Raw genomic sequence first — 72089 nt, forward strand, 5'->3', positions numbered from 1 at the left:
AAATTAGAACAAATTTATTAACAACATTTTCTACACTTGTTTAGTACTCAAATATCACATATTAGTATCATATCTGAAAACATTTGATAAAAAAAATAATATATTACTATCATATTTTAAATGTTTTGTGTCAATTGTCATATGAGAAAAAATGTGTCATTCATATCAATAATTGTTATACATGTTTGAGTACTCAAAATTATATATTATTACCATATCTGAAATAATTGTATTCAAATATCATATATCAACATCATATTTTAAATGTTTTATATCGGTTTTCATCCGAAAAAAGTCATGCGGGCTCACAGAGTGTATAAATATTTTTTATGAATAAAGGAGTACAAATACATATTTTTCATGATAAAGGCTGGCCAAAAACCCAAGTTTGGATTTAGACTTGGCCATGGGTCGAACCCGAAAAGTTAGGTTAGGGAAAATCACAACTCTTAACCATAAATGTCTAGGACAGTTACGCTCTGGGTTGTGAATTCGACGATCCAGTCCGGGTTCTGAACTCGACTGTTCGGTCTGGTTAACCGCTAGATCCTGACTCGGCTAAGCCTGTATTTTTATAAAAAAAAAAAAGTTATTATTTGTTAATAAACGTTTTAAAAATAAAATATATGAATTAAAAAATAAGCTTGCACTTATCAAAAATCTATTAAATATTTTTTTCTCAATAAAATTTTTACTCTCTGAAAATATTCAATGAATAAATATCATATTTAAGATTTCAAAAATATGATATTATCATTATAAATCACGAGTTTCAATCATGATAATTTTCGTTACTCTCTAGTGTTGGTCCCACGTGCGGAATTTGAGATAATAAAACCCGAAAATAAAGAATAACTGGACACCGAGATTTACGTGGAAAACCCCTAAAAATAATTAGGGTAAAAACCACGGGCAAGATGAAAAGAATTTCCACTATAATATTTTGTGGTGTACAACTCACTCACTGTGTTTCCAAAAAGAACACACACTCTCTTAATATAGGAGAACAAAACACCTCACAAATATTATAGAACTAAGCACTCAAATGCTTATAAGATGAGAGAAAACTCGAAGAAGGGATGATTTCAGAATGAAGGGGGGAGCTCTATTTATAGAGCTTCTTGACCGTGTGAACACGCGTTTTATACGCGTAAAACCCATCTTCAGTCTTCTGAAATGTAGCCAACCACACGTTTTCAAAATCAAATTTGCCAACCCCAACATGCATTTAATACATGTTCCTGCCGACATTTCTCCCACTTGGAGATTTGATTGAGAATCAAACACATCTCCACACATCCTTTCAATCTTGCCATTCCCTGCTGCTTACGTTTCCGCTAAGCCACTTGAGAATCTACACCACTCAAACTTATCAGTGTTCACTGGCTTGGTCAGAAAATCAGCTATGTTTTCTTTCGTATGGATCTTCTGCATATCCACGCTTCCTTCTTCTACTACTTCTCGTACAAAATGAAATTGTACTCTAATGTGTTTCGTCCTGGAATGAAAGGCTGGATTCCTTGCAATGTGCAAGGCACTTTGACTGTCACAAAACAAAGGAACATTCTCTTGTTTGTGCCCAATCTCCTCCAATAACATTTTAATCCATATTATCTCCTTGCAACCTTGAGTAGCTGCCATATATTCTGCCTCTGTTGTAGATAATGCCACAACTGTCTGCAGTTTTGAAACCCAGCTTACTGCTCTCCCTGCAAGTGTAAACACATAACCAGTAGTAGATTTCATCTTATCAGGATCACCTGCATAATCTGAATCGACATAGCCCCTGAGTGTAAAATACGATCCTCCATAACATAATGCAGCATTCGAGGTACCCTTAATGTATCTAAGGATCCTCTTAACAGTGCTCCAATTCTCTCGTCCAGGATTCGTCATATACCGACTAACTGCTCCCACTGCTTGAGCAATGTCCGGCCTTGTACAGATCATAGCGAACATCAAACTTCCCACTGCTGATGCATACGGTACTCGAGACATCTCCATCCTCTCCGCTTCACTGCTAGGACACATCTCGGAGGATAACTTGAAGTTAACAGGAAGAGGGGTCGATATTGGCTTACTGTCTTGCATGTTGAAGCGTTGCAAGACTTTCTTCAAATAATTTTTCTGGGAAAACCAAATCTTTCTGTTACTTCTATCTCGGTGAACTTGCATCCCTAGAATCTTGTTTGCTGGTCCCAAGTCCTTCATATCAAATTCCCTAGCCAACTGTGCCTTCAATCCTTGGACCTGATCTTTGTTGGGGCCTGCTACCAACATGTCGTCCACATACAACAGCAAAATGATGTAATCATCACCAGACCTCTTGAAATACGTACAAGGGTCTGCACTCAGTCTGTTGTATCCAAGGCTCATGATATAGGAATCAAATCTCTTGTACCAACACCTCGGCGCCTGTTTGAGACCGTACAGAGATTTCTTCAACCTGCAAACCAAGTTCTCTTTGCCTTTTTCCGCGAAACCTTCTGGCTGGAGCATATAGATTTCTTCTTCAAGATCTCCATGAAGAAACGCCGTTTTCACATCTAGCTGTTCTAGATGTAGATCAAACACCGCACACAATGCCAACACTACTCTGACTGTTGTAAGTCGAACCACAGGAGAAAATATCTCATTGAAGTCGATGCCTTCTTTTTGAGCATACCCTTTTACCACCAACCTAGCACGATACCGCTCCACTTGGTTATTGCCATCACGCTTGATCTTATAGACCCATCTGTTTCCAATGGCTTTCCTTCCTCGTGGTAGTGTAACAAGATCCCAAGTTTTATTCCTGTCTAAAGCCTCCGACTCTTCTTGCATTGCTATCATCCATAAGGATACATCCGAGCTTTGAGTAGCCTCGTGGAAACTCGATGGCTCACCATCCTCTGATAATAGACAATATGCAATGTTGCTTTCAGTGACATAATCTGAAAGCCAACCTGGTGGTCTTCTGTCTCGAGTTGACTGCCTCACATTGGAAACCTCAGACTCAACATGTTCTTGTTCTTCGTGCTCTGGTACTGCTTCACAAGAAACTTGACTTTCGTCCGTCTTATTTTCCACCTGAAATATAGTAGTTTCTGAATTCAATGTGCCTTTGTCTCCCTTTACTTTATCTTCCTCGAAGATAACATCCCTGCTGATGACAAGCTTGTGAACAGTAGGATCCCACAAGCGAAACCCCTTTACTCCATCAGCATATCCCAAGAAGATACATTTTCTGGATTTCGAATCCAACTTTGATCTTTCTTGCTCATTGTACAGAACGTACACCGGACTTCCAAATGTATGCAAATGAGAATAATCTGTCGGCTTCTCGGTCCACATCTCCATCGGAGTCTTCAGATCAATCGCCATTGAAGGAGAACGATTGATAATATAACAAGCGGTTTTGACTGCTTCCACCCAAAATGACTTTTCTAGACCCGCAGTCCTCAACATAGCTCTTGTTCTGTCCAACAAGGTCCTGTTCATCCGCTCCGCCACTCCATTCTGTTGAGGTGTGTAAGCCGTCGTGAACTGTCTCTTGATGCCTTCATGTTGACAAAATTCATCAAACTCGTCACTGGTATATTCTCCTCTATTGTCAGTCCTCAGACACTTGATTTTCTTTTCAGAATCAAGTTCAACCCGCGCTTTGAAATCTTTGAAGATCTGGAAAACATCTGATTTTTTCTTGATTGGATACACCCAACATCTCCTAGAGAAATCATCAATGAACGAGACAAAGTATCTCGCTCCTCCTAGGGATACAACCGGTGCTTGCCAAACATCCGAATGAATCAGCTCTAATATGCTTTTGCTCCTGGCAGTAGAAGTGCCAAACTTTAATCTGTGTTGTTTACTGGTAACAAAGTGCTCACAAAAGGATAGTGACACTTTTGTAAGTCCCGGCAGCAGCTTCCGTTCTGAGAGAATTTTCAACCCTCGTTCTGACATATGCCCGAGCTTTCTATGCCATAACACCGTTAATTCTTCTCTTGAACCAATTGATGCAACAGCTAGTTCTGCCTCTTTGTGTGTTTCTCCCAAAAGAACATACAGATTTGCAGCAACTTTTTCCGCCTTCATAACCACAAGCGCGCCTTTCACTATTTTCATGATCCCGTTCTCGATCCGAGTTTTGCACCCGATGTCATCCAATTGCCCCAAGGACAAAAGATTTTTCGTCAGTCCTTTCACATGTCGTACCTCCTGTATGGTGCGAATGGTGCCATCAAACATTTTAATTTTGATAGTACCGACCCCAGCGATTTCCAAGGCATGATCATTTCCCATGAATACAGATCCTCCTGAGACTAGTTCATAATGATCAAACCATTCTCTCCGAGACGTCATATGCCACGTCGCTCCTGAATCCATTATCCATGTGTCACAAAATTTGTGCCTGCCTTCCGCAACTGTTGCTGCTTCGCTGAATAATATTTCACCACTGCCTGAAGTGCTGGCCACATTTCCTTGAAAACTTTTATCGATACTCGTACACTCTCTCTTGAAGTGCCCTTTACCGCCACATTTGAAGCAGTAAATATTTTTCTTCTTACTTCTGGACTTTGATCTACCTCGTCTTTGGCTCCCACTGGAGTCACGGTCCATAAATCTTCCTCTTATCATCGGTAACGCCTCTGCCTGCTTTGATGTTACCAACCTGTCTTCCTTATTCTTGCGCCGGCTTTCTTCTCCGAGAACCGCAGTTAAGACATCGTCGAATCTTAGAAAGCCCATAAGAATATTGTTGGTAATGTTGATGATAAGTTGATCGTATGAATCTGGTAGACTTTGAAGTAGAAGCTCCGCACGTTCATTTTCCCCTATTTTATGCCCCATGGAAGTGAGTTGGGCAAATAGAGTATTTAGTGTGTTGATATGGTCGGTCATCGATGAAGAGTCCGCCATCCGAAGAGTATAAAGCCTTCTCTTTAGGAAAATCATATTGTGTAGCGACTTGACCTCGTACATCTTTGTCAGAGTATCCCAGATAACTTTGGCTGTTTTTATCTCAGAGATACTTGACAAAACTTCGTCAGCTATAGCCAAGTGTAAATTGGCAACAGCATTATCATTCATCTCGTTCCACTTTCCATCATCTGTAATCTCCACCGGTCTATCTCCAATAGCCGCCAAGCAATTCTCCTTTCTTAAAACTGCTTGTATCTTTATTTTCCACAGCATAAAATTGCTTCCATTGAACTTTGCTATCTCGTACCTTCCCGCCATTATGTCTACAACAATTTTATAGACTGGACAAAAGAATCCCGCCTTAAATAAAAAATCTTGAAAAATCTTTTCTGATGTGGAAGTTCAGTCTAGGCTGCAACCACAGAGCATACTCAGAATTTTAAGAAATTTTAAACCAAGGCTCTGATACCACTTGTTGGTCCCACGTGCGGAATTTGAGATAATAAAACCCGAAAATAAAGAATAACTGGACACCGAGATTTACGTGGAAAACCCCTAAAAATAATTAGGGTAAAAACCACGGGCAAGATGAAAAGAATTTCCACTATAATATTTTGTGGTGTACAACTCACTCAGTGTGTTTCCAAAGAGAACACACACTCTCTTAATATAGGAGAACAAAACACCTCACAAATATTATAGAACTAAGCACTCAAATGCTTATAAGATGAGAGAAAACTCGAAGAAGGGATGATTTCAGAATGAAGGGGGAGCTCTATTTATAGAGCCTCTTGACCGTGTGAACACGCGTTTTATACGCGTAAAACCCATCTTCCGTCTTCTGAAATGTAGCCAACCACACGTTTTCAAAATCAAATTTGCCAACCCCAACATGCATTTAATACATGTTCCTGCCGACATCTAGGGTCACAAGACGTTACCACTTCTTACTTCAGGACTTCTTCGATTTTGTTCCTTCTTTCAAGAATCCATTATAAAATAATAATAATAATAATAATACATAACAACGTGCGATCCGATGGATCCTAAATTTTTAATGAAAACGTTGGTCTAGTTAATCGGACCATTGACCTTTGACCAATTTTGAACCGGATCCGATCTGGATCCAACTCGGCCCATGGTCGAGTCTAAACAATCACGAAATTTTAAATTTCATATTAGCTAACTAGGGTTGTGTGCATCTCAATCTATATAGCTAGCGCACGCTATCTGAGTTATATTTTGCCCTTTAAAAATAAACAGGTTCGTCACTTGAGCAAAGATGTAACTATAAATATATTATAATTCGATTTTCTAATCAAACAAAGATTTGTTGCATTTAGCGCATTGTCTATAAATTATCCTATATTTAAATATATGTATATAATATATGAAGCATTAATCCAAATCTTGTTTTTCTAGAACGTTCCAATACTGATATTTTTTTCATTTCAGTATATTGTAAATTTATTTTAATAAATGTTTGATTTTATAATAAGCTCCTAAATATTTTTATAACAATAATATAAGGCAAAAATTCGTGTGAGACAGTCTTACGGGTCGTATTTGTTAGACGAATCTCTTATTTGGGTTATCCATGAAAAAGTATTATTTTTTGAGTTGATATCATGAGAGACCGTCTCACATATCTTAATCTGTGAGACGGGTCAACTCTACTCATATTCACAATAAAAAATAATACTTTTAGCATAAAAAGTAATACTTTTTCATGGATGACCCAAATAAGATATCTTTCTCACTGATACGACCCGTGAGACTGTCTCACACAAGTATTTGCCTTTTTTTTTTATGCTAAGAGTATTACTTTTTATTGTGAATATGATTAGGGTTGACCCGTCTCACTGATTAGGATCCGTGAGACGGTCTCACTACTCATAATATAAATTTTGAAAGATATGATTCGTTCACAGTATTAATAATACTTACAAATAGGATTCTGTTTGAAATTTTTATTTATTTATACGCAAAAAAAGCTCACACGAAAAATTGAAATTTTAGTCATTAGATCATCAACACATGATGTCAAATTTTATTATAAGGCGTATGATTTATATGACCTAATGATATTGAGATATAGATAACTCAGTATCACAAAAGAAATCAAATTAAACAATAGAGAGACTTAAATAATAATGAGATTACAAATTTAATGTTAGGGTTCATCCATGTGAGTGTTATAGATATATAGAGCTGACGAATTCTATCAGATTTATGTTTTAAAATTTGCAAGTTGTTTCCTTTCATACTCGTGACTATTAATAAATAATAAGTTTTTTATTAGCAAAGACTTGTTGCACTTAGCTAATTGTCAATTTTTAATTTAAAAAAATACTTTATTTTATGTGTATAATATACGATGCATTAATCTATTTTTTTTTTTTTTTGGTATTTTGGAGATTTCGAATTCCACTAAAAATATGAACAATACAACGACTCAGTGATTGAAAAAATGAACATCTTTTCAAGTTGAAATTGCAATTTGGCCTGGTGAAATGAAGGCTAAATCGCCTTACCCCATGGTGTATTATATATAATATACATAAGAGCATCCACATTAGTTTTGGCTTGAACATTAACCATCTCATAAAAATCGTGGGATCAACGTTCCACATACACGTTATTTAACACTTACATTCTTTCGTATATATTCTAACATTAACACTCATTATCACTGTAAAATCATTTATCTTTATTTTTATTTTACTTTAAATAAATATATTTTCAATTTTATTTACAGAACTTAAATTATTATTACTTAATAAATAATCATATTATTTTTAAATATATTTATTTTATCTTATTTTACTAGTGTAATGAATTAAAAATAAAAGGAAAAAAATATCATTTACATAAAATTAAAAAGTGATGAAGGAATACAACACAGCAAAATTTAAAACACAATTGCTACGTTCCAGTAATTATTTTATAAGGACAATATTAATTGATCGGAGAATTACAATAGTTAATTAAAATTATATTAATTGAAAAGTCAATAATTGAAAATTAATTTCAAATTACCGTTACAAAATTTTTAATTAAACCGTTTGAATTAATTAAAATAAAAAAATTAAAAAAAAAAGAAAGTGGGCATGTGGGCTCACACGCAAAAAAAAATAAATTGTTTGGTTGTTCAAACAATAATATATTTGAATATCAATGTGAATGCTTTGAGCTAGCGTGAACTGTGAAGGAGATTTATGGATTTAGATCTTCTATTGTGTCGAAAACACAATACTTTGTGTTGTACATTTTTTACACGAGATGATCATGTGATCATCTCGTTTAAACTGATAATTTTTTAAATTTATCTTATATAGTGTAATATCCATAAGATGATCACGTGATCATCTCATATAAAAAGTGCACGACATCAAATTATTGTGTTTTTAACATTGCAGATCGTATTCGGTGGAAATTTGCGCATTCCCCGTCACGTTTGTCATCACATTATTAACTCTCTCCACCATGTTGAATCATTTAATTGTGATCATCTCATATAAAAAGTGCACGACATCAAATTATTGTGTTTTTAACATTGCAGATCGTATTCGGTGGAAATTTGCGCATTCCCCGTCACGTTTGTCATCACATTATTAACTCTCTCCACCACGTTGAATCATTTAATTGTTATTTGAAAATGAATTTTGGTTACTTTTCCCGAAATATTCTTACAAATCAAATTTCTTTTAAAATGAATAATTAAAAAGTATATCTAGAGCATCGAATGTGCATATTTCTTACTATATATTTGGCAAGCATCGAATACAAAAGCTTCAACTGCAAACAAAAATGGCGGAAGAAGCTGCAATCTCATTTCTGCTGGAAAACGTTAAGCAGCTTGTCGGCCACCAGCTCGACCTAATCAGAGGCGCCAACTGTTGGATCCGAGTTTTCTACACGCCCAAACGCAGCGGAAGTTTTAAAATTTTATTTTTATTTTGACAATCAAAATATGTTTGGACGCTCGTATGATTTTAACTAAAACATTCATAGGGTGTTAAAAGTTATACCTTTGGTGAATAAATCACGTGGCTCCAACTACTCCGGTATTAGCGGACGTAGCTCTTGTTATAAATCCCTACGAACATTCTTCGATCTCCGAATTAGGTCCACGACCAGATTATTTGTTCCTCTTCTAACTTGCACTAGAAAATTAGAAGAATTTTGCGTAGAGATAGAACACGAAAAATCGACTCAACACCCAAGCCGAATTTTTCTTTTCCTTTTTTTGAAAGAATTTTCGAGAGGAGCCCATTGTTTGATATTAGAAGAGCCGAAAGTTTACATGAATCTTGCCAAAAGAATTTTTGGATGCATTCACGTAAAATAAGGATCAAATCCTTATAATTATGTCTAATCTTCAATTTAATTAATTAATGAGATAATTAAATCAATTTAAAGATTCTACAAATATTTTCATGACAAATCATGAAACTCTCGGATGCAATCTTCGTGAACCACAAAATAGGAATAGTGGAGGCTAGGTCAATATATATATTTATTTCCTTAAACACAATAATCTTGACCTAAATTTCATAATTAACCTTAATAGGCTTGATTAATTAATTAGGCTAGTCACACTAGTTTAATCCATTAATCAAGGCCTATTAATAACTTTAATTATTTAATATGTTGGACTTGTACTCCTACAAGCTCATTAAACATATTATCTACCATATTTAATTTATTAATTAATCAACTCAACTCTTGAGCTTAATGAATTCAATACATTATAAATTCAACATTTGAATTTATTATTTAAATTATAAATTCAACTCCTTGAATTTCTATCACCTCCAAAATTTAATATTTAATAAACCCAACATTTGAGTTTAATAAATTAAGTTCTCAAATTTCATAAATTCAACTCCTTGAATTTATTCTCTCCAAATTTCATAAACTCAACTTCTTGAATTTACTATCTTATAAATTCAACTCCTTGAATTTATTTTCTCAACATTTAATTATCATAAATTCAACTCCTTGAATTTACTATATCATAATATAAATTCAACTCTTTGAATTTATTCTCTCAACGGGAACAAACAATCCAGTGCTTGTGTGACCCTCAATGGTTCAGGGATACAGCTAGCCGTGGGTTCACAACTCTTTGTGATTCAGGACATAATCCTTTATTCGGGCTTACCCTAGTTAACCCCATTCTTTTCACCAACACCTTGATCAAGAATGCCAGAACTCATTTCTGATTACACCCATCGGATCATGGTAAGAGCGTCTAGTAGCATCGCCCCATGATCCCCTAGGTATCACTGATAGTGCCTGCAAGAACCAGTAGATTATGATTAACGTACAGTACGGTCCCTTCATCTCATATATCCCGATCGAATCTGCAACCATTGGTTCATCGAGGGTTGCATATTAATTCGATAACTATGTGATAACTATAATAGTGGCATCGCGTGTACTATTTGGAGAACTCCTTCTCCAACGTACATCTAGTACTCTGGCCAGAGATTCCATGCACTATTATTTCATTAGATCACATAGGATATCCACACCCGTAGGTGAGCGGTGAATCCCCGACTACAATGCACTGGCTCCTATATGTGTCGCAATTGTACCCAACCTCGCCACCTGATGACTCTCCTGGAGCCGGTAAACGAGTCAAAGCACAGCCCTAGCATATAGAGCCTCAGTGTTGTCCCGGGTCGTAAGGACTAATGGTGTACAATCATAACCACGGACTTATCCTCTCGATGAATGATAACCACTTGAAAAGTCCGAGGGAGGGTTGTTCGGTATAATCATCATATGACTACCCATCTGTATGTTTGGACATCTCTATGTCCTTACCAAGAAACGCAGTACACAACATCACAGATGCTAGTCTCGAGCTCAAGCGACCTTTATCCATGTTTTAGGCGGCTGAATCGACTAGGAACGAATTTAGAATATGCAGTGTTTACAAATGAGTTTCAACATCGAATTACGATTCATTTGTATTAAAGCATAATCAAGGACTTTATCTATGCTGCTTGCATGGGTATACAGATAAAGTATTACGAAACCATTAAAAGTTAAATTATATTAAAATAAAGATTGTTTATTTCACTTGAGTCAATAAAATCCCTAGCCAACCGTTGGCATGCAGGGCATCTACTCTAACAATCTCCCACTTGCCCTAGAGCCAACTACCCTTAACTCCATTGCTTCGCGATGCTTTTCAAACAATGGTCCTGGCAAGGGCTTTGTAAGTGGATCAGCAACATTATCTGCAGAGGAGACTCTTTCGACTGATGTCTCCTCTTCCCACAATCTCCCGTATGATGTGGAATTTCCTCAGTATATGTTTGGATCGCTCATGAGACCTTGGTTCCTTTGCTTGCGCAATGGCATCAGTGTTGTCACAATACAACGGGACTGGATCAACTCTATTAGGAATAATGCCCAACTCTTGGACAAAATTCCTCATCCAAACTACCACTTTGGGCTGCATCAGATGCAGCAATGTATTCAGCTTCAGTGGTGGAATCCGCAACGGTGTCTTGCTTGGAACCTTTCCAAGAGACAGCCGCACCATAGAGCATGAATACAAAACTAGATGTCGATTTCGAATCATCTACGTCACATTGGAAGCTAGAATCAGTGTAGCCTTCCAATTTCAATTCTCCACCCCATAGACCATGAACAAGTTCTTAGTCCTTCTCAAGTACTTAAGAATATCTTTCACGGCCTTCCAATGCATTGGATCAGGGTTTGCCTGATATCTGCTTGTAACACTCAGAGCGCAAACAACATCAGGACGTGTCTATATCACACCATACATGATACTACCAATGGCTGACGCATATGGAATACGTGTCATCATCTCTATCTCTTCATCAGTTTTGGGACACATAGCTTTAGATAGAGTAATACCATGACAAATTGGTAAGTATCTTCTCTTGGACTCTTCCATAGAGAATCGTTTAATAATGGTATCGATATAGGTGGCTCGGGTGAGTCCGAGCATCCTCTTTGATCTATCTCTATAGATTTGTATTCTCAATACGTAGGATGCTTCACCCATGTCTTTCATGGAGAATATACTTGCTAATTATACTTTAGTTGATTGCAATAATCCTACATCATTCCCAATGAGCAGGATATCATCAACATAAAGTACCAGGAATGTCACTGCACTCCCACTAACTTTCTTGTACACGCATGGTTCCTCAGGATTCTTAGCAAAACCAAACTCTTTGATAGTGCTATCAAATCTGAGGTTCCAACTCCTTGACATCTGCTTGAGACCATATATTGATCTCTGAAGTTTGCATACCTTATGCTCACTTCCTACTGATAATACCTTCACATCCGCCCCAAGCTTTCTTTTGCAGATCCATTTGCATCCTATGGGAACAATTCCCTGAGATTGATCCATCAATGTCTAGACTTGGTTTGAATACATAGAGTACATTTCTGACTGCATGGCTTCAAGCCATTTGGTTGAATCAGTATCAGATATTTCTTCTTTGAAATTCATTGGATCACATCCAACACAAGGCTCATCATGGCCTTGTTAATGAAGAAGTGTATATCTGGCAGGTGGTCTAATAACCCTATCAGACCTTCTAGGAGCTTGTACTTCAACTACTGGTTCTAGGGGATTATGTTCAACTTCTAAAGTTGAGGGAGTATCTTGAATTTCTTCAAGTTCTATCATATTGCCTTTTCTATCTAATAGAAACTCCCTTTCTAAAAAGGTGGCATTTCTTGAAACAAACATTTTTGCTTCATTTGGATGATAGAAATAGTATCCAACAGAATTCTTTGGATATCCTACAAAGTAACACAAAGTGGATCTACTATCCAATTTGTCTCCCATTGTCTGCTTCACATAAGCAGGACACACTACAAGAAAATTGATTTATAATGACAAAAATTTAATGAGGGTATCAAAAATGGTCATTAAAAACATAATTTTTGAAGTTTTTATGAGGGTAAAAAAAAACATTTTTAAAGAATTAAATTATTAGTGACGAATTCTTAATTTCGTAGTTAAAGATAACTAATCCCGTCATTATATGAATAAAAAAAAATTCCCCCTCATAATTGCCTACAATTTTAGGCGGCATATTTTACCACCAATTACCCCAACAAATGCATTTTTATTTTTCATTATTAAAAAAATAAAAATATCTTTTACCCCTTCAATTATATTTCTCACAGCCGTGTAAACCCTCCTACTTCAATATTTATCTCGTCTCTGTTGCATTCTCGTCTCTGTTTTCCAATCAAACCTCGATTTGAACTCCACCATCGGGTTTCTCCAAGAGAGGTTTGCGCTAATTCTAAATCTTAGATTAACCTTATTTCTTCGTGTATCTTGTTTTAATGGTCAAAGAAAATAACTATTATATCATGTTTAGCTAATTTTAGATAAATAAGCCAAATTAGATTTACCTTATTTCTTCGTGAATCCAGAATTTTTTCTTTGGGAGTAGCAATATTAGCTGTTAGGTTTCCTTATTCCTCTTTATTCGAAGCCCCACCGATTAGAATTGCTTAAACAATTTAGAGTAATAATTTTTAAGATACTCAATATCGATTGCTATTTATTCAGAAAGAATGGATTCAATGACACATTTCAAAATACTAAAGTATCCTTGATTTTGAGAGAGAGTCACAATGGGATTCTTTAATAACGTAGAAAAGAGTCAAAATGGGTTTCTTAACCAAAGTCGCTAATTTTTATTTTTATTTTTAATGTATGGACATTGAACAATCAGGAGTTTAATTAATTTAGTATCTGATTTGTATTTTTTACATTTTCAATTAATATTGGATTTTGTACTTGAAAAAAAAAAAGTTGCATTTGTTTAGTATTAAGGCTTTGCCCCCACAAACACGTTTTATTTGTTTTTATTATCACCCATACAAAAGTGATTCAACTAATATTTATTCTTATGAGGCTTATTGGTCCATCCTTCCAGTGGCAGTCGGTGCAATTAATTAGATTAGATAATATTTATTTTAGTTCAAATGATATATGATAGCATAATTGGAAGATGCATTATGATAATAGTGAGCTGAAACTATCATTTTTTAGCATCACAAAACATATATTTTTGTTGTGTTGCCTATAAATCTGTTGCAGATTCTTTTGAGCAAGAATTCATACTCGTAAAAGGAAAATGGCACCTAGTAAGGAATGGATGAGTTTTTTCAATGATCGATTCAATGAAAAATACAAAGTTGGAGTTGAACAATTTTTGAATTATGCTTTTAAGAAGACAAGTGAAGATAGTACTCGATGTCCATGTGTCAAGTGTAATAACACTGATTATGGATCCCGTGAAGTGGTTGAAATGCATCTAAATGTGAATGGAATAATGCCAAATTATACAACTTGGTATCACCATGGTGAAAGGCTTGGTGAGTCTTCATCTGATGATGAAGAATCGGAAGGAAGTGATTGTGATGGAATTTTAAGGGATTTGTATCCTAACATGGATGGTTTTTATAGAAGTGGTTCGGAAATTGGTTCATCAAGTGAGAATACGAATGGAGAGGAACCGAATGATGAAGCAAAGAAATTTTACAGATTGTTAAAGGACTCTGAGCAACCAACTTATCCAGGTTGTGACACCTCAAAATTATCTGTGCTTGTCAAGCTACTACACATTAAGAGTATTGGTCGATGGAGTAATGAATCATTTGATATGTTGCTACAACTGTTGAAACAAATATTCCCAATCGGTTCAAATTTGCCAGAATCCTATTATGATTCCAAAAAAACTATTAAAGATCTTGGTCTCTCTTATCAAAAAATAGATGCATGTGTAAATGATTGTATGCTGTATTGGAAGGAAGAAGAAAAGTCTAACATGTGCAAAATATGTGGTGCTTCTAGATGGAAAGAAAATAGTCATACCGAGGAAACCAAAGTTCGAAAAAATGGTAAGAAATTAGCAGTGAAGACCTTGCGGTACTTTCCTTTAAAACCAAGGCTTCAAAGGTTATTCATGTCTAAAAAGACCGCTTCTTTTATGAGATGGCATCATGAAAAAAGAGTAGATGATGGACTGATGAGACATCCGGCTGATTCTATGGCATGGAAGTCGTTCGATGATCTGCATAAAAATTTTTCTATTGAACCTCGAAATGTATGACTTGGTCTTGCTAGTGATGGTTTCCAACCGTTTACTCATTCAAAAAAATCATACAGCATTTGGCCAGTAATACTCATTCCTTACAATTTGCCTCCATGGATGTGCATGAAAGAATCTAATTTTATTCTTTCAAGTCTCATACCAGGTCCTGAAGGTCCAGGAGATGCTATTGATGTCTATCTTAAACCTTTGATAGAAGAGTTGAAGGAGTTGTGGGAATTTGGCATTGAAACGTTTGATGCTTCAACTCGCCAAAATTTTAAATTGCATGCATCTTTATTGTGGACAATCAATGATTTTCCAGCATATGGGAACCTGTCTGGTTGGAGTACCAAAGGTAAGATGGCATGTCCTTGTTGTAACAAAGACACTTGTTCTATGAGGTTAGCTAATGGTAAAAAGCAATGTTATATGGGTCATCGACGTTATCTTCATAGCAACCACAAATGGAGAAAAAATAAAAGTTTGTTTGATGGAACTAAAGAGGTAAGACCACCGCCACTTTCACTTTCAGGTGCTGATGTGCTTGCCCAAGTTAATAACCTTGAAGGAATCATCTTAACTAAAGATGTCAAAAGAAAGGTGAAAATATCACATGAAAACAGAGGTGATAATTGGAATAAGAAAAGTATTTTCTTTGAACTTCCATATTGGAGTTCTCTTTTGTTAAGACACAATCTAGATGTGATGCACATTGAAAAGAACATATGTGAGAATATAGTCAAGACAATTATGAATACGAAGGGAAGACTGAGGACAATGTCCAAGCTCGTCTTGATTTGGAAGCTCTGAAAATTAGACCAGATTTGCATCCAATTCGTATAGGGATAAAATTGAGTTGCCCATTGCATCCTACACTTTATCTACAGAGGAGAAGCACTTGTTTTGCTTATTTTTTAAGCAATTAAGAGTTTCAGATGGGTTTTCATCTAATATTTCTCAAAGTGTTAACATGAAAGAACATAAAATCTCAGGTTTGAAAAGTCATGATTTTCATGTCCTTTTACAACATCTACTTCCTCTTGGGATACGTGGCCTCCTCCCTAAAGCAGTGTGTGAACCACTTATTGACTTGTCTTTGTTCTTTACTAGTTTGGGTGCTAAAACATTGAAGGTATGTGATTTACAAAAGATTGAATCCCAAATTCCGATTACTCTTTGCAAGTTGGAACAAGTTTTTCTCCCTTCGTTTTTTGATGTGATAGTGCATTTGCCTGTTCATTTGGCTAAGGAGGCTATAATTGGTGGACCTGTACCATATCGATGGATGTACCCTATTGAGCGTATGTTGTTTGAGTTAAAACAACTTATTCGAAACATGGCTCGTCCAGAGGGCTCAATAGCAGAGGGCTATATAGCAAAGGAATGCATGACTCTTTGCTCAAGATACTTGAAAGACATTGAGACAAAATTCAGTAGACTTGAGCGAAACTATGACACTGGCTTTCATAAATTTAAAGGTGAAATATCCATATTTTTGCAATGTGGACGAGCATTAGGAGCTGGTATAAGTCATATTCTCGATGATGATGCATGGGAGAAAGCTCATATCTATATTTTAAAGAATTGCGATGAAGTGCAACCTTTCCTCGAGTAAGTTCAAATACCTCTAAACAACCATTTCTCTTTTCTTTTTATATATATGCATTTCTCATTAATGTTGTAATGCAGAGAGTACTCCAAAAATGAGAAAAACAATACACCACAACTATCGGATGACGAGTGGAATAGCAATTTTATTGGTTGGTTTAAACAACAAGTAAGTGATTCTATTGTTTATAAATTATTTTGTGTTGAACAAGATTATTTGTTCGAGTTATTTACATTGTAATTTATTTGTAGGTTGACAAAATGAAAATGCAAGAGCAACACACTAAATATGATGACCTGCTATCGTTGTGCCGTGGTCCTTCAATGTATGTTACATGCTTTAGTGGTTATGTTGTCAATGGATATAGGTTTCGGATTGAAGCTCGTGACAAAGGATGTAGAACACAAAATTCTGGGGTGTGTGTAATCGGTAATATAGGTAGTGAGAAGAATTATGTTGACTATTATGGAGTGTTGACAGAGATTCTTGAACTGCAGTATCTTGACGGAAAACGAGTGGTTTTATTTCGATGTAGATGGTTCGATGTGCATGATAATGAGAAAGGAGTCAAAGTAGATGAATATGGATTCACTAGCATTAATTGCCAGCGTACTTTGAAAACAAACGAACCCTTTATTCTGGCCAATCAAGCTTCACAAGTGTTTTATGTCATAGATAACATCAATAAAGGTTGGCATGTTGTTGTTAAGACACAACCTCGGGATCTATATGAGATGCCACAACCAATAGAGGACGAGATCAGTAATGAAGATGATTTCGGTGAAGCATATCAACATACTGAATCTTTCAATTTTGATTGTGGTGGCCAAACTTCCTTTGATGTAGATGGTCAAAACATTTGGAGAAGAACAGATTTGGAGCCGCTAGTAGCTGACTTACCAACAAACAAAAGAAAGAGAAAGTGAATTCCAATTTGAAGAAGTATTTTCAATTTATCATGTTTCTTAGTTGTTCTTTTATGTTATTCTCTTTTGGTAAAATGTCTGTGCTTTTATGTGTTAGTTGTTTATTCATTCTGGTTCATTTTCATGTTTTTACTGTTTGTACTAATCTGTTACAATGCATATATTAACAGATGAAACCAATGCTTGCAAAAAGTAGTGTAGGCAACATCCGAAAGCCTGTAAAATTTTTAGCACCTGGTAAGTTGGCCAAGGAGCGTGGATATGGACATAAAACGAGGCCCGTTGGAGATTCTACTGGTAATTATTTTCTAAACTGATAGCGTAGATTATTTGAATGCTTGATATAATTATTTCATACTTAAATTATCTGATTTGTTGTTTTCCAGGAAGTGCATCTGCCCACAAGAGTATAGGGGGAATTCAAAGGCCACAGGTTGAAGAGCAAGAAGCTCAATACATCGGCAATCAACGAAGAATTGGTAAACCTATAAACTTTATGTAGACATTGTAATTTATAAATCTTGCAATTTTTTAGGTCGCTCCCTCTATTTTTAAGTGAAAATATATTGATATAATTGTAAAAGTTTTTTTTTCCTTCCAAAAGGTGGAATTTCAGCCCATACTCTTATTGTGCATTTTGGGGAAGAAGAATGGAAAGAAAGAGATTTTACAGATGATAGTTCTTTCTTAGAAATCTTGAACATATGTAAAAAGTTCATTGACATATATTCTGTTGGTTTCAAAGTCACGGATGGGGATGGTAAGCCTTTGAGAAATGATAAAGATTTATTGGTTATGTTGAACGAACATGAATACGTGGACAACATAGACATTTATGTTGATGTGGATGAAACTGCCCAACCATTGCTCTTCAAACTGCCTGAAGACAATCAAACATCTGGTATCATTAATAAAGAGTTATTTATTTTGAGTTTTTTCTTATTTCTCTTTATCATTGATTTATTTTCTTTAAATTTGTACAGATTATATCCCAATCCCAAGAGTTTCGAAAGTGAGAGATACTACAATATTGGGTGATTATAAGACAAATGAGAAAGTCATAGTACGTGGGGATGTGGTAAATGGAAGTGAACAAGCTAGTACAGTTCAATGGTTCATAACACTTTCGAAGAACTTTGATATCGAGACTGGCTTGCAATCTATCAGTGAATGTACGATCAACAAGGCAAGTTCTTTGGCTAAAATACTATTAAATGTTCCATGAACCGTAATTTATTATTGTAATTATATGATTTCTTTAGGATTTTCGAATACCAATCGAGGCTGTTGGTCATTATCTTGTTGCTAAATTTACTCCTATGACTGAAGATGGTGAAAGTGGTGAATCGAGCTATGTTGTTACAGAAAAATATGTTGATGGTAAGTATAATATATTTGAAATGTAGCGTATTATGCATTTTCTATTGATTTCAAATTAAAATCTTGATACAATTATTTATTACTTCAATTCATTGAAAAGATTCAGCAACTCAAAAGGCGAGAAAAGTAAGAGGAAAAAATAAGAATAAGAAAATTGCAGCTTTAAAAAGTGGAGAAAAGATTGAGATCGAATTCTACAACAATCGTGCAGTGGGAAAAAATCACAGATATTGGTCTAGACACTTGGGGAAAATTGTGCGTGACAAGCATATCTGCCCCATACAAGTGAAAACATGGAAAGATATGACTGAATTAGACAAGCAACACATGTGGAATTCGGTGAAGGTAAGTGAATTACATTATTAATTTCAGGTGAATTTACTGTTAGCATAGAGATAATAACATATTCTAATATAATTTAACTTTTGTTAAATCAACCCATCAAAATAGAGATAATATGTCATTTTCTACTGCTGTATTATGATTATGTTGCAGGAATGCTTTTTTAGTCCTAGTATAGAATTATATCGTGAGCATACTTTGGAGCATATGGGTGCTTTTTGGACAGCATGGAGGTCATCCTTGAACGTTGATTATGTGAGACCTTGCAAAACTAAAGCTGAAGTTTTAAAAAATGTGCCGCAAGGGTTTAATGCTAAAGAATGGTACTGGCTTGTAACTAATAAGTTCTTAACTGATGAGTTTCAGGTATAATAATACTGATTCAAAGTGTAATAAGAAATATCTTCATTTTGCAGTTAAATTGCACTCATGGAACTGATGTTGTAATTTTGGTTTGTGATTTATGTAGAAAACCAGTAACCAAAATTCCAATAATCGGGTAAATGGAGTAATGCCTCATCGAACTGGAAGCAAGCCGCACAGACAACTGATATATGAAATGGTCATAAACATCTATATTAATTCTTATGTTTATTTTTTATGATTTTTTTGCCTTTTATATATATCATTTGCCTTTTATATATTTTTCAGGGAGGCAAGGATAATAACCCACCTGATATTGCAAAAATTTTCTATGAGACTCGACATAAAAATGGAAAGCTTGTTGAGCCAAAAGCGCAAGAAAAATATGTAAATATCACTACTTAATCTTTTAACCTAAATTTGTTGTTTATCATTTATTTAAATGACATGAGTGATGGATCTTTGTAGGATGAGATTGTGAAGACTGTTCAATCTAATGCATCACTCTCACAGATTGAGGTTGTTGAAAAGTGTTATGGACCACAGCGTCATAGTCATGTCTTTGGTTTTGGAGGTGGAATGAAAAGAAAACATTTTAATTGTTCACAAGCTGCTTATATAAAAGATCTTGAGGCTAAGCTCCATGAGAAAGAAGAAGAAAATAATAACCTTAAGAGGCGCATGGATGGAATTGAAAGTAGATTAGCCAAAATCGAGAATGAAAACCAAGCAACTTCAGATGCACCTACAATGTCTGGTGAAGGTGTGTTGTGCTACCTTGAATTTTTACTAGAGATATTTTATGTTCAGGTTTATACATTGGTGTTATTATCTACTTGGAATAATAGACATTGCATTCAGGTTTACACATTGCATGTTAGATGTTTTGTCTTTTATGTACCGCAACCCTGTTCCAACTCTTATCTAATATTTTTCGGCTAAGAAGCAAGGAGATGCGTACAACTGTAGAGGAATATATTACAGCTCAGGTTTAGTTGGTGGGCCTTGTTCTCATCCCATCGGGGAATTGTTTTTACTTATTAGAGATATCGATGTAAGAAAAACATTTTCTTGAACGAAATAATGGTGGGGCATTATATTGGTGGTTGTCTGATTAAAAAGTTTCCCACATTGTAGCTGTGTATCACTGCTTGGTCAAAAAAGTTCGAATATCAGTGGTGGGACGACATAATTCTAAGCAATATGTTATATGCCCGAAAATCTGCAAAGGCCAAAGCTTTGAATAAAACATAGATGATTCGGAGATTGCTAGGTTTGTATTCTGTTTTTCATTTATTTAGAATGAAAAAGGGATAAAACAGATGATGGAGATGCTGGCTGTCGTGGGATGGTTTGGTTAAATGAAGAGTTGTGAGCTGGAAATATTTATATGGACGAAGCTTTTTACAGATGTCTTGTGATTTTTTTTCCCAATATGTTATTGGTGTATGTGAAAGTGAGCATTCAAATTTCATCCTAATATGACTGTTTTATTTCGAATCTTGAGCGTCTGAACTTAGATTCACAGATAATCCTACGTTATTTTTGTAGTCTGATCTCTGATAACAATTTTTAATCTTTATTTTAATTGATTTTTTCTATTTATGTTTTACAGATGACACGCTGCCTTAATCTGATGTCGTGCTTCAAAGAAGATTAGAAGAATTCAAGCATTGATTAGGAAATTAAAATATGATATTTTGAAGCAACTTCTAAGTGATCACCATTTATGGTCCTCAAATATTTTTGTACTCCAAGGAGTAGTTATTAGGAAATTCTTCAAGTATCCATCAAAATAGAACTCATGTTTTGGAACAAATCGAAATTCTGTAAATTTTGAATATATGAATAGATATGGATGCAGTTGTTTATATAAAATATTTTGTTCAAAAAACTTATTTGTTCCATATTTCATATTTTATTACTAATGCTATCTTTAATATAATAACAAATTCATATCAAATAATTATTATAAATTTCATCACAAGTTAAAATATTTTTTAATGAGGGTAATTAATGATTTAATGAAAGGTAATTTCATAGTTAAATCGAATTTTAGTGAGGGGCTAATAACTAACAATTATAGTAAATTTCATCATTAAAATAACTTATAGTGAGAGGTAAATAATGATATAATGAGGAGATGTGTTGTCATTAAAATAACATTTAATGAGAGGCAAATGATAGTATAATGACGAAAAATTTCGTCATTTATATTAATTTTAATGACGGTATTATCTCATCGCTAAATATGTTATACCAATAATGACGGGATCTCATTACCGTCATTAATTACTTTTACCTAGGAGGGCAGTAATGAAGGTATATGACGGGAAATTTCCCGTCATTAAAATTAATTTATGACGGGTTTTGGACATTTAATGACGACATTTTCCGTCACTATAGATCAATTTTCTTGTAGTGACATCCCCATATTCTCATGTAAGAATACTTGGGAGGTTTCCCCATCCATATCTCATATGGTGTTGTATCCACTGCTTTAGTTTAAACATTATTCAACAACATTGCCGCAGTTTCAAGTGCAAAGCCTCAAAACGATGTAAGCAATTCAGTGAATCTCATCATTGATCGAACCATGTCCAACAAGGTTCGCTTACAATATTCAGAAACACCATTCAATTTTGGTGTTGCTGGTGGAGTCCACTGTAAGAGAATCACATTCTCTTTTAGATAACCCAAAAATTCAGCACTCAAGTATTCTCTACTTCGATCAGATCGAAATGCCTTAATACTTCTTTCTAGCTGATTTTCTACTTCAGATCTGAATTCTTTGAACCTTTCAAATGCTTCAGATTTGTATTTTATCAAATAAACACACCCATACCTCGAATGGTCATCAGTAAAGGTAATGAAGTAGGATTGCCCATATTTTGTGCTAACACTTAGCGGGCCACAAACGTCTGTGTGGATCAAATCCAATAGACCATGCGCACGTTCCACGTTTCCATCGAATGGAGTCTTGGTCATTTTTCTTTTCAGACAGGACTCACGGGTAAGTATAGAATTTATGTCTGACAAGTCAAACATGCATTCTCCCACTAGCTTGTGCATCCTTCTTTGAGAAATGTGACCTAGTCTAGCGTGCCATATTTGTGCGGGATTTGGATCATCTAACTTTCTTTTGTTTGTTGTTGAAATCCTGTTTACTTGGACATTCATTCATCATTTCCAGAACATTTCTGGCGCATATAACTTCTTATGTCCGGACTTCTTGCAGTGAAATATGTTCTGACTTATCGGGCTTTGTAGGCCTTTTAAGTGTCTTTCGGAGTTTGTCTCTTATTGGGTTTTTCTTGTGAGGGGCAGAACATTTCTTTCCCTTACATTGCGGGCCACTTTTGTTCATGTCAACAAGCCCAACTAGGAAACAACATTTTCCTATTTTATTATGACTTCATAAGTCATACGCATGTTGAATAGCTCTTCAAGGCTATCATCAATTTTATTCAAATTGAAGTTCAACATAAACCCGTCAAATGAGAAAGAGAATGACAACAAATTGATTGTCATGAAGTAACTTGTTAGGAATCACCTATTCCAGGCCCACCACTTTCTCATTAAACCCAATCATATATACACCACGCTCATGGACCAAAGCCCCATCTTGCATTTGTGTAGTAATGAGCTTTTAAAAGTGGTGTGCATCACTGTACGAGTTTCATGCACCATGCAACTCTTGCACGTGCATTCGAATGGCAACAGCAATCAAAATTTCCTCAAACTGTCCCTACAGTTCATTTGACATAGAAGCGAGCACATCACACTTTAGCTTGCACACTATGGTCCCACCATCTTGCATGCATTGTCAGTTCAACAAGACTGACATTAGTGTGTATGTCATTTTCTCCGAATTTAGAACAAATTTTCCAACCAGTCTTGAAAATTAGATTCGGTTAGCTTGTTAATAACAGAAATGTATTACGTGACGAAATCGAAAATATACTGATACGGAAACAGAATAATGATTGCTGATTATTTTAAAATAATTTTAAGATATAAAATATGGATTTCATTTTATAAATCTCCCTCCCACTATTTTGACATTTCCACCACCCTCTGATGAAAAAGGGAAATCGTATTTCCTTAGTGGGCACGTAGAGTCCAATTAGCCAATTATAATCCCGAATAATATCAGCCAATTATAATTTCTAAAAGGTGGAATCCAATTGCATCCCTATGCAACCTCCGCGCGTTTTGCCTCACGTTTAATAAGGACCCAATAATATGACGCCGTTTATTTTTGCGTGTCAAACCAACCCATCAATATTGAATTGTAGTAGACGGTCGCCATGAGTTCCCCCAATAATATGAGCCGAAGTCATGAGAGTTCCACTCAATTCACATCATATGTCCGGTGGAAGTCACAGCTTTCCGGCGTACAGGCCTCCCCAATAATATGAGCCAGACATTGTCCGCGGGTAGCGATCAACATGCAACCACGGTTGATGGAAGGCAAGAAAAAATTAAACTCTTTTAATTTTTACTTTTTCGGTTTGATATAAATTTTGAATCATATTCAAAATGAGGGATTTTAATTTTAAAATTGTCTCATCATTTTAATTTAAAAATCGCGTGCCACGAGTTTGTAAGTTTGTCGGATTCATGCAACTATATTATATAATAATATACATACATGCATACTACTATATATCACATATATCATAATATGACATTCAACAATAAATAAGGATGATCGATCGCCAACACTATTAGATCCATGTGAGCCATACATGGATCCAGGTCCAAACCTAGGTGAATGCAGGGATGCAAATGCAACTATTACAAGAGCTTCCAATATTTTACATGTCTTCATCTCGTTCATCGGGCCCACCATCTTCCAGTCTTGATCTCCCACTATTTCTAATAATTACATTTAAATAGCCATGGCACATAAGGGATACATCTCATGGGGGTGGGAACGGGCCATAAACCAGGTCCACTTTAATAATATCAAATATTAAAAACGATAAAAACAGTAAAATATCCTAACATACACCTAACACATTGGTCAAGGCTCTCGATAATCCTTCATGCATTTAATATCGAATATTAACATCAATTTAATTAAACGATTTAATTAATTGATAAATCATATATCTAATAATTATATTACTAACCACCACAATTATTAAAGAATTTAATAAATTAAATAAACTCATTTATTTAATTTCCAATTAAATCAATAATAATTAATTTCTTGTAAAAACTCATTTTTACCATAAATAATTAAAATCATATTCTAATTATTTATTTCACAAGAAAATTATTAATTTTCCAAAAATTAAATTTTCAAAATAAAAATTGAACCAATTTTCAAAAATATCAATTTTGCCCAAAAATTTGAAAAATCAGAAAATCGCACCCTAGGCCCAAACAATTCAAGCCCATTATTCAGCGCGCTTCCCGAGACGCTCCCGGGCAGCCGCCCGCGCTCCCCGCCAGCTGCCCGAACGTTTCGGGCAGTGGCGGCAGCCTCCTGTGCGCTGGAAGCGCACAGGCGCGCGCGGCGCCGCGCGCAGCGTGCGGACGCTCCGCACGCTGCGCTGCGCAGTGCGCCGCGCACGGCGTGCGGACGCTCCGCACGCCGCGCGGCGCGGCGCTGCGCCTCTGCGCGCAGGGCGCTGTGCGTCTCTGCGCGCCGCCCTGCGCGCGATATGCCCGGAACTGTTCCGGGCAGATCCGAAAAATAAATTTTTTTTTTTTTTTAATTTCGAAAATCTGAAAATAAATTTTCGTGGTGCAAAATTTTATGAAAAATTTTCTTGTGTGGTTATAAATAAATTATTCAATATCTCAACCATACGATTTAGAAAAAACCTGGCTCTGATACCACTGTTGGATCCGAGTTTTCTACACGCCCAAATGCAGCGGAAGTTTTAAAATTTTATTTTTATTTTGACAATCAAAATATGTTTGGACGCTCGTATGATTTTAACTAAAACATTCATAGGGTGTTAAAAGTTATACCTTTGGTGAATAAATCACGTGGCTCCAACTACTCCGGTATTAGCGGACGTAGCTCTTGTTGTAAATCCCTACGAACATTCTTCGATCTCCGAATTAGGTCCACGACCAGATTATTTGTTCCTCTTCTAACTTGCACTAGAAAATTAGAAGAATTTTGCGTAGAGTTAGAACACGAAAAATCGACTCAACACCCAAGCCGAATTTTTCTTTTCCTTTTTTTGAAAGAATTTTCGAGAGGAGCCCCTTGTTTGATATTAGAAGAGCCGAAAGTTTACATGAATCTTGCCAAAAGAATTTTTGGATGCATTCACGTAAAATAAGGATCAAATCCTTATAATTATGTCTAATCTTCAATTTAATTAATTAATGAGATAATTAAATCAATTTAAAGATTCTACAAATATTTTCATGACAAATCATGAAACTCTCGGATGCAATCTTCGTGAACCACAAAATAGGAATAGTGGAGGCTAGGTCAATATATATATTTATTTCCTTAAACACAATAATCTTGACCTAAATTTCATAATTAATCTTAATAGGCTTGATTAATTAATTAGGCTAGTCACACTAGTTTAATCCATTAATCAAGGCCTATTAATAACTTTAATTATTTAATATGTTGGACTTGTACTCCTACAAGCCCATTAAACATATTATCTACCATATTTAATTTATTAATTAATCAACTCAACTCTTGAGCTTAATGAATTAAATACATTATAAATTCAACATTTGAATTTATTATTTAAATTATAAATTCAACTCCTTGAATTTCTATCACCTCCAAAATTTAATATTTAATAAACCCAACATTTGAGTTTAATAAATTAAGTTCTCAAATTTCATAAATTCAACTCCTTGAATTTATTCTCTCCAAATTTCATAAACTAAACTTCTTGAATTTACTATCTTATAAATTCAACTCCTTGAATTTATTTTCTCAAAATTTAATTATCATAAATTCAACTCCTTGAATTTACTATATCATAATATAAATTCAACTCTTTGAATTTATTCTCTCAACGGGAACAAACAATCCAGTGCTTGTGTGACCCTCAATGGTTCAGGGATACAGCTAGCCGTGGGTTCACAACTCTTTGTGATTCACGACATAATCCTTTATTCGGGCTTACCCTAGTTAGCCCGATTCTTTTCACCAACACCTTGATCAAGAATGCCAGAACTCATTTCTGATTACACCCATCGGATCATGGTAAGAGCGTCTAGTAGCATCGCCCCATGATCCCCTAGGTATCACTGATAGTGCCTGCAAGAACCAGTAGATTATGATTAACGTACAGTACGGTCCCTTCATCTCATATATCCCGATCGAATCTGCAACCATTGGTTCATCGAGGGTTGCATATTAATTCGATAACTATGTGATAACTATAATAGTGGCATCGCGTGTACTATTTGGAGAACTCCTTCTCCAACGTACATCTCGTACTCTGGCCAGAGATTCCATGCACTATTATTTCATTAGATCACATAGGATATCCACACCCGTAGGTGAGCGGTGAATCCCCGACTACAATGCACTGGCTCCTATAGAGGCGCGAGGCTTCATTTGTTACTCGCCAATTCCGAGTGTTCCAGAGCGTTTTAGTCGTTTCTGATGGGTTTCTAGTCTTTTCCCGAGGTTTAGGCACTAGCGGGGAGCTACTGGTTTTGTAGCGGAGCTGTGCTCTAGTTGGGAGCCAGCGGCATCAGTGGGCTGACTACGGACGCAGGCTTGATTCTAGGGCTGATTGCTAGGATCTACTGGTTTGAGGTACGAAAGTACTATCCGAGATAGCAGGATTGAGTATGCTTTACTATGTGTTGCATGTTTATATGTTGCATTATTATCTATCATATGATGCATGGTTTATTATGCGGCATTTGCATAATCATGTTGAGCCTGACTATTTTTGAGATAGCCTGTTGAGAGGGTGCTCAGCCCTCGTTTGTTGTGGATGGTTGGACCCCGTTGGCCGACGGTGGTCAGGTCACCGGTATATCCACAGGTTTATTTTGGTATGGGAGCCACCTCCTGGTGCGACGGCGCAGAGTGCTACATACCTTGACGTCATTTACCTGAGCAGTATTTCGTTATACCCAGATCCTGGTATCCAGTACATTTTGCATTCATGCATGTCATAGTCTTGTATACTCATGCTTTCGGTGCTGAGCGTTTTATGCTCACGTCCTCGGTTTATCTCTGTTTTGGACACCCTATTCGATGGGGCAGGTCTCAGGTTGGACGGTCCAGGAGGGAGTGGACAGGGAGCTGGCAGAGGTTGACCTGTAGTTGTTGGTATTTATTCTTGGATTTTAGTTCGATCTGGTTGTTTTAGTATTTTGTACTTACAGTGTTCGATTGGGATGTATTATTGTTTTTCCGATGTTTACCTGATTCAGTTTTAAATGTTAATTTTGCATGCTTAGGTTTTAATTAGTAGGTGATTCTGGAACGGGTCACTACATTTATGGTATCAGAGCATGCATTAAGATTTTGGGATTTAGAACTGTTCTTTTGGGTTTAATCTCTGGTAACTTTTGTAGCTAAGAGATGTCTGGTTTTGACGACGATGCTAGTAGTCATGGCAGCGTTGGACGCTGGGGAGACCGCGACGATCGGGAGCGTCGTCGAGAGCATCGAGAACGTCGTCCACACCGTCGTGATGAGCCTCGGAGTTTTAGTATGCATCGGTTCTTGCAGATGGGGCCAAAACCTCTTTCAGGCGGTGAGACCCCGGATGTTGCGGAGAACTGGCTTGAGAGGATGGAGAGCTGCTTCAAGACTTTTTCAGTGCTCGGCGGAGCAGCAGATTGATACCCTTGATTTCTTGCTGGAGGGTGGTGCGCGCAAGTAGTGGAGGTCTACCTCTGCACCGATAGTTCAGCGACAGGGTCGAGTTTTTTGGGCCGATTTCTGAGCCGCTTTCATGCTGCTTTACTTTCCGCCAGCTCTTCTGCAGACCAAGGCGATTGAGTTGATCAATCTGAAGCAGGGAAGCTTGTCTGTTGATGAGTATCAGCAGAAGTTCTTTGAGTTGCTTCCGTATGTTCCGCATGTTAGTGACAATGCTATGGCCAAGTATAACCATTTTCTTCAAGGCCTCAATCAGGAGATTTATGATCGAGTTATTGTCTGCGATGATCCGACATCGTATGAGGGCCTTGTGAACTGTTGTCGCCAGGCTGAGGGCAGTTTGCTGAGAGGTCGAGCCATGCAGTCTGCTTGTCCTACTAGTTCTTTGGGTCCCCGCGCCCAAGCATTCAAGAAGGCTGGATCTACTTCTTCTTCCTCTGGATCTGGAGGAGTTCACCATTTTGGGAAGAAGAAGGGCCCGTGTCAGCATTGCGGGAAGGATCATCCGACGGAACGTTGTCGCAAGGTTGCGGGTGCTTGTTACAAGTGCGGTGAGATGGGCCACATGAAGAGAGATTGTCCACAGATGGGCGGAGGATCAGGATCTGGTTCTCAGGCTTCAGTTCATCAGAGGCCACAGCAGGGACAGTCTACTCAGGGTTCTAACCTCCGACCGCGTACTCAAGGGCAAGTCTTTGCTCTTAACCAGGATCAGGCTGCTGAGGAGAACGAGAGAGTTATCGCAGGTTTATTTTTATTATGTGGATTACCTGCTTACGTTCTCATTGATACTGGTGCATCGCATTCATTCATATCTGCGAGATTTGCTAAGCGTCATAAGTTACCTTTCACTTCTTTGGACGTTATGGTATCTGTTTCCACGCCGATGGGTCATTCGGTGCTAGCTAAACGTCTAGTTTTGGGTTGTTCTCTAGAGTTTGAGGGTAATGTTTTAACTGCTAATTTGATGATTCTTGCGATGGAAGATTTTGATTGCATTCTGGGAATAGATGTGCTGACTGTGTATAGAGCTACTGTGGACTGTCATCAGAAGTTTGTGCAGTTTCGTTCAGTTGAGGGCGACAGTTGGTTTTTCTATGGAGAGGGAGCGCGACCCCCGATGCCTGTGGTTTCTGCTCTGAAAGCCTGTCGTGCTTTAGAGTCGGGCGGGGAAGGCTACCTTATCTATGCTATTGATTCGTCCGCAGATAGTGTCGGTATCAGTGACATTCCAGTGGTTTGCGATTTTCCGGATGTTTTTCCCGAGGAGATTCCTGGTTTTCCTCCCGTTCGGGAAGTGGATTTCGGCATTGATTTAGTGCCAGGCACGGCACCAATCTCTAGAGCTCCTTATCGTTTAGCTCCATCGGAGATGCAAGAATTGAAACAGCAGTTGCAGGATCTTCTTGACAAGGGGTATATTCGACCCAGTGTGTCCCCGTGGGGAGCACCAGTTCTTTTTGTCAAAAAGAAGGATGGTTCTATGCGGCTCTGCATAGATTATCGGCAGTTGAATCGTGCGACGATAAAGAATAAGTATCCGTTGCCACGGATTGATGATTTATTTGATCAACTGCAAGGTACCTCTGTGTATTCCAAGATTGATTTAAGGTCTGGTTATCATCAGCTTCGGGTTCATCAGGGAGATATATCGAAGACTGCATTCAGGACCCGGTATGGGTATTATGAGTTTCTGGTTATGCCTTTTGGGTTGACGAATGCACCAGCAGTTTTTATGGATCTGATGAATCGGGTATTTCGGGATTTCTTGGATAAGTTTGTTGTGGTGTTTATAGATGATATCTTAATCTATTCGCATGATCAGCAAGAACACGCACAACACTTAAGGATTATTTTACAGACACTTCGCGAGAATCAGCTTTATGCGAAGTTGAGTAAATGTGAGTTTTGGATTGACAGGGTTGTATTCCTTGGTCATGTCATTTCTAGCAAGGGAGTTTCAGTTGACCCAAGTAAGGTGGAAGCGGTATTGAACTGGTCGCGTCCGACGACAGTAGCCGAGATCCGCAGTTTTCTGGGATTGGCTGGGTATTATCGCCGTTTCATTGTCAACTTCTCTCAGATTGCTAAGCCACTCACTCAGCTCACTCGGAAAGATGTTTCATTTGAGTGGACATCAGAGTGCTAAGAGAGTTTCTTGGAACTTCGCAGACGTTTGACGTCTGCGCCTGTTTTGGCTTTACCGTCTGGATCTGGTGGTTTCAGTGTTTACACCGATGCCTCTTTACAAGGACTAGGGTGTGTTCTGATGCAGAATGAGCATGTGATTGCTTATGCGTCGAGACAGTTAAAGCCTCATGAGGAAAACTATCCTATTCATGATCTGGAATTAGCAGCGATCGTTTTTGCTTTGAAAATCTGGCGCCATTATCTGTATGGTGAGCGATTTGAGATTTTCACCGATCATAAGAGTTTGAAGTATCTGTTCACTCAGGCTGAGTTGAACATGCGTCAGCGTCGTTGGATGGATCTACTCAAAGATTACGATTGTGAGATCAAGTATCATCCAGGATCTGCGAATCTCACGGCCGATGCTCTTAGTCGCAAGGTGAGGTTATCTGCTCTTCAGACTTGTGCTGTATCTGGAACTATTCAGGATTTCTGTTCGATGGAATTCAATTGTAAGCATCGGAAGGGAACAGAGAGTATCCGTATAGCTACTATTTTGTCCGAGCCAGTTTTGTATTCTCGGATTAGAGATGCTCAGATGTCTGATTCTAAGGTTCAGAAATTAGCTCGGTTGGCTGATGGAGATAATACTTCTGGATTCCACTATCAGTCCGAGGGTCTTTTGTGCTTATCTGGTCGTGTTGTTGTCCCGGAAGATGACACTTTGAGGGAGGAGATTTTGTCCCAGGCTCATCGTAGCAGGTTGAGTGTTCATCCGGGGAGCAACAAGATGTATAAGGATTTGAGGACTCGATTTTGGTGGAAAGGTATGAAACGTGATGTTTATCAGTATGTCTCCAAGTGCCTGGTCTGTCAGCAGGTGAAGGCTGAGTATCGACGACCTGGAGGTTTGTTGCAGAATCTTCCTATTCCGGAGTGGAAGTGGGAGCATATCACGATGGACTTCGTGACTCACTTGCCTATGTCTGTAGGGAATAGAGATGCTATCTGGGTGGTAGTGGATCGGCTTACTAAGTCTGCCCATTTTCTTCCGTATAACAGAGATTTCACTTTCGATCGGATGGCACGGTTGTACATTCAGGAGATTGTACGGTTTCATGGTGTGCCCGTGAGTATCGTTAGTGACAGAGATCCTCGATTTACATCTAGATTTTGGGGCAGCTTTCAGCAAGCTTTGGGCACTACTTTGAGTTTGAGTACTGCATATCACCCAGAGACTGACGGTCAGTCAGAGAGGACTATTCGTACTCTTGAGGATATGTTGAGATCTTGTGTGATGGATTTCGGGCCAGCTTGGCAGGATCATCTGTCGCTGATAGAGTTTGCATACAACAACAGTTTTCATAGGAGTATTGGTATGTCTCCGTTTGAAGCATTGTATGGTCGACGTTGTCGTACTCCTCTGTTCTGGGAGGAAGTCGGAGAACGACAGGTCGAGGGTCCAGAATTGATTCAGCAGGCCATGGACAAAGTTCTTGTGATCAAACAGCGGATTAAGACTGCTCAGGATCGACAAGCGAGTTATGCGAACACCAAGTGCAGACCTCTTCATTTTGATGCAGGCGAGAAAGTGTTTCTCAAGGTATCACCTTTTCGGAGGATTCTGAGATTTGGACTCAAGGGTAAGCTATCTCCGAGATTCATTGGTCCTTTTGAGATCTTAGAATGTGTGGGAGATTTGGCCTACAGATTAGCTTTGCCGCCGTATCTGTCTAGTGTTCACAATGTGTTTCATGTGTCCTTGTTGAGACGATACGTAGCGGATGAGTCTCATGTCTTGCATCCGACAGAAGTTCAGCTGAATCCGGATTTGTCTTTTGTGGAAAGACCGGTTTCGATCTTAGACCGGAAGGATAAGGTACTGCGGAATAAGACTATTCCTCTTGTCTTAGTGCAGTGGCAGCGCCGAGGTACTGAAGAAGCTACTTGGGAACTAGAGAGTCGCATGCGGTCAGAGCATCCAGAGTTGTTCTAGTTGTAGTATTTTCAGTAATGATTGTAATTTCAGTTGTACTTTCAGTTGTAATTCATTCTTATGTTGAATGTACTGTTGTTCGGAATTGTCATTCTTCAGACTCGATTTCGCGGACGAAATCCTTTTTAGGGGGGGAGAATGTAGTATCCCGATGCCTAATTTGAGTTAATTATTGGATTAATTATATTTCGGTGGGATCGGAAGGACCGAACAGAGTTCGGATCGTCCGAAGAGGGTTCGAATCGTCCGAAGACAGGTGGCTGGACACGTGGAAGACATGCAGAGTTCGGATCGTCCGATCAGGGTTCGGATCGTCCGAAGACAGGTGTCTGGACGCGTGGAAGACATGCAGGGTTCGGATCGTCCGATAAGGGTTCGGAAGGTCCGAAGTGTACAGTGGATCGGATCGTCCGAAGTGGATCGGATCGTCCGATCGTTGTCTATAAATAGAGGCGCGAGGCTTCATTTGTTACTCGCCAATTCCGAGTGTTCCAGAGCGTTTTAGTCGTTTCTGATGGGTTTCTAGTCTTTTCCCGAGGTTTAGGCACTAGCGGGGAGCTACTGGTTTTGTAGCGGAACTGTGCTCTAGTTGGGAGCCAGCGGCATCAGTGGGCTGACTACGGACGCAGGACTTGATTCTAGGGCTGATTGCTAGGATCTACTGGTTTGAGGTACGAAAGTACTATCCGAGATAGCAGGATTGAGTATGCTTTACTATGTGTTGCATGTTTATATGTTGCATTATTATCTGTCATATGATGCATGGTTTATTATGCGGCATTTGCATAATCATGTTGTGCCTGACTATTTTTGAGATAGCCTGTTGAGAGGGTGCTCAGCCCTCGTTTGTTGTGGATGGTTGGACCCCGTTGGCCGAAGGTGGTCAGGTCACCGGTATATCCACAGGTTTATTTTGGTATGGGAGCCACCTCCTGGTGCGACGGCGCAGAGTGCTACATACCTTGACGTCATTTACCTGAGCAGTATTTCGTTATACCCAGATCCTGGTATCCAGTACATTTTGCATTCATGCATGTCATAGTCTTGTATACTCATGCTTTCGGTGCTGAGCGTTTTATGCTCACGTCCTCGGTTTATCTCTGTTTTGGACACCCTATTCGATGGGGCAGGTCTCAGGTTGGACGGTCCAGGAGGGAGTGGACAGGGAGCTGGCAGAGGTTGACCTGTAGTTGTTGGTATTTATTCTTGGATTTTAGTTCGATCTGGTTGTTTTAGTATTTTGTACTTACAGTGTTCGATTGGGATGTATTATTGTTTTTCCGCTGTTTACCTGATTCAGTTTTAAATGTTAATTTTGCATGCTTAGGTTTTAATTAGTAGGTGATTCTGGAACGGGTCACTACATGTACAATCATAACCACGGACTTATCCTCTCGATGAATGATAACCACTTGAAAAGTCCGAGGGAGGGTTGTTCGGTATAATCATCATATGACTACCCATCTGTATGTTTGGACATCTCTATGCCCTTACCAAGAAACGCAGTACACAACATCACAGATGCTAGTCTCGAGCTCAAGCGACCTTTATCCATGTTTTAGGCGGCTGAATCGACTAGGAACGAATTTAGAATATGCAGTGTTTACAAATGAGTTTCAACATCGAATTACGATTCATTTGTATTAAAGCATAATCAAGGACTTTATCTATGCTGCTTGAATGGGTATACAGATAAAGTATTACGAAACCATTAAGAGTTAAATTATATTAAAATAATGATTGTTTATTTCACTTGAGTCAATAAAATCCCTAACCAACCGTTGGCATGCAGGGCATCTACTCTAACACCAACAACGAAATGGCCTTACTGCAGAATGATTTAGAAATTCTACAGGCCTTCATCAAGAAATCCTCTGCGAAGAAGAACAAGGACGAAGCCCTGAAAATACTCATGCGCCAAGTCAAAGACGTGATTTTCGAAGCTGAGGATGCCATAGATACGTTCGTGATCCAGGCGGCGGAGAAGAAGAGACAGAGTTTATTCGCCAAGATGAATGGTTCGATTAAGACTCTGAGTATCGCCAACGAGGTTCAGGCCGTAAGGGCCAAGATGAAGCCCTTCTTTACTGAGCACGGGGTTCACCGGGCCGCCGCGCTGTCTACTGAACGCGGGCCCGACACTATCAGAGAAGAGAAAAAGGTCACTATTATCCGATTCCGTCAAATTTTTATTTGATCACCATCTAAAATGATAGATCAAAATACATTTAACGATTCATTTCTTTTGGGTTTTCGCCACAGCCACGTGAAGATCAGATCCACTTCTATTTCAATCTATTTTGCTAAATGTTATTGAATAATTTTGAATCAACCTTTGTTTTTTTAGGAGTTTCGATACTGTTTGATCTTAATATTAAACTATGAATTATGTAAAGAGTAGTATCTTGTGGGACGGTCTCACGAATCTTTATCTTCGAGAGGAGTCAACCCTACCGATATTCACAATAAAAAATAATACTCTTAGCATAAAAAGTAATACTTTTTCATGGATGACCCAAATAAGAGATATGTCTCACAAAATACGACCCGTTAAACCGTCTCACACAAGTTTTTGTCTTATGTAAATAGTTGACCTGATGATATGTAAATAGTTGATGGACAAATAATAGATGATAAATTTGGTGACTCAAGTGTGATTTGATTGAGGGAGTTATGAGATGCTACCCATGGGACAATTATTCCCAAAAAATCCCATATTTTGGACCTTTGGAAATGCCCCAAGGGCAAGGGGTGCACCCAAATTTCCCAGTAAATCGTGCTGATAACTTGTCCGTGATTTATAAGTGGACCGTAATTATATTTTTCCCCTCCAAATAGTCATAGATATAACATATGGTTTTAGTATAGAGTCAACTCTAGATAGATTTTCTTGATATACAAGACACTCTTGTCGTGGCAGTGACATTATTTTGTCTCTCTAGTACAGTACTGAATGTGCATATTTGACATGTAATGGTTGTCATTTTTCTAATTTTTAAAGCAGGAACCCCCTATGGTGAGGAGAGACAACATTGTGGGTTTAGAAGATGAGACAGACACATTAATTGGCTATTTAATGGAAGAAAAAAAAGAACTAGATGTGATTTCCATCGTTGGTCTTCCTGGCCTTGGCAAGACAACAATAGCAGGAAAGATTTTCAGGGATCCGAAAGTTCAATACGAATTCCCGACTCGTATATGGGTTTTCGTTTCTCAAGATTACAAGAGAAAGGATGTGTTCCTCTCCATTTTGAAGAGCTTTACCACAATCACTGAGGACATGCAACGCAAGACTGACATGGAGATAGCGCAGATTCTCAGTGACATTCTAAGGGAAGGACGGTTCTTGATCGTCTTGGATGATGTGTGGACTGCCGAAGCCTGGCTTGATCTCCATGTTGCCTTTCCAAAGAGCAATTACTTAGGAAAGATCTTGATAACAAGTCGCCATGCGGAAGTTGCGAGGCAAGCCAACCATAAGAGAGACCCCCACGAATTGCGTCTTCTAACTCACAAAGAAAGTTGGTTGCTATTTATGTTAGAGGTATTTGGTGAGCCTGCCTGCCCTTCTAAGTTGGAAGTACATGGAAAACTTATTGTTGATCAATGCAACAGACTCCCTCTTGCAATAGTTGTGATTGCTGGGATTCTTGTTAAAAAGACCTCAGCTGGAGATTTGAATGCCACAGAAAAGCAATGGGGAAAGGTGCGCGAAAGAGTGAAATACTATCTTAAGGAAGACCCAGAAAAGCGAATGGAAAAGATCATATCATTGAGTTACAACAAGTTACCTTATCACTTGAGACCATGCTTTCTGTATTTCGGGATGTTCCCCGAAGACTTTGAGATACCGGTCCAGAAACTGATTCTCATGTGGATTGCTGAAGGATTCATACAGAGAAAGAATGATATAAGCTTGGAGGAGACTGCGCAGGACTATTTGGAGGAGCTTATCAGCAGGAACCTAGTAATGGGTGACAAGAAGAGCCTCGATGGTCGAATCAAAAGTTGCCGTATTCATGACATGCTACGGGAGTTCTGCAAGAACGAATCTGGAAATGATCATGAAAAGTTGTTTCAGGAGATTAAAATGAGTGATGAAGGGATTTTTGTACCTTCAATTACAGAGGAACTAAAGTACCGTCGCCTTTGTATACATTCCCATTTTCTGAGCTTCATTTCATCAAAACCTCGTGGTCCACGGGTCCGCAGTCTTTTCTCCAAGGAAGAAATGACCTTACCACTTAAAAACATTTCATCCATCCCGGCGGCCTTCAAATTGCTCAGAGTTTTAGATGTCAAGTCCTTCAAATTCACTAAATTTCCAAATGACCTTACTGATTTGGTTCATTTGAGATACATTGCTTTGTCTAGTGATTTTAAAGTCCTTCCCAAGTCCATAACCAAAATTTGGAACCTACACACCCTCATAGTTGATACGACATCGCGTACTCTTGAAATCAATGCGGACCTATGGAACATGATCAATTTGAGACATCTCAAGACAAATGCATCTTCCATTTTGCCAAACGCACCAGAAGTTACTAAACAAGGTGGTAGTGAAGAGCTCCAAACACTTGGTATGATATCGACCCAGAGTTGTACCGAAGATGTGTTTGGCAGGGCCTGTAACTTGAAGAAACTGGGCATTCGCGGCCAAATAGCAGCCCTGGCACGCTGCAGGGGCCTGGAAAGACTGCGTAATCTTAGAAAACTGAAGCTTTTTAATGATGTAAGATTTGGTTCAACTTCAGAAGCCCCGGCGCCTCGCCTACCTCCACCGGACGCATTTCCGCCAAAGCTAAAGAGCCTCACGTTATCCGCTACTAATTTGGAATGGGATCATATGTCTACATTGTGTATGTTAAATCATCTTGAGGTACTCAAGCTGAAAGATAAAGCATTCGTGGGAGTGTTTTGGGATGCATCTGGTGCTTGCTTTCGAAAACTTGAAGTCTTGTACATTGAACGCGTGGAGTTAGTTCACTGGAAAGCTTCGAGTCAGGGTTTTCCGGTGCTTGGGAGTCTTGTACTCAGAAACTGCGAAAAACTTCAAGAAATTCCACTCGACCTGCACAAAAGCCTCCACAGTTTGGATTTGAAGCGCTGCAAAGATGCTGTCGATTCTGCCAGGGAAATCGAGCGCGCCAAAAAGCAGTACCAAACTCATGAAAATGCCCAAATGAGTGGATTCAAGCTGGTTATTGCTCCTGGGGATGAATGATCACTGATTCACCAATAGATCGATTCTTGATATCTTTGTTAGCTGGTGAACTAAATTTATTTGATGCTCGGGTTAGAAATCGCAACACAACAAAGAACAAGACTATCATTTTAATTCTATTATTAAGTATGTTTTTTTTTATTTGTTGAATGTTTTTTATTGAATTTTTATTCCAAAATTCAAGAGTATTTTTATGTATGTTTAAAAATTAAGGAAACAATGCAGACAAAAGACAATACTCAACAATATCGACAAATATAATTTTAGTTCGATATTTCCAGATTTTATTTTCTAGCATTTATTTTAGTTCCTTTAGCTTTCAAATTTAATTTTTCAACATTATTTTCTTGAAAAAATGCTTTTAATTCTCAGTGACATAATATTTTATTTATGTCATTCGAAAATTTTATTTAATCTGTTATTTCAATACAATTGCAGGGATCCGAGTGCCTCCACACCATATCAAGGGCCAGGATTTCATTTCATGGGGAAGAAAAAATTTAAAAAAAAAAAAATGGACCAGAAAAAATTCTGATCTTTGGATGCACCCCTGCAGACACTGCCTGCAGGGGTAGCATGAAATATTCCGATCCGATGGTAGTAACTGAAATCTTGATTATGTAATTGTCGTAGTCCATGTAGTGTCAAAATGAAGCAAATTCAGGTAATCACGTGTTTCTGATCAAACAAGACAACCTCCATAAGTAATTAATTATTCGTCCTGCATTTTGTACGGCAAATTTATGTTCTTTTGTCTGAAAAAAATTAATGTGTTTTTTATTATTATCAAATAATCTAGAATTTATTATATAGACCGATAAAATTATCATCCCAACATAATATTTCTTGAAAACATGGTTATGAAGAATATTTAATTTTGAGTTATCAATCTCAATAAAATTCTTGTGATTTCCATAGCCAACACATTACGAGCGGAGATTGCAATGGGTTTATTTCCCCCATTTAATCGTATATCTACGTTTGCTTCGACTACAATTCAATATTAATAGATTTAACCCAGTTGATAAATTTTTTTTCCCATATATATTTGTGGGAGTGCAGAACTTCATATTAAGTAATGGATGGACATAAAAGGTTGTACATAGTTGAGTATCAATGTATCGAGTCCTGTGGACCTATGAGTCCAGAAGGATATCGTGTCTTACATCACAACAAAAACAAGTTGGAATTAGTTTATGTAAATGATGAGATTAGATTGGTAAAAATAAAAATAAAATTATCTTAAATATAAAAAGTTGATTACATATTTGAAAGGAACGAAAAAGAAATGCAACTTTATATTTGGAAGGGATAAAGTAATAAATATAGATTTATTAATATGAGTAACCATAGTTTCAATGCATAAGTTGATTTTTTTCAATATTTATATAAATTAGTATATTATTTGAGAATATTTATTGAACAATAAATGCTTAAGAAACTCAAGGAAATAATCATTCCAATAAATATAGTACCTAAAATAACAGCATAAATATGTGGTTAAATTACCAATAATCAAATAAAATATATAATAGCGCTTACTCAATTAACATCATCTTTAGAGACAGGGGCGGGCGGGCGGAGCTAGGATTAATGAGTACCTGGGGTTGGCTCTATCCTGTATTAGACAGTAATATGTTCGATTAAAATCGAACCAAATTTTTTAAAATCGAATTAACTGAACTTTTTTTCGACAAACTTTATTATGAATATCTAACAAATCAAATAGAAAAAATCAATTATTTCGATCAGTAACACAATTAACAGAAATTTTATATATATTTTTTTAAAATAACCATGTTTTAAATAAAAAAAAGTCCAATATAACTTGACATTTTTTATTTTCTTCATTCTCTGAGTTTGTAATTGATATTTGATCGTTATTTGTTGATATGTACTCTTTTGGTTTAAAAATAACTTAACAGTTTTATTTTCTTCATTCCCTGAGTTATTTAACTAGAAATATTTAATATTCCCAAAAATTTACAACAAATATTTATTTTTTTAAATTTCATACTTATTCAATTTTCGGTTATTATAAATAGAAAAATCACAAAACAAGCCCAACAATAATTGTTCATCAATAATGATCATACATTTCAACCAATTGATTATTATTCTAGAAATATGCAACAATAGATTTTTATGGTGAAAATTTAAACTCCAAAATTCATATATATCATAAGACAATATTATTGCAACTCGAATAATCACAACTAAATATTTAACATAATTTTAGAGTTGTCTAATTTTTATCTCAAAGTCGCATAATTTCAGAATATACGACAATAAATGTAATGCCCGAAAGTTAATCGCTGTTAATTAACGAATATGGATTTATAATTTAATGTGACTATGAAAGGGCCAACCGAGACACGATTTGAGGTAACGTGTGTTAATGTATGTGCGAGGACAGTGTCTTTCGCGCACATGCGCGCCGTGATGCGCACTCATGCGCTAAACGGGCAGAAGACCTCGCGCATATGCGCGACGTGAGGGCGCGCATATGCGCGAGCAGTGCAAGCCGAGTCCAGAGAGCCTTGCACATATGCGCGAAGCTGAGGCGCAAGCGCCGAGACATACTGTCTCGCGCATATGCGCCGAGGAGGGTCGCGCATATGCGCGAGACGTGTTGCTTCAAGGGATGAGCCACCTAGCATAAAACATGCAGGGTATATATATATATATATGCATATCAGAATTCGTTTTCCTCAGTTAGAAAAAGAAAGGAACGCAGGCATCGGGAAGATTTTTGGGGTTCGTGGCTTAAAAGTGAGATTTTACAAAATCCGTCCGTCAGAATTAGAATCCGACTTAGGTACTGTGTTCCTATCGACGCAGGCTACAACTGGACATAAGTTTTGTTAAGTTTTGATATGTCTTAAAATTATGCTATTGTAAGAATTGAATACACTTCATATATGGTATTCTGGATATGTTAAACATCGTAGAATCGAAGTCAGATTGAAAAACAGACTGATTATGAAATTGTTATGATTTTCTGATTATATTGATTTGGATTATGAATGAATTACAGATTGTATCGGATATAAAACTACAACAAAAACGTCAAACGACAACGGATAAAATCCGTTGTCATAGGCCATTTAAAACTGTTGTAACTGAGGGTGTTGTTGAAAGTGTCTTCAACGACAACGGTTTTAAACCGTTGTCTTTTCTATCAACGACAACGGTTTTGCAACGGTGTTAAACCGTTGTAATTTCTAGCAACGACAACAGTTTTGCAAGGGTTTTAAACCGTTGTTGTAGCTATTTTAAAACTATTGTTAAAGTCAGTGTTGTTAAATGATTCGCTCAAAGACAACGGTTTTTGACGGTTGTCGTAACTACAATTTGCGACGGTTTTTAAAACCGTCGCAAAATATAATGTGTTGTCGAATGTACAATTTGCGACGGTTTTGATAACCGTCGCAAAAGATATTTGCTACGGTGTTTATAAAGTAACGTCGCTATTTAGCGACGGTTTGAAATCCCGTCGCTAAACTTAACAACGGTTTAAGTTTTACCGTTGCTAAATTTAGCGACGGTACTCATCTGCAAAACCGTCTCTATTTAGCGACGGTTTATTAATACCGTCGCTAATGTTTTAGGTAAAATAAAAAAAAAATTAAGAATTTAATAAATCTGTGTTTTCAATTAATACAATCGTGTAAGAGATAAAAAATTAAAAGTCGTGAAGTGATAAAATCGTGTAAAAGATAAAAAATTTAATCGTTTTGAAGTGGTAAAAAAATCGTGTAAGAGGTAAAAATTTTAAGTGTTGTAAAGTGGTAAAATCGTGTAATAGATAAAAATTTTAAGTGTTGTGAAGTTGTAAAATCGTGAAGAGACAAAAATTTAAGTGTTGTGAAGTTGTAAAATCGGGTAAGAAAGAAAAATTTTAATTGTTGTGAAGTGAAGTGGAAGAAATTGAAGCAAATTTGCATGTATTTATAGATAGTTGTGAAAGAAAATGGGGGGAATTTTCGGGGGGAACGAATTTTTTTGAAAATGGCAACGGTTTTAGTTTAACTGTCGTGAAATTATAAATCGGCGACGGTTAAATCTAAACCGTCGCTAAATCTGGCGACAGTTGTTATTTAACCGTCGCCAACGTTAGCAACGGATTTGCAAAACCCGTCGCTATTTTTAAACATGCGACAGGTTTTTTTAACTGTCGCTACGTTTAGCGACGGTTAGAGAAAAAACTGTCGCTAAATAGTTGTCGAATGTCATTTTATTGTTGTGAGAATCCAAAACTGTTGTCTTTAATAATTTTTTTCATTAGGTAAAATTTTTGTATTAAATTTCTTTTAATTTATAATATATATAATAATAATTAAACCAAAAATAACAATCGAAAACAAAATATTTACCACGTTAAATCCGTGACTATGTTATTTTCAAAATCCATCTTCCAAAATATGCCAACGATAAACAAAAAATTTAAAAGTTTGAATTTAGTTTTGTAATTGACCTTGATAAATGTTCGTCATCAACGTGGCGATAGAGGGGCTGTTTATATGTTTTGAAATAAATAAAAAAAACTTACAAAGTTGTATTCAAAACTTGAAGCTTTTATTTAATTGGTAAGAAGGATTGTTTACAGAGAGGAAATAGAGGGGAACAAACTTGACCGTATTCTTCTAAAAACACAATACAGCCTAGAAAGGGATGGAAGAGTCGGACATCAAACCCAGGATTCCAACTAAAAATATAAACAATACAATGCTTTATAAAAAAAATAGTAACATGGTTACAAAAGTCAAAAAGTTTATATAGTGATATTCCACCAACTTTATTAAAGATGAATATCCTAATCATCTTTAATATTTTCTTTTAATGAATTTATATAATTTTCAAAAATATCACTAATATGGGAAAGAACATCTTCTTTTGGGTCTTGAGCATTTTGCATCTGCATTATATGGATAAATTGGTTTTCACTTGATTCGGATACCATAGATTTATCTGATTTGGAGTCAAAACATGCAATGTTCTTATAAAGATCTTTCTTCAGTTTTTCAATGTAGACTTCAATCATCTTTTCTTTAGAATAAATATCAGAATATTTCGGAGTAAGAAGCTTGAAAGGAATCATTGAATCCTGCTCTTTTTCTTGTTGTTTATTAAAATCTTTATGATATAAAGAAATTTTTTCTTCCATATGTTGAATAATTTCGGAGCCATAGAGCTTTCCTGTATCAGAGTCTTCTCTTAATAATTTGTCCCAAAATTTTGTGAACTAACCCTCCATAAGCAAGGAAATTCTGGTTTTAACCTCCATTTCCATGGAATTGCGAATTCCATAAAGAACAGACATAAAATCTTACCATCGATTCAAAGTTCTGAAAATGATTTTTAATATTTGAGGAAATTTTTAACCAAGTATTCATTGGTTTTTTGAAAAATTAACTACAAGAAAAATGCTAAACGACAACGGATAAAAGACACTCAAGAACGGTTAAAAAAGTTAAAAATAGAATAATGACCGAATTTTAATTTAGCGACGAATTATAAAACCGTCGCTACGTTTAAATCGGCGACGGTTTTGTTTTAGTAAAGCCGTCGCTACTGTTTAAACTGTCGCTAAACCGTCGCTATCAAACTGTCGCTAGTTTGAATAGCGACGGTTAATAACCGTCGCTAATGTGAATCGGCGACGGTTTACCTTTTAATGTAGCGACGGCTTAACAAATGTTTCTATTTTAACAACAGTTAACTACAACCGTTGTAGTTTCTAAAAAAAAACTGCTAATCTACAACGGTTCACTAAAAGCGTTGTCGTTTCTATAAAAAAAACGTCAATCAACAACGGTTTAATAAAACCGTTGTCGTTTGTCAAAAAATAAAACAACAATCCACAACGGTTTTTATAAACCGTTGTGGTATGTCGAAAAAAAACACGCTCATACACAACAGTTATTAAAACTGTTGTCGTATCCCAAAAAAAACACGCTCTTAGACAACGGTTTTTAAAAACCGTTGTCGTATCCCTAAAAAAAACACGCTGATAGACAATGGTTTTAAAACCGTTGTCTTAGACATATCTAAGACAACGGTTTTTAAGAGACTGTTGTCGATTGTCCAAAAAAACACGGCAAAAGACAACGGGTCATAGAACCGTTGTCTTTTGCCCTAAAAAAACGCTGAAAGACAACAGTTTTTATAAAATCGTTGTCGTTGACCCCATAAAAGACAACGGTTTTTACAAAACCGTTGTCAAAACACATCTACGACAACGGTTTTCACTAAAACCGTTGTTAAAAACTATACGAAAACGGTTTTTCAAAAAAATCGTTGTCGTAGGTGCGTTGTTGTTGGGCGTTTTTCTTGTAGTGTGAGTTATGATTTGTAATTGATGTCTGTTGATTTGGTATTGACGGGGATACTGAGATTGTGCCGTTATGCCGTTGATTTGAATTAAATCAAGATTAATCAGATTCAGTGTTGAATTGAGAATGGAATATTAATATTATGATTCTCGATATATCGTTTCAGATTTACAGAGACAGTCTTGAGTTCAGAACTGATATTGCTTCAGACCGAGACTACGAACGAAATGTATAAATCAATGTGGTACCGGGAGAACGACTCAAGTAGGATATACTTGAGTTTCCCTAAATCACATACTTCTTATTATTATGTTCATTGATTTAACTTGATATGCTTGTTCTATGGATGTATAGAAAGCAGGTATTAGTCGAGTGATCATGTGACAGAAGTGCCTGATAGTGGTGGGATCGCCACGGGCACATTGCACGATGTCACAAGATAGTGTATTGGCGATAGTGCCACAGTCTGTGACGTATAGGTCAAGACATCGGATTTTTGGTTATATCGACATGGATAGAATTGGAGTTTCTTCTATTACTGTTGGTCGATATAGGAATACCAACGTCTGGAAACCGGGATCCCTAGACTATGATTGAGTCTAGTCTGAGTCGTGGAGTCACGAGTATGATTGATAGTTTGATATTATTTATGTTTCAGACTTTGATATATATCTGATAACTGCTTCATGCTTTATATTGATTATATGATTGCATGTTCGTTGATTTATACCGGGATTATATTCTCAACGGAATTATCCGGCTGTTGTCGTGTTTGTATGTGTGCATGACAACATGTGGGACAGGATCAGGGTCGAGGAGATGACGAGAGATCATGATTAGAGTGGAGACCACTGACTTTGATGTTGCTGTAGATAGGGTTTGAACACTTGATAGCTAGTTGTTGAACCTTAGTCTGTATTGAATGTATGTTGTACAGGACTTGTACCTTATTTTATACTGATATGTATTTATTTCCATTACGTTCTGCATTTAAAAAAAAAATTTAGACCCTGTATTTTATAATTGATTAAATTGTCCCAATGAAGATTATGAACTTGATTAGCGTCCGGGTCTCCACAACAGGTGATATCAGAGCGATAGATCCTTTAGATTGAGATAGGAGCTAGTGAGCGGGGTAGATTGAGTTTTCTTTTTTGCTTTTTAATGCTAGCTGTCTTAATGCTTTAATACCTGTTACTTGTTTATCTGATTTGATATGGTAATATGTTTTATTGAGAATGAATCAGCACCGATTCTGGATCAGCAGTAAGATGATCGGAGGAGGACTGAAACAGAATTGTGGTATTTGTTACTAATCCATTTGATTATCATATATGCCTCCGAGAATAGTACCAGAACAGGGTATCACTTCGAATCCTCCGATGGATGTCACAGCCACTCCTATGGAGACATTATTGAAAAGGTTTCAGTCGTTCCATCCACCCACTCTGAAAGGTACTGAGAATTCAGTGGATTAAGAGAGTTGGCTAGACGATATTGAGATGTTGTTTGAGTCCTTGGACTATACTGATGAGAGGAGAGTGAAACTGATAGGGCACCAGTTGCATGATGTAGCAAAGAACTGGTGGATCACAACAAAACGGGCCTTGGAACATCGAGGTACGGCTATTACCTGGAATGTCTTTAGAACTGAATTCTATCAGAGGTTCTTTCCAGTGTCGTACAGGAAAGATAAGGGATCCGAGTTTGCCAACTTGAGACAGGGCCAGCTGAATATTGAGGAATATGTGACTAAGTTTTCTACTTTGTTGCGATTTGCTCCAAACGTAGCCGAGAATGAAGAAGCTATTGCTGATCAGTTCATCCATGGTTTGAATCCCGAGATTTTTACATTGGTGAACACAGGGCGACCGAATAATTTTACTGATGCCCTGAACCGAGCTAAGGGAGCCGAAGCAGGTCTGATGAGACAGAGAGGAGCTTCATTTGTACCTCCAGCACCGAGACCAGAACAACCACCTTCTCGATTTGAGGGTGGCAGCAGTAATGGTGGAAAGAAAGACTTCTTGAAAGCTAGGGGAAAGCAGTTCAAAAAGTCTGGCAGAAGTTCTTCCAGTTCTAGGGGTTCGAGACAGACTGGACAGGGCCAAAGTTATACAGGACCCTATTGCAACACCTGTGGAGGGAAGCATTCCACAGAGCAGTGCCGAGGAGTATTTGGCAGCTGTCGTATTTGTAGACAGCAGGGACATTTTGCCCGAGTTTGTCCACAGAGAGGTGCCCAAGGATCCCAGGCAGCAGAGTCATCTGGATCAGTGGCTCAGAAAGGGAGACGACCATCTGATGTTCATTCTTTCCAGCCAGCACCATCTACTCAGTCACAGCAGAGGTCAGGAGGAAGCCAGACAGTGAGCCAGGCTCTGAGACAGCAGGAAAGAGTGTTCGCTTTGACTGAGGAGCAGGCACAGGATGTACCTGATGATGTTGTTGCAGGTAACTGCTTTATTTCTGGTTATCATGCATTTGTATTGATAGATACTGGTGCATCACATACATTTATATCTGAGCGATTTGCATTGAGTCATGCATTGCCTATTCATTGTCTGCGGTAGTGTCTATCTCTTCTCCGTTGGGGACATGTTTGATATCAGTAAAGTCTGTTAGATCTTGTATACTGTAGTATGATGGGCATGAGATTGAGTTAGACTGTATTGTGCTTGGGATATCTGATTTTGATTGTATTATCGGTATCGATATGTTGACCAAGTACAGGGCTACAGTCGATTGTTTCCACAAGATTGTAAGACTCAGACCTGCGATGGCTGATGAGTGGAAATTTTATGGTAAGGGTTCTCGAGCTAGAATTCCTTTGATACGTGCGATGAATATAACTCGATTATTGCAGAAAGGAGCGGATGGATTCCTTGTTTATTCAGTGGATTTACTGAAATCGAGTCCATCATTGGCGGACTTGCCAGTGGTGTGTGAGTTTGTTGATGTCTTTCCAGATGAGATTCTTGGATTGCCTCTGATTCGAGAGATAGACTTCAGCATTGAGTTGATGCCAGGTACAGTTCCGATTTCGAGGGCTCCGTACCGAATGGCACCGATTGAGTTGAAAGAGTAGAAAGAACAGTTGGAGGATTTACTGGCCAAGGGGTATATCAGACCGAGTGTGTCTCCTTGGGGTGCTCCAGTATTGTTTGTGAGGAAGAAAGACGGTTCGATGAGACTCTGTATCGACTACCGGCAACTGAACAAGGCAACTATAAAGAACAAATATCCTTTGCCTCGCATTGATGATTTGTTTGATCAGTTGTAGGATTCATCTGTATATTCCAAGATCGATCTGAGATCTGGATATCATCAGTTGAGAGTCAGGGATTCTGATATCTAAAAGACATCATTCAGGATCAGGTATGGACACTATGAATTTATTGTCATGCCATTTGGTTTGACAAATGCACCGGCTATATTTATGGGATTAATGAACCGTATTTTCCAGAGATATCTGGATGATTTTGTAATCATATTCATTGACGATATATTGATTTATTCGAAAAATATGATTGAGCATGGAGAGCATTTAAGAACTGTGTTGCGAATTCTGAGAGCTGAGAAACTGTATGCTAAACTGTCGAAATGTGAGTTCTGGTTGAGACATGTAGTATTTCTGGGGCATATTATATCCGGAGACGGTATATCAGTGGATCCCATTAAGGTCGAGGCAGTGATTTCTTGGCCGAGACCGACATCAGTGTCCGAAATTTCGCTGTTTTATGGGTTTGGCCGGATATTATCGTCGATTTATTAAAGATTTCTCGAGTATTGCCAAGCCTATTACCAACTTGACTCAGAAAAATGCACCATTTGTTTGGTCAGAAGACTGTGAATTCAGTTTTCTGGAATTGAAGAAGAGGTTGACCAGTGCTCCAGTATTGACTATTCCCTCAGGTACTGGCGACTTTGTGGTTTATTGCGATGAATATCACCGCGGATTGGGTTGTGTTTTGATGCAGCGAGGACATGTAATCGCTTATGCCTAGACTCGATATCCAATTCATGATCTTGAATTGGCAGCCATCGTCTTTGCATTGAAGATATGGCGACATTATCTTTACGGTGAGAAGTTTGAGATCTATTCTGATCACAAAAGCTTGAAATATCTGTTTTCACAGACTAAATTGAATATGAAGCGGCGAAGATGGCTTGATTTGCTTAAAGATTTCGATTGTGAAATCAAATACTACCCAGGAAAATCCAATGCAGCAGCTGATGCACTGAGTCGAAAGGTATGTTCTCTGTCTTTATCGACTATGGGTGTTTCGAATTTGATTGAAGACTTCTGTTTGTCTAGATTAGTATTTGAAACAGATCGTCAGCCATTGAGATTATGAGCTATTCGGGCCGAACCAGAACTGATATTGAGAATAAAAGCGGCTCAGAAAGTTGATCAGAATGTTCAGAACTCGATTGCGATGGTCAGAGCATGACATCGATCAGAGTATCAGATACGTGAGAGTGTATTGTATGTGAATAATCGTCTAGTTGTGCCCAATGTTCCAGAGTTGAGACAATATATATTGACATAAGCGCACAGTAGTCGATTCAGTATTCATCCTGGTGGCAGAAAGATGTATAATAATTTGGAGACACATTTTTGGTGGAAACAAATGAAGACTGACATTGCAGAATTTGTTTCCAGATATCTGAATTGCCAACAGGTGAAAGAAGAAAGAAAGAAACCTGGAGGACTGTTACAGAGTTTGTCGATTCCTGTATGTAAATGGGATCACATTTCCATGGATTTTGTGACAGAGTTACCGAGGTCCTCCCGAGGTCGTGATGCGATTTGGGTTGTGATTGATCGATTGACCAAATCGGCATGCTTTATTCCTTACAAAATGACGTACCGATATATCAAACGGCTGATATTTACGTCAAAGAAGTTGTTAGCTTTCACGGAGTGCCGAAGTCGATTGTTTCAGACCGTGATCCTCGGTTTATTTCGCACTTCTGGCAGAGTTTGCAGCAGGCTCTCGGTACGAAGTTACATCTGAGTACCGCATATCATCCCCAGACTGACGGACAGTCAGAACAGACAATTCAGACATTAGAAGATATGCTGAGAGCTGTAGTGCTTGACTTTATCACTAATTGGCAAGATGCATTGCCTCTTTGCGAGTTTTCATACAACAATAGCTATCAGACGAGTATTGAGATGGCTCCATTCGAGGCGTTGTACGGAAAGAAATGCAGATCCCCTTTATATTGGAATGATATCTCTGAAGTTCCTGAGACTGGACCTGATATGATCAGAGATATGACGGAAAAAGTGAAGCTGATTCAAAAGAAAATGAAGGCAGCTCAGGACCGGCAGGCCAAATATGCCAACATCAGACGACGACCGTTGGTATTTGAGACTGGAGATCGATTATTTTTGAAGATTTCACCTTTCCGAGGAGTTGTCAGGTTTGGCAAGAAAGGGAAGTTGTCTCCACGATACGTTGGTCCATATGAGATTCTCGAAAATATAGGAGACCGTGCCTATCGACTAGCCCTACCGTTTTCATTATCCGGGATACATGATGTCTTTCATGTATCTATGCTGCGGAAATATCTCCCTGATGATTCTCACATTATTCAGCCAGACGAGGCAGAACTTGATGAATCTCTGAGTTACATTAAAAAGCCGATATTATTGATCGTAAAGACTAGGATCGAGTCTAGTCTGAGTCGTGGAGTCACGAGTATGATTGATAGTTTGATATTATTTATGTTTCAGACTTTGATATATATCTGATATCTGCTTCATGCTTTATATTGATTATATGATTGCATGTTCGTTGATTTATACTGGGATTATATTCTCACCGGAATTATCCGGTTGTTGTCGTGTTTGTATGTGTGCATGACAACAGGTGGGACAGGATCAGGGTCGAGGAGATGACGAGAGATCATGATTAGAGTGGAGACCACGGACTTTGATGTTGCTGTAGATAGTGTTTGAACACTTGATAGCTAGTTGTTGAACCTTAGTCTATATTGAATGTATGATGTACATGACTTGAACCTTATTTTATACTGATATGTATTGATTTCCATTACGTTATGCATTTAAAAAAAAAAAATTAGACCCTGTATTTTATAATTGATTAAATTGTCCCAATGACGATTATGAACTTGATTAGCGTCTGGGTCCCCACAATAAAACAACCAATATATAGTAATGAATTATGATTTATGAGAGTTGTCTTATTTTTAGTTTTTAAACATGAGACTAAAAAAATAAAAAAAATTAAACTGATAAATTTGTTCTATTTTTAATATGGGGCTGAAAATAATTTAAAATTTTAAAATACTAATTTTTTTCCAAAAAAAAATAGGTTGAGCTGGGGCCCACCCTAGCCCAAGGGTGGCTCCGCCCCTGTTTAGAGACATCAATATAAGTTGGGTCTATCGGATTGGCCTACCCCACTAATCAAATTAAATGAGTTGGGTCGGGAAAATTCCAAGCCATTTAAAGACGGGTGGCCAACGATTTCGGTTGGGAAAATTTCTAGTAAGCGGACTAGGTCAAGTTAAAGTAATTGGATGAAAAGTCGAAGTATCAATCCCACAGAGACTATTATTTAAATATTAAGATTTAAATTATTTGAATTAATCTAGGCAAACAATAACGAGTGTTTGATGATAATTTAACTTAATTCATAAACTAATTTATGCTAAATTAATGATTAAGATCGAATTTGCAGAACAACGAGGAATTTGGGGATTTTTCAAATTTAAATAAAATGACCGGGAACACACAACGATACCAAACCTTGATTATTATCACACATTGGATTTAAATAACCACGTATTATTGATGACACGACGAAATTCTCTAATTTAACTATAAATCTATTTCTAGAATTTAAAATCCTATTTTCATTTAATAGTCCAATTATGTCTAATTGAATTTAATTAAACAAAAACCCATTATTCAAAGATAGAATCACAGCTGTAGCCTAAAATCGCACATTGAAAATGAGTACTATTTCTAGCCGATTTAACAGTGTGTTGATTAATATTTTTGAAGCTAAATTTAATCTATTCTCTTTCGAGTCAAGATGGAACAACAGATATGCAAATAATTGGCCAAATTATAAATTACGTAAGCATTAATCAATAACATAGAATAAATTCGTAAATCAAATAATCCGTTGAATGAACAAGATCAAAGGTTTGTCCTTTTCGTGGTCCCGATCATAAGAAAAACTACTCCATAAATTCAAAACTAGAAGAAAAACTAATATTCGAATTCATGACTAAAAATAAGAAAACAAAAGAGGAGAAAATCTCAGCGATGGTGTGCGAATCTTGCGTGTAAAGCACGTTTTTCCTCTCGTTTCTCCCAAGCCGTCGCCGTCTTCAAAAGTATAAAAATTCTCTTTTTCTTCTTTTTTATGAATGGAAAACGTTGCCAAAAATTCCCCTCCATGATCTAGGTTTTTTCTTTTATATCACTCCACAATCTCCAACAAATCTTCGCCAAATCTAAGTTTGATTTCCAGGGCACGGACCCCGTGCATGCATCAGGGAAGGGGTTCGTGTAGAATCTGCCCAAATTTCTTCCGGAACCGCTAGACACAGACCCCATGTACAGGTCCGTCTCTATGGCGTCCCAAACCTCGCCACCTAATCACAAAATATAAAACTCGATTATAAATTCTTATCGTTCAATAATTTAATATTATGATGTATTTAATTCACAATACTACCATCAAATACACCATAATTAATTAACTTCAAATAATAGGCTAGTTTACAACATCCGTCAAATTACAAAAACTTTATATCAACGTGTAGCCTATACTTCGTAGACTCCGAATATATAATCAGAATTAATTAAAACTGACAAACAACTCTCCAATCTCAATCCAACGATTAAAAATCCTTAATTATAATAAATTAAGAATAATTTAGAATAACTCAACTATAATCTTCTTGTGGGGACCCGTACGCTGATCTTTCTTATTAATCATTTTTGGGATTTAATTATCAATTAAGATAAAACAGGGTCTAAAATTTTTTTCCTTTTAAAATGTAAGTGCGGAAGGCAATGGCATCTAATAATATACATATCTGTATAAAACTACATTTCAGTATAAAGGTGCAACACTGTACAACCTAAATCTAAGGTTCAAATACTAATTTCAAGTATTAAAATCAAATCTACAATAAGTCCGGAATCACCACGCTAAACTCGATCTCTCATCATCTTCTCGACCCCGATCATGTCCCACCTGTTGTCATGCACACATACAAAACAAGACAACAGCCGGATACTCCGGTGAGAATAAATCCCAGTATAAAACATGGTAAACATGCATATACATAAACATGTCATGAAATATTCTATCATGAATAACATTTAAGCCATGAATTTCATAATCTATGAAATTAAATCAAAATAAGCAGGCCAATCAAATCATCTAAACATGCTATTCAAATCCAATCATAAAAACATGCTATCATGACTGAAAGCAATAAAAATGGGTTTCATAGTCTATGGAACCACATTTATAAACGCATGCAATTCTAGTCAAATCATATCTAGACTCGACTCATCTATAACTCTAGGGATCCCGTTGTGAATAAGACGATCTATCACCTACTCTCCAATCGGGGTGACGGTACGTCTTATTCATAGAATTCGGTCTAATCTATATCCACATCTACAATAGGAGAGTGAATCTTCCCCTAAGCTGTGATATCACCGAACGTCTAGAAGTTTGACTGTTTCTGTCAGACTTTTCTATCTTAAATGCAATGCATATAAATCTATAAACATAGCAGGAACATATCAGCATATAAGCAAAGCATATTCGTATCAGAATATAACAATAATCTAGTATGTGATTTTGTTGGGAAACTCAAATGGGATCTTATTTGAGTTGTGTCTCCCGAATATCACATGAATTATACCTTTGTCTTCCCTGTCTGACGAAGACGATGATCTGTATTCAAATCTGTCCATATCTAATCTGAAAAGACAATATCGAATACACAGTATTAGTGAATAATTCAATTCACAATCTGTTCTGATCAATACTCAACTTAGTACATAATCTGATCAATATCAACAGTATAACTATGAATCTCAATCAATATCATGTCTGATCAATCTCAATCAATACTGAATCTGATCATTCAAAACCACTGATGTTTCGACGGCATAACAATACAATCTGAATAATCCCGTCAAACTGAACATCACAGATATAATTCTAAAACGTATAATCAATACTGATAAAACTCATAATCTCAACGATAACATAAATCTGATATCAAATCTCAGTCTATATCTTTCAAAAATCATAACAATTACAGAAACGATCTGTTCTTTAATCTGACTTCAATTCTATAATGTCTACAGTAGCAGAAAAATCATATCTGATTCATATTCAATTCTGACAATATCATAAATTCAAATCATGTCTAAACGTAACAAAACTTACGTCCAATTGTAGCCTGCATCGACAGGAATACAGTACTGTACTCGAAATCAAAAACAGACGGGCAGATCTTTCATAACCTTCAAATTCCTAAACTAAAAAGGCGTAAGGTTTTTGAGAGGATTTGCTCGTTCTTCTTCTTGCTAAATTCTGAAATGTAATATATGTATATATATATATATATCTTCCACGTTGCATGCTTCAACACGTGGCACATTTCATATTTTCCAGGTGGCGCTCGGGCGGTTAATCTTTACCGCCCGGGCGCGGAAGTTTCTGTCGACATATTTTCTTAACACACATTGGCGCTCGGGCGGTCAAAAACTACCGCCCGGGCGTCACATCTTCTGCCCGAACCATGCTCTTGTTGAACATTGGCGCTCGGGCGGTCACTTTCTACCGCTCGGGCGCCAATAGTTCTTTCCAAAACTTTCACAATTTATATGCTTTGTCCAATCTGGTCTTGGAATGGCCCGACTTCTTCATTCAAGTTCGTATAACCTCAATCATGTCAATTATTCAACGTCTGATTACAGTAATTAAATCTCAGCCATTACACTTCTCTACTTCGTTAAAAACATACACTATTCAACAATCTTCAATTTCATTATGATTTAACAATTTATCAGATTTATTCTAGAAATCGACGAATTTCAAACATTACCAAAACTATAAAATTTATACCTCAAATCGAAGACCTCGTGTCAACGATCCCAGAACTGAAGTCGGTTCGTCGATTGGATAAAACGATAAATCGCAAGATCGAAAAGAAAATTCAAAATCTATTTTCTCTCAGTTCTCAACTTTCTGTTGAAAGTTTCTGGAATATGAATTTCTTTACGTACGTTTTTACATTTATCTTTTTTTTTAAATATAATATTATATTATATTAATAAAATAATATAATAAATAATATTTTACATTTTAACACTGGTATATCTCTTTGGACCAGTCAAACGATCAAATTTCCCAAAACTCAAAACATGAAACTTTTCTACGTTATATCCAAATTTCAACTCATTTCGGCTTCATATGACCAAAATATGTCATATTTTATTCTTTAAAAATCATTAATTATTTAGTAATATCACATTACTAAATCAACAAATTGTTATATTTAATTCAGGCATTACATTTGGTCCGTGTAGACTCTGTAAAATTCATTCTCGGATGCTAATGGACACGAACCCCGTGTACAGGTCCGTTTCGGGGTCTGTGTAGACTCTGTCAATATCTTCCCTCGGCTTCTGAGGCACGGACCCTTACCCGGGGTCCGTGTGTGGGTCCGGGTGTTCTCCTTGTGCTATTTTTCTGGGTATTTCTGACATGGAATTGAGACGCTTCACTTTTATTTCTTTTCTTTGGTTTTATCATCTTTTGGTCAAACCTGCAAATAGCAATAATAACACGAATTAAGGGCAAAACTCGGCATAAAAAACGTGAGATAAGCACGAATACGACAAAATAAAACCCTTGAAACGCTATATAATTCGTGCTTATCAAATCCCCCACACTTAACCTTTTTTCGTACTCGAAAAAATCAGATATGAAATAAAGATGAGAAATATCTTAGATTCATAACTCAAGTACCACAATCAAAACTTCCCAATTTGTCAAACTCTTTCACCCCCGGTCAAAAGATCATGCTTCGAATATCACAAGATTCGTTTTCATAGCAAATCAAGATTCAAACACTACCCAGTAAAGATCAACAGAATGAGATGTGTGTAGTGTGCAGGTCAGAACTAATGCTCATCACCAGCTACTTGGTTTCAAGGTCACTCATTTTTCATTTATTTCCGAAACGCCACATATGTTTGACTTTCATACCCCTCTCTACTAAATGTTGAACGACGATGACTTGGTTAATAGGTCTTTTTAAGCTTATAACGTAAGTCCAACGCTCACGGCTACAATAAAGGGCATGAGAATCAAAAGTGAGAAAAAATAAATATATTCCTGCAGTGCAGTCATTCAACTTTCAACTCTTCACCACTCACTGTATTTTTATCAGCTTTAGAGCTATATCATCTCCTTCCTTTCTCATTATCCTTCAACTTTCACCCACAGATTTTTGGGTGTCTTCAATACCATACGCTTTATAACATTTTTTTTCAATCAATAAATCCATTTCTTTTCATTCAAAGGTAGTTCAACAACTCCTTTAAATATGTCTTCTCCGCACATATGAGTTTTGGAACATTTCAAAACGCTCGAAAGGTTTATTTCTCTCAAACGTTCGGGTAGGATAAAAGTGTGTAGGCTAAAATTCAGGTAGTTGATGTGGGATATTGAATAAATTACGAATGAGGTCTAATTGTATGTCATTGACACACGGCATTCGATTTTTTAACAGGCTCAAAAGGGGTTACTAGAGACAATAAATGATGTATCAGGTAGGCTTGAAAGGCTCAAACGGTCCAAAGATACCCTAAATCATCCCTAAGTCACCATCGTTCGTAATTTCGCTTCGAGGGCTTATCAGACGAGTTCTAGGTTGTTTCGAATTTCGTTTTTTTTACCTTGCACCAAATCACTTTCAATGAGCCAAAGACTGACCATGTGCATGGAATGAAATGTCAATACAGAACTGGTTATGTCTGACCCTCTCATTACAATTACGACTCCTCTCATTCAAAACTAGTCATGAAACGATTTCCTGAGTGATTCAAAATCTAACAAATTAATCCGGTTATCAAGTGAAACAAGAGTTATTTCTTTAGATATAGTCTCATCCTACATGAAAAGTGTTGTTAACTGTTGTGCAACGATGTGTAACAAAACTGGCCCACCCTCACACTTTGAAATCGACACTGCCCTCAGTGTAAAGCGATGTAACATGTATTAACAAGACAGTTAAATTAAACACACTTCCCTGGAAAAATGTTGAGTGGGTGGTGAAAATGGGGTAGAACGCAGCAATTACTGAAAGGAACGACATCAAATGCACAAGGAAACGTAAAAAGGAATAGGAGAAACACTTAAGCACTTAAACAAAAAATCCAAACGAGAATAATCATAAATAATAAAAAGTCCCCTAAGAGCCAACAACATCTGAATGAAATGTAAAAGAAACAAACGAGAAAACTGATCAAAGCCTCCACAAGTCCTAACAAAATAAAGCTAACTACTCATCATCTGATCCCAGCTCCAAGTCCTCCAAGCTATCGAGTGCGGATCTGTCCCATGGTGGTCCGAAGATATCGTCTGAAAATGACCGCGTCCTGTAATGATGCTCGATGCGAGCCAATCGAGTGCGTATGTTGTCCATGCAATCAAATAAGGATGAGAAAAACTGACGTGTACCTCTCAGGTCGCGCTGTCGAGGGGGAAAACCAGCTTGAGGTCCAGCTCAGGCGTCCAATGCCGCTTCTTCCTCCACACGATCTTCCCAGGCTCGCTCATCGGATGTAAGGGGAGGCACCGGAGGGTCACGAGGATGGGGACTGATGTGTCGACTCCCGAGGTTACGTTACCAAGCACCCTGTCGAAAAATTAAGCACATGGCCTGCATGGCCTGGGGTGATAGCATCTGTGTAGATGTGGGCAAGAGGGAAGTCTCGCCAGTGAGATCAACACCATGGGCTGTAAAAATCCTGGAGATGATGATAGTGAAGGGGGAATATGGTGTCCTATTCTTCGTGGGGTCAATGTGGGCTACTGAACGCATATGAGAGATCATAATCGACGCCACCGGAATAGCTGGAATGGCCCCCAATCCATTCAACATTTTGTCTATGATATAGAGATCCATGTGGCGTAGCTCATTGTTCCCGGCCTTCCTCGAAATGATATTCGCCTCCGTGAAGTAACAGATCAGATAATCTGTTGGAAACGAAAATACGAAGCAACTGATCAAGTAAACCGAACTCAGCAACTGATCGAGTAAACTGAACTCGGAAACTGAATCTAGTAAACTAATCTACGCAACTGAAATGCAATTCAGTTATTCTCCTCGTCAACTGACAGACAATATATTCAGCTGTATGTCTTTAAGCTAAGCATCTTTCAACTAAACATGTCTCGGGAAAGAACATTCAACCAAAAAAGAGACATAGAAGACTGCAACTGAATATGAAACGCCGCACTTCAATCAATACAGCTTAGAACAACGCATTGAAGTTAAGACGCAGCATTACAATAAATGAAGCAAACAATTACCAAGGAATAATGAAGTGGTAATCAACGGATACAAAGATTGGAATATATCTCAAGTTACCGTTGGAAGGGAAGTTTATAAAATATGACAGAAGAACATCTGAATACGGCAGAGATCACCCTATTCTAAGTTTGCTGTTACTCTGCCAAAATCCTAGCTCACTCGTACTTGATTTATTCGTAGCAGTTAAGGCTGCAATTTGAGCTCACTAGCACTTTGTAATAATCGTTAAATTCGATAGTGCTAAGATCAGTTATGCACTGAGAACATTTTACAATACTAAGAGTTTCAGTTTTTGCCAGTGATAAGTCCAAACTGAAGTGGGTCAGTACAAACATTGTATTCAATCAATGTCTTTTAGTGGAAATCATATCCTTGAGATAGAAGGGGTGACGTAGGAGTAATTGAAATCTCCAAACATCCAGAAACAATCCTTGTGCATTTCATTTCAGTTTTTGTATTCTATCTTTCAGTCAGTTACTTTCCCCAACTACTTTAGTTTAACTGATTGTTCTTGACCAACGAGATTCCTTGAATCAGTTTGTCATCAAACTGAACTCAAAATTCGAAAAGATCAGTTTTTATTGTGAGTGTTTATTCAACCCCCCCTTCTAAACACTCTTGATACGTTAATCGATCCTATCAAGTGGTATCAGAGCGGGTGAATCTTGTTCTTGAATACTTTTGGTCTATAAACTTGCTAGCATGACTTCATTCAACAAAATTCCTATGTTTTCCAGAGAAGAATTTGATGATTGAAAAATCAGAATGCAGGCTCATTTAGCTGCAAAAAATGATGACATGTGGTATGTCATAACTGATGGACCCATGAAGATTCTGAAAACAAACACATCAGTTGTCGTAACGGAAGGGGCACCACAAAGAATAGAAAATCCCAGAGATGAATGGACAACTGAAGATAAAAGAAAAGCAAATCTTGATAATGTGGCTAAAGACACTCTGTACAAGACGCTGGACAAAGCAACCTTCAGCAAAATAAAGATGTGTAAGACATCCAAAGAAATTTGGGAAAAGCTGATCCAGCTGTGTGAAGTAAATGATCAAACCAAAGAAAATAAACTTTCTGTTGTTGTTCAAAAGTTTGATAACATCAAAATGAAAGTTGGAGAATCAATGCACGATTATGATGAAAGAGTAAGCAGTATCATCAATGAGTTAAATGCACTTGGAAAAGTGTATACCAACAAAGAGATTGCACTGAAGATAATGAGAGGTCTTCCCAAGGAATGAGATGTCAAGACCATGGAAATGAGGGAGTCCAAAGATCTGAATCAGATTGAACTTAATGATTTGTTTGCTGATTTAAAGGCTTATGAATTTGAGCTGCAAACCAGAGAAGGAGAATCATCTACTCCTACAGCCACAACTGCTCTCACTGCTGTGAGAACAGAACCAATAAGTTCAGTCGAGAAATCTTCTGATCAGTTGAGCAATGATGCTATGTCATTGTTCATCAAAAAATTTGGAAGGTTCATGAGAAAGAATCAAGGAAATTTTCAGAAGTCATACCCAAGTAATAGCTCCAAAGATGAATCAAATGCCTGCTACAACTGTGGAAAATCAGGTCACTTTATCGCTGATTGTCCTAAACCCAAGAAGGACAATCAAGGCTCAACTGATAGAAGAAAGAAATCTTATGAGCACAAAAAAAGACCCAAAGAAGATAAGAAGTCCTTCAGAAAGAAACATGAGGTAATCTTCGCTGAAGAAAACAAATCCAAATGGGCAGAAACTGGCAGTGAGGAGTAAGAACCAGAAAGCTCATGCAGCTCTAGTGATGATGAGGAAGTCAAGTGCTTGATGGCAAATGATACAGAAGAAGAATTATCCACCCATCATGTATTTGATTTCAGCTCAACTGATTTCACACGAGAAGAACGCATTCTAACACTACATGACATGGTAAATAAGTGTCAAAAGCTTGCATCAACATTTGAAAAAATCAAAGCAAAGCAAACGGCTCCCACATACAATAAAACCAAACCTGATGAATCAGTTGATGGGTTGAGTCTAAAAAGAGAAATTGCTGAGTTAAAAGCAGAGAGAGACAAAAATCAGTCATTAATCCAGAAGTTGACTCTTGAAAACTCAAAACAGACTGAGCTCATTAAGTCTTGGAACAAGTAATCTACTGCACTGAATGAGATGCAGAATTCACAAAAATCAGCTTCTGATAAAACTTGTTTAGGATTCAACACTCAAGGAGAAATGTATCCAAGTGACACTAAACCAAAGCTAAAAATAGACAGAGGGAAATACATTCACTTTGTCAAAGCAACAGTGGTACAAGAACAAATTGTGCCCAGTAAACTGATTGAGCAACCTACTAAGAATTTGAGTAAGGCTAGAAGAGATGGGATTGGTTATAGTAAAAAACTTTCAACTGATTCACGAAGTCAGTCATCAAAGAGGTTTCACAAGAACTATTCGAATAGCTATTTCAATTACTATAACTGCAAGCCAGTTCAGAAGATATATAAACTGAACAATCAGTTGAATAAAGCTAAACACATAATGTATCATCTGTACACTACACACCAAGCACACAAAAGCCGAGAAAAACCATTTGGAATACAGCTACTGGAAAGTCTGTTAGACTAATCCAAGTGTGGGTTCCTAAGAGACTAATCAGTTCAGGACCCAAATAGATATGGGTACCAAGTTATATTATGTGTGTGATTGCAGGTAACAGGTACAAACAAAAACTCAATATGGTATTTGGACAGTGGATGTTCGCGAGTTATGACAGGAGATGCAAGTGTGCTATCTCAACTGATCAAATACAGTGGTCCAAACGTCAGTTTCGGGGACAATTCCAAAGGTAGAACTGTGGGTAAGTGATATGAATCTGGCCGGACAAGGTGTTCAAAGGATTGATGAGCAAGGAAGTAGGTCTCGTGATGCATGGGAGTGCGTGAGAAAAGCCAAATGAACATTATTCAAGCATTGTTCAAAAGAACTGAGGCTGCACGGACCCGAATACGGACCAGTACACGGGGTCCGTGTCCATTACACTTGAGGAAGAGGAATCTCGAGCCTACACGGACCCAAGAATGGACCTGTACACGGGGTCCGTGTCCATTGTTTTCCGGAGAGTAATTTTGCCGAGCATACACGGACCCGTACCCGGAGGCCTACACGGGGTCCGTGTCCGACACGTTTGGCGGAGATTTATTTTCTTATTTTAGAGTTTTTATTATCTTGGCAAGTAGATTTCATATCTTGTGATTTGGTATCAATATATAGACGAATTTTATTGATTGTAAACAACTTTTGAGTCATTGATTGAGTTTTTATAAAAAAAACTTCTTTGAGAATTCTCTCAAAAATAAGCTTAAGTTTCGTTATAACTTTTGCGTTTTATCAAATCAAACTTATCAAAATATTTATCTTTTGTTACGTTTGTCAATCGAATATCACGAGGGTTCCCAAGGACGAGTTCTTTGGAGGTCCTTTTGAACTAGATTGTTTTCATCGTTGATCAATTGTTGCTAGATCGTGTGATCTAAAGGCGATTATCACACCTATCAATTACTTGTCTCAAAGATCGGGAAAAAATCAAAGATCTCGTGGGCGGGATCGCGTCAAGTGGTATCAAAGCTTTTGGTTTTTGATTCAAGTAAGCGTATCCGTTCAATTCTTCGTAGGATTTTCAATACCGATTTTCGTGTAGCGATTTCTACGTATTTGTTGGGAAAAAAAAATTGCGATTACTGTTCATCGCCGTTTTTACTATTCATTGCCGTACTTACTGTTCACGTCACTATTCATCCAACGAATTACTGTTCATTGCCAGATTTACTGTCACGATACTATTCATCTGACGGAAATACTGTTCATAGCCGGAATTACTGTTCACGCGTTGTTACTATTCATTTGCCCGAGTTACTGTTCATTCGCCGGATTTACTGTTCATTGAAATCGGAGTTACTGTTCATTCGCCGGATTTACTGTTCACCGGAAAAAAATTGAATCGGGTGTTTGTTGGAATTTTAGCGCTTATATTTCAGCGTTAAGTTTGTCTTTGTCATTTAGTCACATTCTAGTCAATTTTCAAAGTTGCTTGTTCTTGTGTGGTCTAAGTGAGTCGAATTTCAAGCGTCACAGGAATGATCTCATAAGTTTGATACATGGAAGCCACGAGACTTAAGCGCCCCTGGAGAATTCTCACTTGAGTGAAAATATTTGAGTGAAGTGAATTTTCATTGGAGTGATTTGTGAGGTTTAGTGGTGAGGGAAAAAGACGAGTGTGAGTGAATTTTCATTGGAGTGACCAGTGAGGATTTGTGGTGAGGAAGTTTATTTATTTTATTGTTTCTACTAACCTTTTCTTGCAGGTATAATGATTGACGATCTTCAATTTCAAACAATGTTAAAGGGGTTTGATAGAATATGGGAGAAGGAGCTTAAGCCTTTACATGAAAGGTTGGATAGGCTTGAGGGTAGTACTAATGAGAAGAGACGAGGTAGTAGATTTGGTGGGGATAGAGCTATGCATTTGGATCGTGATGATAGGAGGTGCAAATCGAGTGGTAGGCAGGGAATTGACTCGTGGAAGGAGTTATCGACATCCGCACGAAGGTCGAGTGGAGAGAAGAAAGTCATAACTAGACCGAAGTTGGTTGTGAAGTATGAATATCAAGGTACATTTAAAAACTCAAATTATCGTACTTGTGATATTATATGTTGTTGGTGTTTAGAAGTTGGGCATGATATCACCCAATGTCCACATGAGGAGGTGACTATAGTAACATCGCCAATTGATGTCGAATCTAAAGTGGAGGTTGAGAGAATTGCGGAGGTTGGTACTCTACTAATTTCTGACTTGAGCATAGAGTGTTGTGTTGTGGAGGGTGAATCCTTAGGTGGTGAATTTGCTTCTAATGTGTGTGCTATGGAGGATAAAGAAGAAAATAGTAATAATTTGTTGCACGCATGTTATGATTCATCATGTACCTTTCTTGATCCATCTATTCAATTGTAATTACTGACGATCAACTGCAATTTAATTGTGAGAGTGAAAAAGAAATTAAAATGGCCGAAATAATGAGTGATCAAAAGAGTGAGATGTCCATAGAAAGAAAAGAAAAAGAAAACGCAAAAGAGGCCAAAAGAAGAGAAAAAGAAAATAAATTAAAGGCCCAAAAGATTGAGTATGAGCGTAAGTTAATTTTGTATAAATCTCTCCAAGTACCTTTGTACAAAGATGAGATTTATATATCTAGTGATGATATAGCCGGTTCAATCCCGAGCAGTATTAATTCTTCTTTGCAGGAACCTTGACGCCATCGAGATGAGGAGGCAAGTGAATGTCGAGGATGGATGGGGTCAATGGGTTGATCCACATATCAATCGAGGAGAGGTAAAAATAGTTGTTAATGCAACAACTATTAGGTATGAGCTATTTCCCCTATTAATTATGCGAGTTTTAGTTTTCATGGGTTTGATGGGAAATTTGCACTTGTGAGGTATAAAGATGTGATATGGATTTAACTCTTATTTCCAAATTTTATGGGTTTGATATTAGTGAAGAACCACATGCTTTAAGATTAGGTATTATTGATTGTGATTCTTTACAAGTTGTCAAAGTAATGGGGTTATGTATTGAGAATGATGACATATTGCAATGATCAAATTTAAATGTTAGTGATTATGATTTTCTAAAAGTTGTCAAATTGATGAGTCTTTGTTATGACAATGAATTGCATGCATTATATTCCAATCTTTGTGATGTGTTAAATGTTTACATGGGTAGTACATCTAGTGTGTTTTATTTGCATGATTTATATTTTTTTGATGATGGCATTGGAAAGAGCATGAATGAATATAAGAATTTTTATGTGCATAATGACTACAATTTTAAAGAGAATAAATTCTTCATTCAATTTTCGTTGCATGAGTTAATTTCTAATGAGGCATATTATGGTGGTTTAATTGCTGATAAAATGCGTAATTATATGTGTTGGTTGCATATGAAACGACATGTTGAGTGTGATTGTGATACATGCGTTGCATACGGGAGAATGACATGTCGAGTGTATTCATATCTCGTGCATCATTTATATCTTATTCCTAGTGAACTATGGTCGTACAAGTGTGTGAGTATTATTTTGGTGTTGACTAGGTCTAATAAGGGGAGAAACCTTATTTTTGTGATACTTAGTGATATCTTATTGTTATTGTTTGGTGTCATTTGTTATTTGGTTTGTGGCGAAGTTGATGAGTTTTTAGGAAAAGCAACGATGATGTTGGGATTTACTGTACTGATGGAGCGAGCAAATGATAGCACCTACAAACTTTATTTTTAAAGGTAAGCATGTTGATAATTTAATCCTTTTTATTACTAACTTGCTTCGTTTTTGCGTAGGAAGACAAGATTTGAGGACAAATCTTTTTGAAGAAGGGGAGTATGATATGAATCTGGCCGGGCAAGGTGTTCAAAGGATTGATGAGCAAGGAAGTAGGTCTCGTGATGCATGGGAGTGCGTGGGAAAAGCCAAAGGAACATTATTCAAGCATTGTTCAAAAGAACCGAGGCTGCACGGACCCGAATACGGACCAGTACACGGGGTCCGTGTCCATTACACTTGAGGAAGAGGAATCTCGAGCCTACACGGACCCAAGAACGGACCTGTACACGGGGTCCGTGTCCATTGTTTTCCGGAGAGTAATTTTGCCGAGCATACACGGACCCGTACCCGGAGGCCTACACGGGGTCCGTGTCCGACACGTTTGGCGGAGATTTATTTTCTTATTTTAGAGTTTTTATTATCTTGGCAAGTAGATTTCATATCTTGTGATTTGGTATCAATATATAGACGAATTTTATTGATTGTAAACAACTTTTGAGTCATTGATTGAGTTTTTATAAAAAAAACTTCTTTGAGAATTCTCTCAAAAATAAGCTTAAGTTTCGTTATAACTTTTGCGTTTTATCAAATCAAACTTATCAAAAGATTTATCTTTTGTTACGTTTGTCAATCGAATATCACGAGGGTTCCCAAGGACGAGTTCTTTGGAGGTCCTTTTGAACTAGATTGTTTTCATCGTTGATCAATTGTTGCTAGATCGTGTGATCTAAAGGCGATTATCACACCTATCAATTACTTGTCTCAAAGATCGGGAAAAAATCAAAGATCTCGTGGGCGGGATCGCGTCAGTAAGGGTAAGCTTATCCATGGTAACTTTACTTTTAAAGATGTTCTATTAGTAGAAAACCTGAAGTATAACTTGATTAGCATCAGTCAGTTATGCGACAATGGATTTTTAGTACAATTTGACAAAAACTCATGTTCAGTCAAACTTCAACTGATGAAATCATACTAACTGCCAAACGTTGTGGAAACACATATAAATTCAGTTGGAATGATCAAACTTATGCACCAGTCTATTTTATTGCTTCCAAATCATCTAAAAACTGGTTGTGGCATAAGAGACTAAATCATTTAAACTTCAAAACCATTTCCTATCTGAGTAAACATGAACTTGTAACTGGTTTGCCCAAAATAGACTTTTCAAAAAAAAAAACTTTGCTCCGCATGTCAGTTTGTAAAACAAAAATCTTCTTTTAAAAACAAGAGTCGTAAATCTTCTTCTCGATGCTTAGAGCTGTTACATATGGATCTATTTGGTCAAATACCAGTGATGAGCTTAGAGGGAATGAAATACACCTTGGTGATTGTTGATGAATTTTCAAGATTTACTTGGGTTATCTTTCTCAAATCAAAAGATCAAACTGCTGCACAATGGATCAAGCTCTTCAAAAGACTTTTAAATGAAAAATCAGTTGAAATTGATCGAATCAGATCTGATCGAGGAACTGAATTTATCAATCAAACTCTTTCAAATTTTTTAGAAAATGCTGGAATTAAGCATGAGCTCTCAGCAGCTAGAACTCCTCAGCAAAATGGCGTAGCTGAGAGAAGAAATCTGACTCTTAAAGAAGCTGCTAGAACGATGCTTGCTGATTCTGGTATTTCTCAAAGATTTTGGGCAGAGGCAATAAACACTGCGTGTTACACTCAAAACAGATCAATGATTAATAAAATTAATATGAAAACATCATATGAGATCTGGCATGGAAGAAAAAGTATAATTACTTATTTCAAAATATTCGGCTGCAGATGTTTTATTCTTGATAATGGCAAAAATTATTTAAAAGCGTTTGATGCTAAATCTGCAGAAGGAATATTTCTTGGATATTCATCATTTAGTATAGCTTATAGAGTCTTCAACAAGAAAACCCTAAATGTTGCAGAATCTGCTCATGTTGATTTCGATGAAACTGAATTAACTGATAAGCCAACTGATCAAGTTGAGCTAGTTGATCGATTTACAGATATCAGTTTGGAGGATAATGATGAAGGAGACAATCATATAATTCAAAACAACCTCCAAACACCCGAATCAAAAGTGTTAGATCAATCAGCTGAACCAGAAGCCATTCCTAATGATCAGTTGATAGAGCAAACTGATGACATTCAGTTACCAACTGAAGAAATTGCTGATACAACAAATACTGAGTACAGATGGAGAAAATTACATCCACCTGAATCGGTAATAGGAAATCAATATGATCCAGTAAGAACTCGCAATCAAATGCTAAATTTATTTATCTATTTAGCTTTTGTTTCACAACTAGAACCGAAGAAAACTGATGAAGCTCTTGCTGATCCTAACTGGGTAAATGCAATGCAAGAAGAGCTAAATCAGTTCATTCATAACAATGTCTGGAACTTAGTTCCAAGACCAATTTCAAAAACTGTTATAGGTACAAAATGGGTGTATAGGAACAAACTGAACGAGGATGGTTCAGTTGTGTGCAATAAAGCGAGACTAGTAGCACAAGGATATAGGCTAGAAGAAGGAATTGATTATGATGAAACATATGCACCAGTTGCAAGACTGGAAGCTATCAGAATATTTCTTCCATATGCTTCATTCAAGAACTTCAAAGTTTATCAAATGGATGTAAAGAGTGCATTCCTGAACGGTCAACTACAAGAGGAAGTATATGTTTAACAACCCCCAGACTTTGTATATCACAACTTTCCTGATCATATATATCATTTGAACAAAACCTTATATGGTCTTAAACAAACTCCCAGAGCTTGGTACGAAACTCTTTCAAAATTTCTAACTGATCATAATTTTTATGTTGGATCAGTTGATAAGACATTGTTCAAATTTTCCAAGAATAATCACATTTTACTTGTTCAAATTTATGTTGATGATAACATATTTGGGTCAACTAACCCCAAATTATGCGAGAAATTTGCTAAGTTGATGCAGGAAAAGTTCGAAATGAGCATGATGGGTGAACTGAAATTATTTCTTGGACTGCAAGTGAAGCAACTGTAGACTGGTATATTCATCAGTCAGACTAAATATCTAAAGGAGCTGCTGAATAAATTTGACATGGAATCATGTTCAGTTGCAAATACTCCCATGAGCTTATCAGTAAAATTGGACACTGATCAAGGGGGAATATCAGTTGAGGCGACATTATATCGAGGATTAATAGGTTCATTGTTGTACGTAACAGCCAGTCGCCCCGATATTGTATTTGTTGTCTGTATGTGTGCTAGATTTCATGCAAATCCTAAGCAATCACATTTCAGCTGCTAAAAGAATTTTGAGATACCTTAAGGGTACACAAAATGTTGGGTTATGGTATTCTAAAGACTCTACTTTCAATTTAGTTGGATATTCAGATGCAGATAATGAAGGATGTAAGCTTGATCATAAAAGTACAAGTGGATCTTGTCAATTTCTAGGAGACAGACTGATCTTTTGGTTCAGCAAAAAGCAGACATCCATAGCTACCTCAACAACTGAAGCAGAATATCTTGCTGCTGGTAGTTGTTGTGCACAACTGATCTGGATTCAGCAACAACTGAGAGATTATGGAGTAATTACAAATGAATAGCCCATATTTTGTGACAATACGAGCACAATTGCTATCACCTATAATCCAGTTTTTCACTCAAGGACCAAACACATAGATGCATCACTTCATTAGAGATCATGCTTTGAAGAAGGACATTAGACTGGAGTATATCTCAACTGAGCAACAAGCAGCTGACATCTTCACCAAACCATTACCAGAGACTAAGTTTTCTCACTTTCACAATATTCTTGGTTTAATTGACTTGTCTTAAAATTACTATTGATGCTATTTTACTAATAAAATTATTTGCAGAAAATAAGAACACAACAACAAATCGAAAATGATATTTCATTAAGAATAAAATCGATTCCATCTTACAAAAGAAATCTCAGAACCAACTGAATCTTGCCATTCTCTAATCCAATCATTCAACTCATACATTCGAATTCTAGAAAATGATTCAGTTGTAGAAACCTTCTTAATCACATGTCATTCCTTCGATAGCATTGCATGTAACAGAACATTGTCATCAACCAGGTCTGTAACATGCCTAACTTCAAAACGATTAATATATCTTCTTGTTGTTGCTGCTTGAGCACGAGAAAGAGCAGCAACACTACTACTTACCCTCTGCAAATCATGAATTTTGAACCATGTTGACATCATTTTCTTCAAAAATATTCTTCAATCTTTTTCTTCAATTCTTCTAAATAAAGCCTTGATTGTTCAGTAACATGAACATGCGTACTGCTGCATGCATCAGAATTACTTGAGTCGGACATATTAAACTGTTAAGTTCTCACATTTTATCTCTCTCGTCTTATTTATAGAGAGATGACATTAAATGTTGAAGAAACCAAAGAGTCTCAAGTCAACCGAAGCGTTTTTCCTATTTTACCCAGACTTTTTATTTATCAGTTATCAACTGATATCAGTTTGTCATCTATTACTTAATGCTTAACTGACTTCAGTTCATAGTCAACTTATATCAGTTAGTCTTTCATCAGTTCATCTGTTTAAATTCGCAATTCATATATAACAACTAATGAAATTTGTCATTTGTAGAAAGAAAAGAACAAAGTTAAGCATATATAAATACTTTATTCAATCAGAAACGTTTGCACGAATTACATCATCATATTTTTCCTCTACAACAATTATCCACAATTTCAACCAAGCGGATAAAGGTCCGGTAGATGTCTTGACAAAGCTCTGAGAATCAGCTATGCGCTTAAGGATTTTCAGCTCCTTTCGAAACATTAGCTGATAGATATGACCATCCTTAAAGACATCCACCCACACAGCTATGTTCAAGTGCTCCAACACCTTTCTCAACTCTGCCATCACTTCGGGAATAGTAGCCTCTCCAGTATTATACAGGAACTCAAGCCTCTGTGTAACACCCTAAAAACAAAGGTGCATAAATATATTTTTATTAGTATAAATTTTATTATTTTCATTTTTAAAAATTTTATCACATTATTTTTCGGTACAAATTTTATTTGTCTAAAGTGTCTAGAAATATATTAAAATACATCGCAATACACTTAAAAATTCATCAAGCACTATAAGGTTCTCATTTCAAAATCAAATACCCAAAATATAATAAAATATTATAACTAAACTCAACATATATGTTAAGTAAGTAATTACAATAATTATTAAGTTCAATATAAGATAATTATGTTCAATAATTAGATACACAAATATAATAATATTAAATTTGGATAAACATGAGATTTTTTCTATTTAATAAATAATTATAATAATAAAATAATAATAATAATAAAAATAAAAGGATAATCATGAAATTCGGCTATATATAGCCGACTCCATTCTTCCAAACCACATATCAGCCGAGAGAAAAGAGGGAAGGAAGAAAGAAAGAGAGAAGATGAAAGAAAAGAAGGAAAAAAGAGAGAAAAAGTAGAAGGAAAAGCTATACCCTTTCCGAAAAATCCCAATAAATCACCAACTATTCACCTCATATCATAAAACAATATAGCGTTGGAGGTGACGTAAGAGGATCGACCGAAAACAAGGAAATCCAACAAAGATATTACGCAAATCGGCAACGGTATACCGTATTCAAACTAGGTATTTTTCGCTCATTTCTCTTATAGCTACACACCAAACTAGAGGTCGGCTTGAATAACAAAGTTGTACCTCTTGTTACATAGATGAGGTACATACCGCCCGTCATCCCAAAATATTACCGGAACTAAGATTTCCGGAATGCCGGAGTACCTCCGTTAGCCATACGACGATATTTAATTCTGGTAGGAATTTGGCAAAACTTTCAATAAGAGAATTCAAGATCATAAAAAGTTACACATGCTGGAAAAAAAACGGGCCGCGCGTGGCCGCCGGACAGCCAGCCACGCGCCGGCACCATCGGCGCGTGTACCCCACGCGCCGTCGGAACAGCGATCTTCCGGCGGCAGAACGTTCCTGAGGTTATTTCTGACTTTTTGGACAACTTTCGTAATGTTTGGATATACCTTCTAATTAATATGAATTTTTGAAATTTAATTAAAATCAACCGGATTAAATTTTGAACAAAAAATAATCTGGAAATGATCAGCTAGTTACTTAAAAACTCTAACACATAAATATCATTCATAATATATTTTTAGGACTTGCTCCAGGAACTCGGATTATTAATTAAGCCTAAACTGTAAGTTAACAGGTGAGGAAATTACTATTCATTCTTCTATTAAATCCTTTGGCATTTGGCCTGGAAATTTCAATAGCATTTATTTAATGTTTAAATATCCTCCACTGTTCATTTCAATTACTGATATATTTTTTTGCATATTTATGAATGGATTGATATATCATGAATGAATGGAGTCATGGACAACGGATTTCGGTCCGGAAATTGAGTCCACTGGACAACGTGGCTTCGGCCCGGAAAATGAGTCCAATGAACAACGGGTCAAAAGTCCCGTGTATATGGTTCATCTGAACAACGCGCACCGAATATTTCGGTCCGGAGAATGGTTCACCCGGCTCGTAAAAAGTGCTCAATTAGAGCCACCAATGTTAATTTATGGAATTTTCATTTATCTATTATTTCATTGCATATCATTCATAATATCTAAATTTTTATTCCTATTATTTCATGTATAATTATGATGAAGTGTTATTTAAAAGCCATATATATATTTAAACTCACTAAGTCCTCAAAGACTTAACCCTCTGTTTCTCTTCGTCTATTGTAATTTCCAGACACAGGAACCTCCGATTTGGAACAAGAGGAAAATAACTGAAGTTGAAATAAGAGCATTTGAAAGTTGAGATGATATGTTTATAAATGAATGTTAAACTTCCGCTGTAACATAATTATACATAAGAATGTTAGACTTCCGCTGTAAAATAATTGTACATATTTGAAATAATAATGTAAATATTTGTAGATAATCCTTAAATTATGGTAGAAAATATTCAAAATTTTATCTACAATATCTTTCTAATAATAATAATGGTAAAAAATAAAAATAGAAGTTCAATATAGAAAGATAAGGTAAATGTGGCACCTAGTAAGGGAATAATTATGAATTCCTAAATCGGGCGCCACAGAGGTGGTATCAGAGCCTAGGTTTCTTAGAGCCTAGAGTCTAGAGACAGGAGCCTTAAGTTTATTATAATGTCATACATTAATGTTTTCCTCATAAATTAAATGTCTCTTTTCAGGATGACTCAGTTTGCTTGTTCTGTTTTTATTTTGCTTAGGTATTGTAAATATTTGAAACATGTCTTGTTTATAAATAAAACTTATTGTTACCCTCTGACATAACTATGTACATTCATTACAAGATATGTTCATATTTTATATTCATATGTTTAGAATGACGTCTTCACAAAATAGTACTCAAGCCAGAATCGGACAAGACATCCCCCCTCAAGATGACCACAACTCGCAACTGGTGGAAATTCCAGAAACGCTCAACACGATCCCCCGCAAGAACAAAACATACAAAATATGTTTGAAATAATGCATCAATTTGTGCAGTTTTGTCAGCGAAATCAACCACGACCTCATGATCAAGCTCAAGAACATCACCTTGAGGCAAATGATCGAGCTCTTGAGAGATTTTTGAGATTCAAACCGCCAAAGTTTGAAGGAAAACCAGATGCTTGTCAAGCAGAATCTTGGCTAAGCAAAATCAACAAAATATTCTCTATTCTCAAATATCCTGAAGAACAAAAGGTGAATTTTTCCACTTACTTATTTGAAGAAACAACTCATAACTGGTGGCGTACAGTGGAACATAGGTGGACAAAGAATCACACTCCAAAAACGTGGGAAAATTTTCTGCAAGAGTTCGAAGGTAAATATATAACTCAAGTTATATTAAATACTCGAGAACGGGAATTTAT

General features: G+C 37.0%; 4 protein-coding genes across 4 annotated transcripts in view; all 4 read left to right on the forward strand.

Moving 5' to 3' along the window:
• Positions 1-13106: 13106 nt before the first annotated feature.
• LOC140841253 (uncharacterized) lies at positions 13107-21502 on the forward strand. The gene is made up of 12 exons (XM_073208532.1): positions 13107-13207; positions 17729-17855; positions 17945-18037; positions 18163-18459; positions 18542-18744; positions 18821-18938; positions 19039-19283; positions 19434-19646; positions 19750-19842; positions 19932-20030; positions 20112-20406; positions 21259-21502. Exons 2-12 carry the CDS (start codon positions 17729-17731, stop codon positions 21273-21275), a joined length of 1800 nt encoding a protein of 599 aa, XP_073064633.1. The 5' UTR covers positions 13107-13207; the 3' UTR covers positions 21276-21502.
• Positions 14130-17573, forward strand: LOC140841252 (uncharacterized). Its single transcript, XM_073208531.1, has 3 exons — positions 14130-16634; positions 16713-16800; positions 16884-17573. The coding sequence occupies exons 1-3, from the start codon at positions 15994-15996 to the stop codon at positions 17556-17558; spliced, it is 1404 nt and encodes a 467-aa protein (XP_073064632.1). The 5' UTR covers positions 14130-15993; the 3' UTR covers positions 17559-17573.
• A 12929-nt stretch (positions 21503-34431) lies between the features above and the next one.
• On the forward strand, positions 34432-37914 carry LOC140841256 (putative late blight resistance protein homolog R1A-10). Its single transcript, XM_073208534.1, has 2 exons — positions 34432-34778; positions 35622-37914. Exons 1-2 carry the CDS (start codon positions 34437-34439, stop codon positions 37839-37841), a joined length of 2562 nt encoding a protein of 853 aa, XP_073064635.1. The 5' UTR covers positions 34432-34436; the 3' UTR covers positions 37842-37914.
• Positions 37915-71703: 33789 nt separating this feature from the next.
• Positions 71704-72089, forward strand: part of LOC140840701 (uncharacterized) — a 1209-nt gene continuing 823 nt past the window's right edge. Inside the window, exon 1 of the mRNA XM_073207875.1 lies at positions 71704-72040. Coding sequence (XP_073063976.1) covers positions 71704-72040 — 337 coding nt within the window. The remainder of the gene's footprint in view (positions 72041-72089) is intronic.

This window comes from Primulina eburnea, chromosome 9, assembly GCF_022965805.1.
Source record: "Primulina eburnea isolate SZY01 chromosome 9, ASM2296580v1, whole genome shotgun sequence".
Lineage (NCBI taxonomy): Eukaryota > Viridiplantae > Streptophyta > Magnoliopsida > Lamiales > Gesneriaceae > Primulina > Primulina eburnea.

What these genes read in the sequence shown, in the direction of transcription:
- LOC140841252 (XM_073208531.1), top strand. Translation starts at nt 15,994, where the DNA reads ATGAAAGAACATAAAATCTCAGGTTTGAAAAGTCATGATTTTCATGTC. An exon ending in GAAGTGCAACCTTTCCTCGA is followed by an intron (nt 16,635 to 16,712) that starts GTAAGTTCAAAT and finishes GTTGTAATGCAG; the next exon opens with AGAGTACTCCAAAAATGAGA. An exon ending in TTGGTTGGTTTAAACAACAA is followed by an intron (nt 16,801 to 16,883) that starts GTAAGTGATTCT and finishes ATTTATTTGTAG; the next exon opens with GTTGACAAAATGAAAATGCA.
- LOC140841253 (XM_073208532.1), top strand. Translation starts at nt 17,729, where the DNA reads ATGAAACCAATGCTTGCAAAAAGTAGTGTAGGCAACATCCGAAAGCCT. An exon ending in TGAAGACAATCAAACATCTG is followed by an intron (nt 18,460 to 18,541) that starts GTATCATTAATA and finishes AAATTTGTACAG; the next exon opens with ATTATATCCCAATCCCAAGA. An exon ending in GTGAATGTACGATCAACAAG is followed by an intron (nt 18,745 to 18,820) that starts GCAAGTTCTTTG and finishes TGATTTCTTTAG; the next exon opens with GATTTTCGAATACCAATCGA.
- LOC140841256 (XM_073208534.1), top strand. Translation starts at nt 34,437, where the DNA reads ATGGCCTTACTGCAGAATGATTTAGAAATTCTACAGGCCTTCATCAAG. An exon ending in CTATCAGAGAAGAGAAAAAG is followed by an intron (nt 34,779 to 35,621) that starts GTCACTATTATC and finishes TTTTTAAAGCAG; the next exon opens with GAACCCCCTATGGTGAGGAG.